The following is a 64,354-nucleotide window of genomic DNA, read 5'->3' as shown; positions in this document are numbered from 1 at the left end:
CTCTCTCTCTCTCTCTCTCTCTCTCTCTCTCTCTCTCGCTCTCGCTCTCGCTCTCGCTCTCGCTCTCTCTCTCTCTCTCTCCACCTGGAAGAGACCAGATGTTTTTAGATCCCCTCAGTGAACACAGGTTCAGCTTTGCGTGCTACCCTGCCTGACCTTCCCACGCCCTTGGTCTTGTGTGGGGTATAATAATACTCCCTTCTTCAGGCTGTGTTCCCCTCTATCCCATCTTTCTGCTGCTCATAATGGCCTGGACTGCTTGACTTTTGGGAGATGCTTTGGAACCCTAGGATTTCTTGTTTGGGGTTATTCTAGCTGCATTCCCTACAGGGCCCTGTCCCTCCTGGCCCCAACCCCATTCTAAGGTCTCTAGTTTTCTCTACTGGGTTGGTTCCTGGAACCAAGCCTGCCTAGAGCAAGCGGAAATCCCCAATCCATCCAGGCCCATCTGTGCCTCCAGGGGTGGCAACTCAATCCCAGGGCCCTGGTAGTCCCCCTCTGGTCATCCTATAACTCTTTCCCCTTTCCAGAACCATCTCCATCTCTGTCCTGCAATGTGGCTAAACCACTAACACGACAGCTAGGCACATGACTCCATTCTAGTCCTGTCCCTATCTTCCCACAGCCTACCTCACTTGAGATATAATTCACCGTTTGGCAGTCACTGTGGTCCTCCCAAGAGGCCACCTTAGCCCCCGACACTGTCACTGCCTCAATTTCACTACTGACCTCACTCACACCCCTCAGTCAGCTCCAGCTCTGTGGGTCTCCATTTTCTGGTGTGCCCCAGAACCTTTGCACAGGAATCCTTGCATGTGCACCAGACACAGACTGCATGCACCAGACACAGACTGCCAAAAGTGGCATTCCCTCTTGGACAAGTTTGTATTAAGTATGCTGTCCCCGGGCCTTCCCTGGACACCCTAATAAAGTAGCAGTCTCCTTACAGCTATGCCCCCTCTCTGCTGAGCCTGTACACTCTTGACATGTTTCACAGTGGCTTACTGGAGCTTCAGCTTGGAAGCACAGATACTCAAGAGCCATCTCCTGGGTTCTGACAGGGACTACATGCCATCATCAGGGTCCTCCTTGGGCAGCCCCACCTAGCCGGGTGGGGTCTCTGCCCAGACAGTCATAAGGCAGAGGCCTAATGAGGCTCAGTTTCCTTTAGTGTGTGTGTGTGTATTTTTATGTGTATTTCCATGGCAGTCTTTGTGTGTCGCCTGTATTTGTATGCCTCTGTCTGTGTATGTCTATGTTTGTGCACCTATGTGTCTGTGTCACTGTTTTTCTTTGTCTCCCATATGTGCCACCTGTGTACATGTATGTGTACACCTGTGTCTGTGTGTCTGAGTATGTCTATGTGCATCTGTGTGTGTATCTTTGTCACTGTTTTTCCTTGTGTTTCCTCACATGTGTGTGTGTGTGTGTTAAATTACTCCTCAACTCAGAGTAGCTGGGGCATACAGTGTGTCACGCCTCCCTCTGCGGGAAAGTTGTGTCTTCAGAGACCTTTTCTGCATGAGTCACCTTGGCCTTCCTGGGGCCTCTGGGTGGAGCCCTGAGAGCTAAGTCTCTCCTGACGTCTCCAAGAAGAGCAAGAAGAGCCTGCATCCTGGGAGAGGAAGGGCAGGGCCTAGCTAAAGAGAAGCCTGTTAGCAGACAGCAACAGGTGTTGCCGCAAAAGAAAAAAAATATAGCAGGCAGGCCCACAGCATACACTGGCTACTACACCCCGCTTCCCTATGGTAGGAGCCAGAGGGCCAGGAAATCCCCGAGGGAGCTATAGTGAATGGAGTGTCCGGGGTACCAGGAGACAACTGGGAGCCCCAGGCAAGCCCTCACACTGAGGACATTCGTCTAACCCCAGAGGTCCTAGGCCCTAGGTGCTTCCTTCCTAGTCCCACCTCAGGTCCACCATCTCCTGGACCGTCTGGAATGGGTCTACACACCAACTCATGGTCTGTGTGAGTGGGAGGAAGGATGAATGCAGTGTCTGTTTCCTCGGTGTAATGCTTCCTGGGGTGCACCTCTCTTTAGGCCCCATCCACCGCACTCTTGGGTTTCCCCGACACGGTCCAACACAGGCATCAGCTCCTGTTACAGCAGTATGGAACGCCACTCCTCTCTCCCTTCCCAGCGGCCTAGGAGGCACGTTTGCTAACCAGCTGTCTGCGATCCGCCTCTTCCCTAACAAGCAGCTAGTGGCCATCTATTGGATGTCGGCTACCATAGACTCATCGTTGGAGCTTCAGAAATAACATGCTGTACGCTCCATTCACAGAAAACTCAGGCTCGCTGAGAGCATTAGAGGGCCTGGGAGCACAGCCAGGAGAGCATGACAAAGAGGGGCTCCTTAGCGCACAGGCTCCGCCCCTCGGTCTCTTACGGAGGCAGCTGGGTTGGGCTGCTGTGGAAATATGCAGGTGCTTTAAGCCCGGAGGTCTGCTCAGCCTGTGATCTGTGTGTGACCCTCTCTCCCTTACCTTCCCAGAATTTTAGGCGGAAATTCCCATGGATTTCTATTTCCTACTGGGATTGGGGACCCAGAAGCCCGGTGGCCACAGAAGAGGCCACGTGGTAGAAGCAGATCTCCCTTAAGTGTGCACCCCGATTTAGCATCCCAGAGGGCAAGCAGTGAGACGTGTCCCGCCCACCGCCCGCGCATCCGCGCCTCTCAGCCAAGTCAGGCGCGGCGCTGCCAGGGTTAAGGCGCAGGCGTGTCCCCTGGGGTGGGGTGGGCCCGGCAGCCTTGCCGCGATTCTGGCGTCCCCTCGGATTGGGGCCCAACGCACTTCCCCGCCGTTTTCTCCGCCGCGTGGCAGCGTTGCCCCTTCGTCCTCCACTTAGCGGGCTGCGGGGACCGAGGTGCCAGGACACCGCCCGGAGGGGAGCTCATCCGGCTGCGCAGACGCCCCGCGGGCTCCGGGGAGGGACTTGGCCTGCTTTTTGGCCTCCACTCGCCGGGGAGGAGCCGCGCGGCTGCAGCTGGCGGCGCGCGGAGCTTCAGGGACACAGGCGACCAGGCCGAGAGCCGCGCGCGCAGAGCCGGAGTCCACGCTGCCTGCGGGTTCCCGGTCGGGCCTCTCGGGCTCCCAGCTCAGCGCAGAGGAGGCGCGGCGACACCGCGGGGCGCGGCCGAGGGGAGGAGAGAGCGGAGCGCGGGCGAGCGCCGAGCCGGCCGGGCCTCGCGGGGCCGCTGCTCCGCCAATCTGCGGGCGCTGACGCGGGGGGCGGTTCCACGGCGCTCGGATATCAGCTGGCCTGGCGCGGGGAGCGTGGAGCTCCGCCGTGCGGGCGCTGCGCTCCGGGTCGGCCCGCTGCACCTGCCAGATCGCGGCTTCGCCCCGCGCGCCCCCTCGCGCTCCCCTTCTCGTCCCAGTCTCTCCAGCCCGGCCTTCTAGCCGCAACCTGACAACGCGGAGAAGTAGCCTTGTCACCCGCCCAACACCCGGAGTGGCCCAGCGGGAGCTTTGCACTCTGGATCGGAACCCTTGCGCCCCGGCCAGGATGAACAGCCGCGCCTCTTGCCTACACGCCCAATGAGTGTGGTAGCCGTCCCGGAGACCTTCGTCCGCTGCTGTGTTCCCAGTCACTTCTGCCACCAAGTCCACAGACAAAGGCCACTGGCTGCCCCCCGAGATGGCCTGGAGAGCTGGTGCTTTGGTAGCGGGTGTCCTCCACGACGTCCGAGTCTGGGGACAGCCCCTGAGCTGGTAGCTGCTCGTGCGCTGAATGGACCTTGACCCGCGAGTCGTTGCCGGCTTGGTGCCAAGCTGAGGGGTGCCGGTGTAGCGCGCGTCCGGAACCCCCTAAGCACGCTGGCCTGCGCGGCCATGAAGATGATCCTGGTGCGCAGGTTTCGCGTGCTCATCCTAGTGGTGTTCCTACTGGCTTGCGCTTTGCACATTGCTGTTGACCTGCTACCCAAGCTGGACCGGCGCGCTGCGCGATCCACGGGGGAACCCGGCTGTTCCTGCGCTCAGCCGGCGGCAGAGGCAGCTGGCCCAGGCTGGGCCCAGGCGAGGAGCCGCCCGGGGGAGTCGGCCGGTGGCGACGCAGGCTGGCCCAACAAGCACACACTGCGCATCCTGCAAGACTTCAGCTCAGATCCAGCCTCTAACCTAACCTCCCACTCCTTGGAGAAGCTGCCTCCTGCAGCAGAGCCGGGTGATCACGCCCCACGGGGCCAGGAGCCCGGCTCCCCGCCACTCCGTGACCGTGCGCACCGCCCGCTGCTAAGAGACCCTGGGCCTCGGCCTCGGGTGCCGCCCCCTGACCCCAGCGGGGACGGATCGCTCTTAGCCAAGTTGTTTGAGCATCCACTCTACCAGGGTGCTGTGCCTCCTCTGACAGAGGACGACGTCCTGTTTAATGTGAACAGCGACATCAGGTTTAACCCCAAGGCAGCGGCAGAAAATCCAGACTGGTGAGCAGAGAATGAGAGGCGGGGGTGGGACTGGTACGGCCGCTCCTTCCGGGAATAAAGACACCCCCCTAGAATGCTATTTCACGGGCCAAGCATTTTGTGTACCGTTAGGAACCCTTAAAGGAGGCTGGGTAGGGACGCCTGGTGGGCGGGGCAGATGCGCCTCTTGCTCTGAGCCCTGCCTTTGTCTCCACAACGATTTCCTAGGGAGAAGGGCTGATGGGGTTTGGGAGGCCCCCAGTACCCTGGTGTGGGAAGCTGGCGGCCCACCAGGAGCCAGGGGAGCCCAGTGCTCCACCTACAAGGAAGCATGCTGGCCAGCCCTGGCGAAGGCTGAGGAAGCAGATGAATGAATATGTTGGGAGAGTCAGCCAGGGAGAGTGGGAGCCGCCTTCCCCTGGGAGGGGCTGGGCTGCTGGCTCTGAGACGGATGGGTGAGCTGTTCGGGGTGGACCCCTCAAGAAAGCCTGAATGTACCTAATAAGTCTTTTAAGTCCAATCACTGGGGACAAAAGCAGCTGAGAAGTGATGTTGGCAGTGTGGAGAGAGACCTCCTGGCAAAGACGTGAACCGGGCCACCCTGCCTGGCGCTGGGGAGGAAGACGAGCCATCCTGGAGTTATCTTCCAAGCTGCCCAGCTTTGTGTCCGCCCCCTCCCCCACGGCTGCACAGATCCAAATAAGCCCTGCAGAGTGAAATATTAACCACCAGCTGGCTAGAGCAAATAACCTGCAAAGGTTCCCCGGGCTGCCCGTCCAAAACAGCCTTAGAAATCCTTTCTCTCCCTGGAATGTGACCAGGCCCTGTGCCTTGGGCCTGCACATGGGAGCTGTTTGGTGGCTTCTGGGCTGTGCTGGCCAGAAACTATCCAGCAGAAACTACAGAGAGTGGTCAGGGTGTGGCTTCTTGGAGGACCCCAACCCCACTTTTTGCTTCTAGTGCAGGACAGACTGGAGTTGAGTCCTCACCTGTCAGTGAAGCAGAGCTAAAGTGGCCCCTCTTCCCCTCCAGCCTAGCAGACTCCCAGAGAATCTGCTCTTCCTCCAGACAACCCCATGGCCAGAGAAGGCAGGCAGCAGGTCTTATTCTGAACCTGGGCTGAAGTGACTGATTCCATAGTCCAGCCCTCCCCACCTATGGCTGCACTTGTTAAAATCAAATTTAGCCCCTTGCATCATCCTGCCCCTGGTCTTTGGAACAAAGGCAGCAAGCTGGGGAGGTTTCTGGCTGGCTGGGTGTGCCTACGACTTTCAGGCTGTCTGGTCCCAGGAAAAGCTGACAGTCCCTTCCCACACACTTCCAGTTGACATCATTCTTATGGGGGGCACTTTTGGTGACCCCAGGACAGAGGCGCGGGGATAGCGCTGACACTCTGGGTCTAGGCCAGTGGTAGTTAGGGTTGTCTGTGGCGTCTCTGGAGGGTAAATAGGAATTACAGGCCTCCAGGTGTATTATTAGGCAGTGGAACCACAGCCGGGGAGGAAAGTGCAGACAAGGCAGTGCACAGGCAGCTTTTAGTGAACCTGTACTTTGAGACCAGAGTCGCAAGCCCTGACCCTCAGGACCAGCTCCCCAGCATTCCTTGGCCTCTTGCCTCTCTGTTGACACTTGACTGTTGTCTGTCTTTGTTCCGTGTAGGCCACAGGAAGGTGCTGAAGGAGCAGAATTCTTGCCTACTGGCGAAGCAGCCGTGGACCTCTATCCTAACTGGCTCAAATTCCACATCGGCATCAACCGGTATGAGCTGTACTCCAGGCACAACCCGGCCATTGACGCGTTGTTGCAGGACCTCGGCTCTCAGAAGATCACCAGCGTCGGTAGGTAGCCACCTGCTTGCCCTTGGCGCAAGTGCATCTTGGTGTGGGCACAGCAGGGCTGTGCGGAGCTGGCTTCCTAGGCAGGTCACTGGCAAAGGAGCTGCTCTTTTGGGGGTGTCTAGGTGGTCATCTTGATGATCCAGGAGCCAGATGGATGCTTCGAGGTTCATTGCTGGCAAGTGTAGGTCATCACTTTGACCCCTGATAGGGTTATACACGCAGACATATAGGCCCTCCCTCCCCTGTAAAAGAATACCCTGCTGACCCACAGTGGCTGCCGCACCTCCTGCCAGCACCTGCGCGTGGGCCACCTTTCTTCCTCCTGCAGGGGCAGCTAGATTGCATGGCTCAGCCGGGGTGGATGTTCTGAACCAGCTCCCTTCAAAACTCAGTAGGGGTTCAGGGATCTCACCAGGTCAGGGGGGAGCAAAGCTGGAGCCTGGGTGTCCTGGATGGAGCGGTGTTTTAAAGGAACATCTCCAGGTTTTTGTGAAATCCAGTTTTCAGTTGCAGGAAAACAGCGTATCAGAGCAGTTTCTGAGCAGGTTTTGGACTGTTGTCAGGTTGTGAGTGGTTGATAGTCCCTGTGGCTGGAGAGGTGGCATAGGACAGGCTAAGGGCTGGGCTGTGCAGGGGTGGCCCTGGTGTGCCCAGCTGCACGTGCTTGGGTAGCCTGCCATGTGTCTTGAAAGCAGATCTGCTAACAGGCTCCCTCCGGTTATGGGCTCTGGGCCAATTGCTGACTTGGAGCAGTTAGAAGCTGCCTGCCTGCGGCAACCACCTCTTTAGAGGTGTCTGGGGCTCTGCTGATCAGCGTGCTGGGCTGTTGCCTGGTCGAAAAAGCCAGGACCCAGTTTCCCCAGGGTTTGGTCAACTCACTGAGTGAAAAGGATTAAGCTAATGGTCTTCCACCCTCCCTTCTTCCCCCAGAGAAATCCGAGTGCGCCCCCACCTGACCCTGCCATGCCCCGTGCGGAATCCAGAGGCTTCAGGATGAGTGAGGAATAGTCCTTGTTAGCACAGAGACTTTGCTTTAAAAGAGCCACAGTCCATGCCCCTTTCTCTTTGGAGTATAACTGTTGAAGAAAAACCCAAACTGGGCATGAAAGTGAAACCTGTCATCTAGCTATGCAGGAGGCTGAGACAGGAAAATTGAAAGTCCACGGCCAGCCTGGGTAACTTAACAAGACCCTTTCTTAAAACAGAAACAGAAAAGAGGACTGGAATGTAGCTTAGTAGTAGAATCCGCAGTGAGGGGTTGGGGGTGTGGCTCAAGTGTAGAGCACCTGCCTAGAATCCCCCAATGAGGGGTTAGGGGTGTGGCTCAAGTGTAGAGCACCTGCCTAGAATCCCCCAGTGAGGGGCTGGGGTGTGGCTCAGTGGGAGAGCAATTTCCTAGCACGCGGAAAGACCCAGTGGTGAGACCAGCTTCCAGAAGTACTGTTGCCTCTGTGAACCGTTCACCTGAGAAGTAAGGAACATGTACTGCAGTGACCTTGAAGAGGGTGACATCCTTAGGCTCGTGCAGGAACAAGCTTGAGTGCTATCTGATCCCCACAGCTGGCCAGCTGTTGTGGGGGCTTCGGTTGTTAGTCCCTATTATCACTGATACCGGTTCTATGCAAAGGTGAGGGGATCTATCCCAGGATCTCAGATCAAGGCAGACTGGGGTTGCAGGGCCTCACCAGAAGCTGTGCTCACCCCAAGGAACTTTGTTCATCTTCATGTGCTTAACTTTGAGCCCCCCCCTCATGGTCTGATTTACTTGGGAAGGATGGTGGTGCTAGGACCCCGACTTCACAGTAGGATGAACAGCTCTGTGGCTGATGAGGAAGCAGCCTAGACTTGACCTGTGCCTTGGTCTGGTGGGGCGTCCTGGAATCAGCCAATACCCTTCTAGGCCACGGGATGCTTGAGCGGATCCTACACTGATGTGCTAAACACAATGGCTGAGGTGGTTTTCATCCATTCCCAACATGGACGTGCTGGGTCCTTCATTCTGCAGGTGCCCAGCAGCTATCAGAAGGCAATCAGTAGAAATGGCCATCACCCAGGCAGACAAAGGACACTTACCCTGCCCCCCTCGCAGAGTGCTGAGGGATCCCAGCTGCACCAATCACTAGCCACAGTGACTTCAGTCAAACGGCTGCCTGGCAGCAAAATGTGATCCAACCCGAATGCATCTGGGAGTTGATACATAATGAGTTTGAGATCATTGTAAAAGGTGCCCTTTTCTCCCAAGGTGAGGTCATGCCTGCTTCGGGGCTGAGAGTGTTGGTTGTGAGGTTCTGACCCCCTAGTATTGGGGATCACTGCTAGCAGGGTATACGTCACTGGAATGCTTCCTTTCTGAGTCCACCAGTTCTGCTGCCCAGAAGGTTCAAAGATGTGACACCTGCCCCACAAATAGAGAAGGCTTTGGGGTATAAATAGGAGTCAGGGGCAAGAGCAGAACTGGACAGCAGCTACCTGGCGGATCTCCGTGTGGCAACAATGTTTCAAGACACACCAAGCCGCTTTGCCTAGGGACTTGGAGTCAAAACAGGTGCCTGTATCTTCTCAGGGTTGCTGAGTTTACACCTGCAGAAGTGGACCGGACATCTCGCTCCGCAGGGAGCATCCGGAGATGACTGGCCATGGCCACAGCACAATGCCCTGGAGACTGCACACTGCCCTGGAGGCTGCCTGTTGGAGGCAACTCCCTGCCGCCCTGGCTAACCTGACTCATCCCGAGCTGCTACAGAGGTTGTAGTGGGTGTAAAGGTCCAGCCAAAGTTTTGAGCATACATCTGGCTCCTTGAGACATAGTCTCTCCTGGGCATTCATCGTAGCGTAGCCACTGGGTAGGTGACAAGCTGGGTGCCCATAGGCAGGATTTGCTTCTGCCCAGGGCCTGGTGCTACCATGGCCTGGAGTCAAGTGGAACCTTCAAAAGCTAGTCCTGCCTTCCAACTTCCCCCCACAACTAGGGAAACTGAGGCTACAGAGAAGGAAGATTTGCTGGTGGGGTAGTATCCCCTTGTTTCTGACTCAAGCTTCCCTGGAGCCGACCAGTGATTACTTTATTTTTTATATTTTTAATTTTGTGTAAGTATATGTGAGGATGTCTGAGTAGCTGTGTTGTGTTTATTAGTGTCTGTGCACATGTGTGTATAGGTGTGAGTGCGTGTGTCTGCAGCTGTTTATGTGCCCGTGGTGTGAAGGTCTGAAGCTGGCATTAGTGTTTCAATTCTTTTTTTCATTTTTAACTTGTTGAGTCGGGGTCACTCACTGAATCTGGAGCATTCTGGTGCTAACTAGCCTAGCTAGCCAGCTTGCTCGGGGATTCCCTGTCCGCCTCATTAGGGCTAGGATTGCATGTGGCCACCACGTTTGTACAGCTTTTACTTGGGTTCTGGGGTTCCAAACTCTGGTCTGTGTGCTTGCACAGCAAACACATTGTCCACCGAGCCATCTCCCCAACCCCAGAAGTGGTGGCTTTAATCTTCAAGTTTTTCATCTCACTTTGAAATACGGAGCTGGGAAATAACTCTTGTGATGGAAAATGGTGCGGGGGGGGGGGGGTGTTCCACGCCCTCTTGGACCCGTTCCATCAAGTCTCGCCTGTTTAGAACCTCTTGCTCCTTTTCATGAGGCTCTGTGTGGCCCACAGAGCAGCTAGCCAAGGCCAATAGAGATTTATTTATAGCCAGGCTCCAGGCTGCCTGGTAAACGGGCCACTGCTACCTTTAAAGAGACTACACACATGGCCCGCCATGCCTTTGGCCGGCACCGGTGGTAATCAAATCGTGTACAATCATGGATACAAACGCTCTACACTTGAAATTACTCAGGGGAGAGAGAAGTCTCCCTGGGAGCAGAGGGTGAGGCAGCCTCTGGCCTGAGCAGAGATCTCTTAAGGTGGCTCCATCTAGGTCAGATCAAGGCCCGTGGTATCGAGAACAAGGCAGAACAAAAGAAAATAACTCCACCGGTCTGAAGTCCTTGTCACTAATTGATCTGCCGGAGGGAAAGAATGGATGGAGATGGAATCTGGAGAATTGGCTGCGAGCTTCAAGGAACAAAGGACCCGTGACTGGGGTGCCCCGGAAATACTGCCTATGAAGCGGGGAGGGGGGAGGGGGTGCGGGGACTTCTCATTCCTGTCTGATGAGACAGAGCTAGTGTAGTTCTCAAGAGGCAGTACCAGCCACAGCAGGGTTACAGGTCCTTGCCTCTCTGACTCAGGGCATGCATGTAGGGTGGGGGAAGAGGGTGACTGCGGTCACAGACCTCAGCAGTAGAGGGACGCCCTGAAATAACAAGGACCCCAAGATCAAATGCACCAAGTAAATGGCTATTGCCTGCTCAGTGCCATGGGTTGGAAGGTCAGGAGCCGAGGGTGGTCTCCAGTAGGGATTTGGGTTGTCCCATCCCACCCCACCCCTCCCTGTTTTCTCCTTGTGCAGCCAGGAAGCTGCAGGGATTGAGCCCAGCTCCCACTCACCGTCTTGGCTTTTGGCAAGCCAAGCTCCATCGGTGTATTTCTGGGCTTTCTTGTGACTGCCACTCTCAAAATAAAAGTGAGCTCCCTGAGAGGCGGCGTGACATAGTAACACCAGGCTGCAGGCCACTAGGGCAGAAGGTGCACCACGTGTGCCTGGTCTGAGCCAGTGATGGCCCCGAAGCCCGGAAAGCCTCTCAATGGGGCCAGAAGCTTGGAGACCTGGCTGCAGCCACCGTCAACGCCTGCTCGCTCAGATTGTCCAGCCCCTCGTGTCAGGGTGGGTGGCTGCAAGGCCAGGGTCAGCGACTCTGCCTCTGGCTGCCACATAAATGTACCCCATGCCCATTTCCTCATGGTAAAGATTGGCAGGTGGAAGGGGACTGTGGGTGCCCGGCGTCTGAGCCACAGGCATGCTTCTCCAGTTCAGTGACATGTGAGACAGGCCAGGAAAGGCTGAGTGACATTTTCTCTGAATGTGAGTCTTCCCTAGGGAGGCCTTCACTTACAATGCAAACACCTGCCTCCATTAATCTTCTAGAACAGCCCCTTAAAAGGCAGCAAGGGGTGTGTGGGTGTGAAAATATTCAAGCTACTGCCCCCAAACAGAATCAACAGTCCTCTCGCCTGGATGAGACGACCAAGGTCAAGCCCAGCAAAGGTGATGGTCCCCAAGGGCCACCAGTCAATATCTCAGGTGTGGCCCATTTCCTTAGTGCCCAATGGGGACAGCCTAGTACAGAAGCTGGGGGGTGTTTGCATCTGTTGCCCACCTAGACAGACACCCTGAGCCTTTGCTATAACACAAAACAGTCTGTGTCAGATATGTGGGGTCTGGGCTCTGACCAGAGAATACCCTCAGCCAGCTTCAGGCAGCTTGCAGGGCTAAGGGTGGGCTGAGTCAGGACAGAGCCTTACTTTTACAGTTTGTACCTCAGTCACCTCAGAGATCTGTGTTCTAGAGCTCCTGGTTTTTGCCTCCTTGGGAGGAACTGGCCATGTATGGCGTCAGGGCAACGGAGAGGCAGATGGGACCCCGTTAGGAAAAGACTGACTAGACTGGGAGGTAGCTAAGTGGGTAGCGTGCTTGACTAGCATGCTTAAAGCCCTGGGCTGTACCCAGCACTGCATAGACAGCACTGAGGACAGGCAGAGGCGAGAGGGTCACGAGTTCAAGGTCATCCTCAGCTATATAGCTAGTTTTCAGTTACGCAAGAGCCTGATCAAAGCAAGAAAAGCAGGTGGCAGGGGAGGAGCGGAGACAGACCTAGCTGACCAGATTAACACAATATTTTGCTATCTGAAAGCCTGGATTACAGACTTTAAAAAGAGCCTGGCCCAAGAAGGAACCATTAAACCCAGGAGTCTCTGTGATTAAGCGAAAATGGGTCGTACACGGAGACTTGATGGTGCCACCAACTTTTTAATCACTTCCTTCTTTTCCGCTCTACCAGAAACGCGGTGGATGTTCCTTGTGCAAATTTAGAAAGCACAGATAAGGAAAAACAGAAAATTAAAATCCCCTGCCAGGCTCCCGAGGGAGAGGTGCAGGCTCGTTGCTGGTCTGTGTATCAGGGCTGAAAAACCCATGTGTCCCTGTCTTCAGGGGGAAAATGAGCTTCCTGAAGCATGAATGTTTCATAAGCTGCTTGCTCAATAGTCAAACCGTAAGCACTTTGCTGTGTCACTCAGAAGGAAGGCAGGGTGGTAGTCACACCTGCCCTCACTGCTGTGGTTGCATCCCGAGTTTGAAAGGAGCATGACGTGTGTAATGGCCCGGGGAGGACACAATCTTGTACCAGCCACTCTGGTCCTGCGGAGCCCAAAGTCAGTCTTAAGTCCCTAGTGCAGCCCGTCATACACAGCCTATAGCCAGGTCCTCTGCGAATACCAGCCGGGGGACTGTCCCCTCTGTATAGGTGAGTCCAGGCCACTGCTGTTCTTTGAGCCTGATCCTCTCCACAGCCTTGTGAAGGAGTATCATGTGACTTTCCCTGAGTATCATGTATCAACTAGGAGGAGGGGCCCTCATGAATCTTGCAAGTTTCAGGAACTTCCTAAGCCTTTTAAGTTTCTTTTACTTCCTAAATCTTCTTTTTATGATTTGTTTATTTATTATGTACACAGTGTTGTGCCTGCATGACAGAAGAGGACACCAGATCTCATAGGTGGTTGTGAGCCACCATGTGGTTGCTGGGAATTGAAGTCATAGCCTTTGGAAGAGCAGGCAGTACTCTTAACCTCTGAGTCATCTCTCCAACCCTGCTTCCTAAATCTTAATGAGCCTCCCACCAGGAGTAATATTGTTATTTGTTTGAGTTTTTTTTGACACAGGGCCCCATTATGTAGCCTTTGCCGTCCTGGAACTCACTGTGTAAACCAGGCTGGCTTCAAACTCAGAGAAATCCACCTGCCTCTGCCTCAGCCTCCCAAGTGCTGGAAATTAAAGCATGTGTAGCCACACCCAGCCAAGAAGAAATGTTTTAATTTGAAGGAAATATCTGCACAATGATAAGTAAGCATCTATGGCCCCGTTTTACAGAAAGGGAAATTGAGGCTGGAAAATTAAAGATTTCTTCCAGGATATTCAGCCTGGGGAAGCTAAGCAGACTTTAGTGTCTAGATCAGAATGGACCACCATGACCTTTCTTCCACTGAACATTTTTTTTTTTTTGAGGCAAGGTCTTACTATGTAACTTTGGGTAGCCTTGAATTCACTATGCAGACCAGACTAGCCTGGAACTCATAGAGATTTACCTGTCTCTGCCTCTGCTCTGAAGTACTTGGATTAAAGATGTGTGCCACTATGCCCAGCTCCACCAAACCTTCACACTTCCTGTTCTGTGGCATACACACACACACACACACACACACACACACACACACACACACGAGCCTCCCCTGACCCTGGTACCGACAGCCACAGTCCTCTGCCAGTCCTGTTATACCTGGGACCCAAATGGCAAGAGCATGTCCCCTGACTGTCACACCACCTGTTTTCAGATTCTAGAGACCCCTCTGCAGCCTTTCTGTTCTTTGCCTTCCTCACTACAACCCCCCAGGACCTACGTCTGCTCTTTTGTGACCAACCCTAGGCCTCTCTCCCCCAAGAGTGGCTCTCACAATGACCTCAGGCACAGCCTACATTGCCTCCTACACTAAGGAGTCTAAAGTTATCTTGCCCTTTGTAACTTCCTGTCTACCCGCGTGTCCAGTGTAGGCTCTGACTCCGTTACATCTGTGATGTTATCACTTGCTCTGAGCCTGCCAAGGATACGGGATGCCTCTGTACACACCAGGCAAGCTCCCATGTAGACGGGCTTGGCTACATTGTGCAGTGTGAAGGCCCCTTCGTGTCCTTGTGCCTTGAACAACCTGGGGGCCTTTGCCACAGCTGACCTGGATCAGAAAACCCCCCGTGGCTTTCCTTTCCCCACGTTCATCAACAAAAGAGAAATCCAAGGTTGGGGGAAGAAAGATTGTCTTGGAAATCCATCAGCTTTCTGATGTGGTGAAGTGCCAGAGCAGTGTGTCTTCTGGAACCTTCTGAAGCTGTCATATCCCTCCATGTCCTAATGATGTAGGAGCTTCTAACCTATAGGTATTTGGGGGTCTTCTCAGAGAGACCACTCAGACCTTCACTAAATCCTAGTAGCTTGCCTGTACCTAAACAAGCAGTGGTGTGTGTGTGTGTGTGTGTGTGTGTGTGTGTAGATGCAGGTGGATATTGAGGGTGTGTAAGTAAGGGGATGTTTATGTAGGAGTGGGGTGGGGGTATTTGTGGGTATGGAGGTCTTCATGGGGGCATAGGGTGTGTGTAGATGTGAGCATGTGTTTGTGTGAAGGTGTGCATGTGTGTGGCTGCACTCCTGGACTGGCAGGCAAGTACACCTGCCCATTCCCTGGGACCTTTGTGGGCTCACACTGTGGAGTTTGCTTACACCCGACTGCTGTATCAGAAGGGGCTCCAGCTAGCTGGGGTGCATTATTGCTGCAAACCCTATCTTCTCAGGCACAATGGGAGCCCCTCACCACTTGAAAAAGATCCGACTGGCTGGTGCCTAGAACCTTTGTCTGATTCTGCTGCCTGGGGGCAGTTGGGGGGCCTAAGGCAGCCACTGAGTCACCCTGTTTGTTCTTCCCTCCCTCCTGCAGCCATGAAGTCAGGGGGCACACAGCTGAAGCTCATCATGACCTTCCAGAATTACGGGCAGGCGCTATTCAAACCCATGAAGTAAGTGCCTGACACTAGGGTGGGCATGAGGCGGGGCCACCGTGTGCAGGCATAAGGCCGGGCTGGGAGGCAACATTTATCTGAGGGTGAAATGCAGTGGCTAAGTGAGTAGCCAGGCTGTCTGCACCCTCCTGGTCCCTCTCCAGCCTGAAGCCATCATTCCACACCTGGGGACGGTTGTCCATCTTGTTCTGGGAGGGTGAATGTTTGCATTTAACAAGGGGCTGGCAATGTGGGCATGTAAGGGACCCCTGGAGGGGAGACTGCATTTTTCTAACAGGCTCGGAAACTGTGGGGGACTCCACACAGGACTGGGGTTGCCATCTAGAGCTCTGCAGGTGGTATGGTCATTTCTCGGCCTGCTGTCCAGTCCAGGTGATCCGTGGGGAGCCTGTGCATCATAAAACTCCATCCTGAGGAGATAGCTTTATCAGTAAAGGGCTTGCCACAAGAGCGCGAGACAAGAATTTGATCTGCAGCACCCACGTAAAAAGCCAGGCATGGTATTGCACACCTGTAGTCAGTGCTGGGGTGGCAGCGACAGGAGGATGCCTGGCACTCACTGGCCAGTCAGTCTAACTGAATTGGTGGGCTCCGGGTTCGGTGATAGACCCTACCTCAACATATAAGATTGAGAGCATGCATGTGCACACATACAACTTCACCCTAACACAAAGCAGTGCTAGAGTGGGCTCGCTACCCCACGGAGCATCACAGAAGAGGTAGAAATCTCATCAACAGTACCAGTGAGGGAGCATTATGCAGCACGTGACCCGGCACACTCGGGAGTTACTAGAGCTTGTATCTCATTGCCACAGACCCTGCTCGGCCCAAGAGTTTGCATTTTGCGGCAGCCAGGCTATTGTGTTGCTCTTTACCGCATGGTTTGCAGCCGCAAAGGCTAAGGAGAACGTGCAAGTCGTGGAAGTGAGGCTGCTGGGTGCAGGTCCCCAGGGACCACCCAGCTGTGCTGACTGACCAGGTGTCCTCTTTCTGCCCTGATATTTCTACAAATCCAGCTTCCCCCCTTCCCGTTTAATCTTCAAATTTAAAATAAACGCTAAGTACTTCGGAAGCAGGGAAGGCGCTTTGCTCTTCCTGTTTGTCCCGTGTCCCCAGGAAGACCAGCATGGGTTCAGGGGAGAAAAGTGGACCTCCCTGGCTTCCCAAGAAGGACAGTGAGCCTGTTTATCTTCAGGAGCCCAGACCTGAGCACTACCCACTCCCACAGGCAAAGGAAAACCTGGTCCTAGGGTTTAAGCCAGGAAACAGTGAGCCCTCTGCCGCTGCCTGTGAGGTCGCATGGCCACGGGTGCCGCAAGACCGCGTGACTGAGCGCGCGTTTCTTCCCCTCTTCATGCAAGAAAGTGGTGTTTTCTGTGCCCCGCAAGCATCTGTCCTGTGCAGGGAGTGACGTCAGCTTGGCATGAGAAGAGTGGTGGGCTGGATGCCACCGCTTGGGAGTAGTATATGCAGTGAAGCATTGGATGTCCCTGCCCTGTAGGAACAAGCAGAGGGTCTCCAAATAGCCTGTAGCCTGTGTGGTCATCCCAGGATGTCCGAGAGGGCCAGATGCCAAGGAGGGCATGACTTCCTGTGATTTCTTAAGGGGGCTTTAGTGGAGATGGAATCTCACTGTATCCCAGACTAGCCTCCAAGTCAGCAATGCTCCTGCCTCAGGTTTCGCAGGGTGCTGACGTTACAGATGTGTACCTTCACATGTTGTGTGAAGGAGACTTGCTCCCTCTCCAATCTCTCCCTTCCTTCTTCCTTCCTCCCTCCTCTCCTCTTCCCATTTTTGCTCTCTTTTCTTGGGTAAATAATTTTATGAGCCTAGCCTGGCCTCAGATATGCTCTGTAGCTGAGGATAATCCTGAACTTCTGATCCTCTTTCTCCACATCCATAGTTCTGGGATTACAGGCATGTGCCACCACACCCCGTATATGCGGTGCTGAGGATGGAAGGAACCCAGGGCGTCATGCTAAGCAAGCGCTCTACCAACTGAACCACATTCTCGCGCTATTTTAAGGCCTCTGGTTTTCACAAGGACAGTGCCTTGAGAACCTGCCTGCATAAGACTAGGGCCAAGCCAGGTGACAAATAGATCAGGACAGCCTGCTGCTGGCCAAGATCTGGGGACAATAAATGAAAATGACATCTCCTTTTCAGTCAAGTTCTGTGGGCATGGGCTCTGTGAGGCAGGCTTGTGCTTCCTGTCTGAGAAGTGTGTGTTCAAGCCTGGCAGAAATCTATAGTCAAGTCCAGAGCTGTCCAGACAGGCTCCCCATGGCCCAGAGTTTCAGGACAGCAAACCCTGGGGATCCAGATGGCCTCCTCAGAGGAGATGGGGGTGGTTCTGGATTCTGGCTTGTGTTCTGACTCTGTGAGTAGCTGGAGGGAAAGGTATGTCCAGCTGTGGACAGCTGCAACCACAGCCATTCCCCGGAGCTCGAGTAGCCTGTGTCCCATGAAGAGGGAGGGGAATGGGTCTCTGCACTCAGGGTTTTGGTGTTTGGTTTCATCCCCACAGTAGAGTCTAAAGACACGCTGTTCATAACTACATACAAACAAGAAACCTGGGGTGCTGAGAGGTGGTATGGGTCCAGAGACCTATAAGGGGCCCCTAACCTGGTGGACACCATCTATCCCTGAGTGGTCACGTAAGGGACTGGGCGGAAGCCCCTTGGGATTCCTACTTCTCCAGTTTATCCAAGGCCTTGGAGAAAGGGCTTTTCAAGGCTGTGATTGGAGAAGGATAAAATAGTGTGGGAGGTATCAGTCGGGTCAGGGTGTTGCTGGGGAAACAGGTTAAGGAAACTAAGGCTCAGAAAGGGAAGGATGTATCTAAGACTAACCAAAGACAGAATCTGAGGCCAGCCTGAATTTTCTCTTCAGAATGGGCGGGGGGGGGGGGTGTGGGTGGGGTCCCCATGCCGGCAGGTGGCACAGTTTGCTGTAAACTTCCCACACTGTCTGTCTGGGTCTTTTACTGTTCCTCCATGGACCAGGTCCAGAAATTTCTGGGCACCTGAGACTCATCGACTCCAGTTATCTGGCAAAGCCACTGATGACCCTGATGACCTTGGGCAGGACCCGGGACCTGACACTGCTGCCCGTTTTGTCCTTGCTCCTCTGAGGCTATGGAATGATTACAGTTATGGTTCTTGACAATGGCCTTAAAAAGTCAAAACCCATGATAGGGAATGAGGAGAGAGCTCAGTCAGTAAGGTGCTTGCGGCACAAGTAAGAGAACCTAAGCCGGATCTCTAGAAGCCACGTAGAAAAAAAGTCAGGCTTAGTGGGGCGTGCCTGTCGTCCCAGCACTGGGGAAGTAGAAACAGGAGGATCTCCAGGACTCGCTGTCACGCAGTGTTAGGAGTACGTATGTTAGTAGACACTAAAAGACACATGCCCCACAGGCATGGCAGCTCACCGCTGTGGTCCCAGAACCTTGAAAGCTGAAGCAGGAGGATTGCTCTGAGTTTCGAGGCTAGTCTGGAATGTAGAATGAGTCTCTGTGGGAGGAGGGGGAGGAAAGGTAAGGGGAGAAGAGGAAGAGAAGGAAAGGAAGAAAGAAGGGAGGGACAAGGAGGAGAAAGGAGGAGGAGGAGGAGGAGGAGGAGGAGGAGGAGGAGGAAGAGGAGGAAGAGGAGGAGGAAGAGGAGGAGGGAGGGAGGAGAACACACAACCGGCACTGCAGCCCTTGAACTCTTGAGGAGGGGGTGGAGCTGACTTGCTTTTAAAGTAGCGGTTCTCAGCCTTCCTAATACTCCAACCCTTTAATACAGTTCCTCATGTGGTGGTGACCCCAACCAGAAAATTATTTTCATTGCTGCTTTATAACTGCAATTTTGCTAATGTTATAGATCATAATGTAAATATCTGTGTTCTCTGATAGTCTTAGGCGACCCCTTGTGAAAGGGTCATTCGACTCCCTCCTCCCACCCGAGGCATCATGGCCCACAGTTCGAGAACTCTTGCTTTAAAGTATTTAAGGTTTTTTTTATTAGTTAAAAAGTGGCTTTCCTGACGCCAGATGCACACCATGCCTTCCAAAACCACTCACTCAAGTGACTGACCAGCCCCACGAGCTTTCTGAGTTCTAAGAGGAAACTGTAAAAATCTAGCTGCCTCTCCCCACCCCTGCCCCGGCACCCGCACCCGACAACCACTAATCTCCCGTCTCGCTGTTTCACTGTCTCGCTTTGTGGATTTGCTTATTCTGGGTTTTCACAGGCCGAGGATCGTGTGGTGCATGGTACTTTCTGTCTGGCCTTCAGTGGTGACGTCCTTTCTAAGTTCATCCATGCTGGAGCGTGTGATAATACTTCCCTTCCTTTTTATTGATGAGTGATAGCCCATTGTGTGGATGGACCATGCCCTATTTATCCATCCATCTGCTGATGAGCGTGGATTGTTCTCATGGTCTGTAATGAAAAGTGCTGCTTTGAACTGTTGGATGCATGGATGTATTTTAGGGGGTTCATGTGGGAGTACATGTGTGTTGTGAGAATAATTTCCCTGGAGAGAGGTAAATAGTGGAGATGGTGACTTTTCCATAGCTTCACAGGTGGACCGCTCCTCTTCAGTTAACCTCCCCCATCCTATAGACAGTGGTTCTCAACCTGTGGGTCATGACCCCTTTGGGGGTCACATATCCTGCACTTCAGATAATTTACATTGTGATTCATAACAGCATCCACATTACAGTTGTGAAGTAGCAATAAATATAATTCTATGGTTGGGGGAATCTCCACAACATAAAGAACTGTATTAAAGGGCCACAGCATTACAAAGGTTCAGAGCCAATGCACCTCGCAGGCCCCAAGTGTCACATGCAATTAGGGCAGAATTTATAAAAATGCATGGGAGGAGCATTTGGATTCTCAGCTGAGGTTGCATGACCTTCCAAACCCACTCCTTCTCCAAGGGAGTATCAGTAGGTCTGCTCATAACAGGCTCTTGCAGCAGACAGCGCTGATCCAGTGTAAAATGGTATTTGACTTGCTCAGAGGAGCCCATTTTATAACAAGTATGGTGCATGTGCATTGGCCAGAGGACAGCCTTAAATGTGGTCTTCAGAAACACTATCAGCCTCCTTTGAGACAGGGTCTCTCGCTGACCTAGAACTTACTAGAAGGGCCAGCCAGAAAACCCAAGAAATCTGCCTGTCTCCATGTCCCCAGCACTGGAATTACCATCATAGGCCACAAAGCCTCACACTTTCCCACGGGTTCTGGGCGCCAGACTCAATTCTCCATGCTTACAGAGCAATTGCTTTACCACCTTGGCCATGCCCATGTTTTGGGTCTCTTGGGCACAAGCCTTGGAGGGCTACTGGAGCTCTTAACGTTCTCATTTGTTTCATGGTATCTGTGCCAGTTTATCATCCCACCTGCACAGCCCAGGGGGTCTGCTTCCCCTGTCTTTGCCAGCACCTGCTGTCATCTGTCTTTGATGGTAACTGTCCTCCTGAGTGGGAGGTGGGATTTCACAGTGGCTTTGACGTGCATTTCCCTGATGGCCACAGACACCAAAGTCTTTCCACGAGCTTGTTGGTCATCTGTTTGTCTTCTTTGGAGATGCACCAGGGCAGCGCTCCTGCCGTCCTTTTGGCTGGTTATTTGTCTCTGCTATCAAAGGGTTAAATGACTCTTATCACATAGATGGTAGTGTATAGGCTATGAGGTTTTAGGGTGTCCATTTATTCATTTTTGTTATTGGTGCTTTTGGTGAACTATTTAAACTTGAATATAATTTTGTGTCTGTGTATGTATCTCTCTCTCTCTCTCTCTCTCTGTGTGTGTGTGTGTGTGTGTGTGTGTGTGTGTGTGTGTGTGTGTGTGTCAGAGAAACCATGAGGCCCCACTGGGACTCAGTTTATCATCTGGTCACAAAGCTTAGGGTATGCCTAATCCCGATGCTTCTCCAGAGGCTGCTTACAGGAGCAGAGCTCAGCAGGGTGGAGTTAGCTGCAGGCCTCAACAATACAACTATCAAGTTGTTTCTTGGAAAAGAACCTCCCAGGCATGCCCGAGGCTGCCCCTGATATAACAGGATCGTCTCAGGGCAGAAATACTCATCTAGCAGCGGCTGATACTTCCAGAGCTTTGGGGTTGGGCCTGGCACAGACATGATTCAAGGTCCAAGCTTGTGGGAAAGCCACAGGGCTGTGACCTCTGGACGTGGGTCACTTGGATGCTGAGTAGGGGGTGAGGTAATGCGAGTGTGTCTGGCCCTTCACGGCAGCTCTGGTTTGCTGCTTCTGCAGCCAAGCACAGAATGCATGGGAGAAAGAGCACCTGTGGGGCAGGCAGATGCACTGGCAGGCTTCCCTCAGGAGGGTCGGGAGGGTCAGGGCTGGAAGGAAAGACAGCCTTGCAAGAACACTCAGCTGGAAGCAGCCATCAGCGAGGCCACGGTGAGTGTGAAGGTCAAGTAAAGGTCAGATAGGTCCAGGCCACAGAAGGAGTTGTGTGCACAGTCCAAGAGGTTGGCTGGCACCATCAGGATCAGGTGCCTACAAGGTTTCAGCTGTTCTGTCTGAAGCCCAGGCTTTGGTGCAGGAGGTACTAGACACAGCTGTCCCCAGTGGACTTCAGCTCCTTCTCCTCTGGCTGCTTACCAAGTGCTCGGGGCTGCATGCTGAAGGGGTGTCATGCCCGAAGACATGGGCCACGTATTCCTGCAGGGTCCGGTGGGAAAGTCCAGGGTCTGAGCATAGACTGAGCACAGAGGGAGGCTGGGCAGCAGCCTGCTCTGAGGACATTTGTGGCATGGACATTGGCCCGTGGCTCAGATCAGTATTCGGGGTGTCAGTTCCTGCCTCAGTATGGACTGGGTGTGCTGGGGAGACAGGAAGGAGGCTGTGGGGAGAGAAAGTGGATGAGGAAGAGGGTACCCAGAGAGGCTGGGCAGTGTGATGGAGGAGGACGCCTAGGAAACTGTCCTAGTCAGTCTTTGTTGCGGGGATGAAACACTGACCCAAAGCAACTAAGACAGTTAAGGGTTTATTTGGCTTCCAGGTTATAGTTCATCATTGAGGGAGGGCAGGGCAGGAACTCGAATCAGGAGCCTGGAGTCAGGAACTAAACGCAGACGCATGGTGGAACACTGCTCATTGGCTTCACACCTTGGCTTGCTCAGCTTGGCTTTTTATACAGTCCAGGACCACCTGGCCAATGGTGGCACCACCCACAGGGACCTGTACCCTCTCGCATCAATTATTAATGCCTCATAGACAACCCCAAAGGCTGATCTGGTAGAGGCGATTGTTCAGTTAAGGTTCTTCTCCCAAAGTGACTCGAGTTTATGTTGAGTTGGCCAAGACTTGCCAGTACAAGCCCCTCTCTGGGCACAGTGATGGGACATGGGAGCAATTGAAGAAGAGAAAGCTTCTGGCCTTGTGGCTGATGACATTTGGGGACCCACTTGGGACATCCAGGTAGAGGCACGTAGCACCTGGAGCATAGAGAAACACCAAGGTTAAGTCCTAGCCACAAAACTTAGTGTATCGCCCATCCCTCCAGACTGTTCCCTTTGCTTGCACAGCTGGAGCATAAGGTCCAGGAACCCACCCCCCCAAAAAAAGACTCATCTCAAGGGGGAGGTTCCTTCACAAGGCAGGGGGGACAGTGACTCCATCCTACATGTCACCTGAGCTTGGCCCATTTGATTCCTGGCTGCATTTGCTTTTATTTCCCAAGGGACTGGAAAGAACACAGCACATTGCTGAGGGGCTCTCTGGAAGCATCCACCTTGAGTGTCCCAGGGGTGGCTTGTGGAGGCTGGTCCAAGCCTGGGAAGCACCCCAGCCTCTGGCCAGTGTGATAGCATAGCCTACGGACTACCTGGTTCCCAAGGAGCAAACTGAGTACTTGTAGATCACTTGAAAGCCTATAGGTGGTTGCGTGATGGTGTAACTGGGTGGTTTTGTACCTCTAGGCAACTGTGCGATTGGATGGACTATGGCTGTGTGTGTGTGTCTGTGCCTGGGTGGTTGTGTGCCTGGGTGGTTGTGTGGCTGGGTGGTTTGTACGGCTGTCACAGCTGGGTGGCGGTGGCTAGCTAGGCTGCTGTGTGTCTATGTCACCTCTCTAGCACACAACACATTCTTTGACCTCCCCAGACATCGCGTGCGTATTATTTGTGATGGGCTCTCCTTAATAGTGGAAGAACAAGACTTTAACAAGGCTTGAGTAGGTGAAAGTAAACAAAGAACAGGCCACAGACCAGGGTATGAGGCTTAGGTGCCAGGCCCTTGGGGCACTACTGCTTTTAGGAAAGGCTGCCTGAGCCTCGATCCAGACATTGTCTGGTAAAGGGGCATAACAACTCTAGCCCATGCTGGCCTGGAACCTATTCTGTATTTCAGGTTGGCCTTGAACTTGCAGTGATCCTCCTGCATCAGCCTCCTGAATGCTAAAGTTGTAGGTATATGCGACCATGTCCAGTCCCTCTGGGGCTTTTTCCAGTGTTGTACAGTATACTGGTGACCTCAGTGGTCTACACCGGGGCCAACAGTGTGTCCCTTTGACACTATAATGTGACTCGCTGTCTCAGTGAGATCACAGTGGGGACCTCATACCCCAGACTGAGTCTAGGTAGTCCTCGTGGCAGACTGAAGATTGAGGGTGGTGTCCCATGCTTTCTATATGGATCATGTCCTTGACCTGGCTCAGCCCCAGCCTAGTTAGGAAGTGGGAGGCGGCAGCTGACAGTCTGGAGACCTACAGCTTAGGCTGGTCCAACCTAAACCCAGATGGGTGAAAGGCATGACTTGCTCAGAAACCTCTGAGGTCCTTAAGGGGCCCAGCTGAGACAGACAGTGAGAGTCCCATCCTGACAGGGCAGGCACAGAGCACCTGCCTTTAGATACCGTCAGGGGAAGATGGATGTGGCACTAGGGGCTCCGTTTCTCTGTGTGTTTCTTTTCCTGGTGACAGGAAGCCTGGTCACCAGTAAGGAGGAGTTGGGGAGGAGCCTGTAGAAGGTGGAGAAGGAAGGGTGGGATGGAGACGTTGTCCATGTCACAGATGCATGATGCTGATGCTTGGGTTTGGCCCAAAGCGCGGTGTATAAGCGAAGAGATGGGATTAGCGCACCGGAGACTGGGCTAAAGCGGTGACTCTACAATTGAGAGAACTGGTTGCTCTTGTCCAGGACTCAGCACTCACATGGTGGATCACAACCATCTGTGACTCCGGTCCCAAGGGCTCTGATCTCCTCTTCTGACCTCCTTGGGCATCAGGCATAGACATGGTGCACTTAAATACATGCAAGCCAAACATTCATACACATAAAATAATAACATAGATCTGGGGAAAAGAGGAGCAGCTGAGACAGGAGAAATGTCTCGGGCAGAGAACTCTGCCTTGGGGTCAAAATCACTCTGAGAAGCGCAGGACCCTGTGGTCAATGCTATTCAGTGCTAGGAAGGACAAAAAAAAAATACAGGGAGGGAGGGAGGGAGGGNAACCATGGCATCATTTGAAAGAAGACCACGCTCTGCTCAAACTGGCTTTGGGGGCCATTAGTGGATGTATTAGTTACTTTTTTTCTCATTTTTGTTACTGACCAAAACAACAGAAGGGAGGAACGAACAAAGGAAGCAAGGAAGGAGGGAGGGAGGGAGGGAGGGAGGGAGGGAGGAGGGAGGGAGGGAGGGAGGGAGGGAAGTTTCAGACACTGAGCCACCCAGTTAGGAGGCCTTAGTGTGATCCTGGATTGAGGAAGGGACCTCAAAGAAGCTCTACAGTTGGGAAGGGGTGTAGCATGTTCCTGGGGTGAGTAGGGGATCTCAGTGTTTTCCTGGGGTGATCAGGGAACCTCAGTGTGTTCCTGGGATGAGCAGAGGATCTCAGTGTGGTTCTGGGGTGAGCAGGGAACCTCAGCATGTTCCTGCAGTGAGTAGGGGACCTCAGTGTTTTCCTCTAGTAAGCAGAGAATCTTATAGTGTTCCTGGGGTGAGCAGGGGACCTCAGCGTGTTCCTGAGGTGAGCAGAGCACCTTAGCATGGTCCTGGGGTGAGCAGGGGACCTCGGCATGTTCCTGGGGTGAACAGGGGACCTCAGTGTGCTCCTAGGGTAAACAGGGGACTTCAACATGCTCCTGGGGTAGGCTGGGGACCTCAGTGAGTGCTGTCTGGCAGACTAACCAAAACTTAATACAGGGGTGGCCATGGCCAGATTCAGGGACACTCATGTTTGAAGCCCAGCAAGCAGAGTTAGAGATTTCCAAGGATCTCCTGGCCTCCTAGTGAACAAGGCATGCTTTCGTTGCTCTGTGCCTTGACCAGGCCCCAAAAACAAACAGATTGCCCAATCCTGGTCACTGGTGTGGAGCCAGCAGAGGCCTAGGCCTGACCAGAAGTAGACAAGGACTCTTTTGTATCTCCCGTCCGCTCATACTGGCCTCCCAGCCTGTGCACGTCCTTGACTGTACTGTGGCCTGGCCGTCTGGCTTTCTGAGGCTTGCATGTGCGTCTCAGTGGGGATTCCAGGTCAGAACCTTAGACCTTCACTCATTCATCCAGGGGCCTCCTGGACCCCTTCCTATCATCTGGGCTGCTCTGTGACTCACCACGCCGACCTCAAGGAATTTGTCTGAAAGGTGCCCATTCTAAAGCTGAATGACAGAGTCCAGGGGGAAGGCCCATTCCCTGTTCCATACGGCCCCAACCCTTGCCTGTCACTGGGCTTTCCCTCTGAGTGTCTGCTGAGGCACCATGAGGAAGACACACTTTGCTGCCCTGTGAGACAGTCCACACTGAAGAGTGAAGGGGCGGCTTCAGAGGGAAGTAGATTCTTCTGTGAGTGGAGCACACCAGGCAGAGGAACATAGAACGTGGTACTGGAGGGCCTAGGGACTGGCAAGACGACCCTGCCACCAGCTCTGCACACCGTATGTACAAAGCCTCTCATGAGCAGGCAGATTCTGAGGAGAGCACCTCAAAACAGGACTGGAGGTAGAGACTGGCCACAGACAGAACGAGTGACTGCACAGGAGGCTTTAACGGTGCCTGAATGGCATCGGGTGGGAACATGGGCTATGACACGCTTCTCCGATACTGCCGGGGCCACACTAGCCTGCAGGAGCAAGGGATGGCATCAGAGGCAAAGCTGCAGACACAGGGCCAAGAGCTGGGACCAGGTGGGCAGTTCTGTGACCCTGCAGGAGAAGTTAGATACCGGAGACCCTGAAGTAGCAAGGATATGAGCATCGAGAATAGTGGGCGGCGTAGGAATGGGAACAGTCCTGGAGGCCACTCAAAGACTTGAGAGCCAGAGGGATGTAAGCCAGTCTGCGTTTGTGCTATGAGTCTGCTGGTGAGAGAGTCCCTCAGCTGAACGTGGGCAGTTGGCGGGGTGGGGGTTCATGAAAGGATCCCGTGAGAGATGGGGTGAGCCCTACCAGGGCACTGGCATGAGGATGGAGGGAACCAGGGTTCACAGCAGCCCAGCACCTCTGGACATCTTCGCCTCTGATTCCTCAAGCTTCTCACTGAGGCCTGTGGTCTGATTTCCCAGGCATTGTTACAGAGAGCAGGTGGCTGGTGGGAAAAATCCTGCACCCCCAAGGGCTTGGGTGGAGGAATAGAGGTTACCACTGGGGTTTGCTGAGGGCTTAGAGATCTAAGGTCTGAGCAAGGCAGAGGTGAGAAGCCCAGTGGATCTAACTGAGACATGAGGATACCTGTGTGAGGATACACAGCATGTGGGGAACATGCATGCATGGGTTTGTACATGCTGGATGAGTGTACATATAGATACATGTGTGCTTCTGTATATGAGTATGTATTCCATGCATGTTCAAGTGTTTGCATATTTCATGCACATGTTCTTGTATGAGTAAATTGCACATGTGTGGATATGTATTATATGTGTTTTCTTATATGGGGTATGCTATATACATATATTATGTATATATACTCATGTGCATATTGCATATATGTGCTTCTCTGTGTGGGTATGTGTTGTATGTGCTCATGTTTATTATATGTGTGTGCTTGTGTGTATAGGTGTTTATTTTGTATTCTTCTGCATGTGGGTGTATTTACATTTTTCCTGTCTGATACATGTGTGTTTGTGCATGTTGCATGTGCATACTTGTGTGTGAACATGTGCACATTTATCTGGGTTAGAGCCGAAGTGGTTAACTATAGTGTGACAGCTGGGACCTGGGCTTGTGAGGCAGATGCTGGGGGCTGGGGCGGGTGGACTTGTCCTTGCAGTGACTTTGCAGAGGTAGCTGTTGGAGCACTCTCTGTGGAGCACTCCGTGTGACCTTCCTGCCTTGTATAGTGTCACACGGGCTCAGGTGTAGACAACTGGGTCATTTCCAGATCTGGGGATTATGTCTGTAGTCATAAGAACATGATCTGTATTAATTTGAAAAACTAGCGAGCAGTAGCCCTGACAGAGCCAGCCTAGAGAGAGGTCCAGGAAGCGGATGATCTGGGACACAGCAGGGGTGCCGGGGGCCTCAGAGGCCTGTGCGCGGGCCCCCAACAGGGAACCTGTCTTCAGCTAAGCCTGAGCCCAGCTCCTAGCCTGCCGCCTCTCACAGCTGCTAGCTGCTGAGGTCTATTGTCAACAGAACAAGCAAAGCTAATGAGGTCCAGGCATGTGCCATAGATGATCTTTGTGAAAGGCAGGGGGGGAGCTGGCCAATCAGAGTGCCACGTGGGACCACTGGAAAAGAGTCTCCCTTGCCATCCCTGCTTTGTTCAGCCAGACAGAACCTTATGGCCTTTCTCCTGTCGAAGGGTCCCCACGTTCAATTGTGCAGGGCACAGCTTCCACCTCTATCCCCCTTGAGCCTCTGGAAAAGACCGGCCAGGAACTAACCCATGCTGACTTCAGTTCAGGGAAGAGGTCGCAGCCAGTCTCACAAGAACCACCATGTTCCCATGCATTCACAGACAAGAACCCTGAGCACAGGGAGGAAATGCTGTCTGACGATGTGTCTGCAGAGCTGGGACTCACAGTCTGTCTGGTCGGCACAGGTCTTCCAGCTGTTCCTGTCACTCTTCTTTTGCTTTTTTGAGACAAGTCTCATGTCAGGCTGCCTTCAAACTCACTATGTAGCTGAGGATGGCCCTGAACCTGTGATCTGCTGCCTTGACGTCTTAAGGCGGTATGTGCCACCACTCTTCTGGGCTTTTGTGTTTGTTTGTTTGTTTGTTTGGCTGGTTGGTTTGACTTGGCTTGGTTTTAATACTAGGGATTGAACCCAGGGCCTTGTGTGTGACAGGCAGGTACCCTATTGACTGAGCCACATCCTCAGCCATGTTCCCGTCTTAATGCCTGAGATATGGTCCTCTAGCTTCCAAGGCCCCACTAACTCCCTCCCCCCAGCACCCAAAGGTTCCCAAATGGTCAGAACGGTGTTGCCTGAGGCTGACCTCAGCAGTTAGCTGACTCCTGTTCTCACTCAACAGCTGGCAGGCCATTTACTTCATGCCACAAAAAGGAATTATTAACAAATTGCATAGCAATGCTAGGAAACGGGCAGGGACAAGAATGAATTACAGAACCCAGGGAAGTCAGCTCAGGGCAAAGCCACAGGCTGCACCTGCTGGGCCCTTATGCCCTTGGTGACCTCCTAGGATCCTAGGCACCTTTCATGCTAGGACTTCTCTCCAGAGGCTCCAGGGAAAGAGACTCCCTGCCCTCCGACACACACTTTTTTTTAATTTATTTATTTCTTTATTAATTAATTAAAGATTTCTGTCTCTTCCCCACCGACACACACTTTTTTTAATTTATTTATTTCTTTATTAATTAATTAAAGATTTCTGTCTCTTCCCCACCGACACACACTTTTTTTAATTTATTTATTTCTTTATTAATTAATTAAAGATTTCTGTCTCTTCCCCACCGACACACACTTTTTTTAATTTATTTATTTCTTTATTAATTAATTAAAGATTTCTGTCTCTTCCCCACCGCCGCCTCCCCTTTCCCTCCCCCTCCCCCAATCAAGTCCCCCTCCCTCGTCAGCCCAAAGAGCAATCAGGGTTCCCTGCCCTGTGGGAAGTCCAAGGACCACCCACCTCCATCCAGGTCTAGTAAGGTGAGCATCCAAACTGCCTAGGCTCCCACAAAACCAATAGGTGCGAACTCACCAAGGCCAGCTGGCCTGGGTCTGAAAAAGCCTGGGTTAAAACCGGTCTCACTGAACATAGCCGACAATAAGGACTACTGAGACCCCAACAACAATGGCAATGGGTTTTTGATCCTACGACACACACTTTTGAAAAACCCAGCAAGTCACTTTCTGCAGACTGTTCCTAACTGCCACACAGAAAGTGTCATGGGTCTCTTTTCTGTGGCTATGGCCGTCACTAGGGAGCCTACAGTGTCGAGGTGGGGGCAGAAGATTAAAAGGAGGGTAGGAAATACCATCTTCATTTTCCCCGTTCCGTTCCAGGGAAAGAAAATGAAAGTCAGGGGGGTTTCCGTTCCAAAGCAGTCTGATTAGATCTGCTCGTTTTGGGGCTTCTGTTTTGCTGTGTTGTGTTTAACAGCCCCCAAAGGAAATTCTAGATTTAAGACCTTCCATAAGCCCGAGAACGGTCTGAGATGTGAGCTCCTGGCTCTAGGCTCGGCTTGTTTCCCATATTGATATTTTCTAAGCATCAAGGGCTCCTTGGAGGGGAAACAAGATGATAGCAGCAACCTGTGCTAAATATTTAATCCCCAGCTTTTTTTTTTTTAACATCACCTTTAAATAAATCGACGGAGGTACACAGGAGAGGGGTCTGTGTTCCAGGAGCCGGGAGAGCACCATCTCATTCTGCTTTGCTCCCCTCCGAGCTGAGTTGCTGACAGTTTCAAAATTATGAGAGACCTCTTACCTCAGACAAGTCTACGCTGTGCCATTTTATTTTTTATTCTGTTTATTTGGGGTACGCAAGTGTGTGTGTGTGCATGTTCACAGAGATGTGTGCAGGTCCCCGTACACGCGCATATGCACTTAGAATGGAGGCCAGAGGTAGGTGTAGATCTCTACCTCATATATTGAAGCAGTTGAACCCAGGGTTTGAAGAGTTGGTTAGTGAAGAATGGCAGCTTATAGCTGGGGTTCTCTACCTCAGTCTCCTGAGGTTGGGATCACAGTGGGTCACCATACCCTGTTCGTATTTCTATGCATGCAGGGGATTTGAATTTGGGTCCTTACACTTGCACAGCAAACCTTTCCCCAACCAGTAAGCCTGTCCCTAACCCTGATTCTATTGTTTTGAGAGAATGTTTATGTGTATGCACACATTTGTGCATGAGTGCTCATGGATATAAAGGCCAGAGGTCAATTCTCTATCACTGTCCACATTATTTTGGAGATGGGGTCTCTCACCGAGTCTGGATCTCGCCATCCTGCTAGGCTGGCAGTCAGCGAGCCCCAAGCATCCTTCTGTCTTCACCTCCCTAGTGCTAGGATTACAGGTGCATGTAACCATACTGATTTTTTTACTTGGGTGGTGGGGATTTGAACTCAGGTCCTTGGACTTGTGCAGCAGCACTTTACCGTGTTGAGTTATCTCTCCAACTCTCCCCTGTGTTTTTCCCACCTTGTCTGCCCCTTGGCGGTCATCTTTGCATGGCTTCAAATTTTTCCAGGTCACAAACCCTTGAGTCATTATTGATTTTCATTGAGGCTCTAGCTCTTTCTCAGCCATCAAAGAGGCCAGCAGTTCTTACCTCCTACACCCCACTGTGCAGAGCTGGCTGTGCAGGGAATTTGAAGGCTCTGATTATCTGAATACCAGCCTTTCCCCCATTTGTTGTGAAGCTCTGGCTGGACAAGCAGACTGTCGGAGCCAGAGGAGAAGAGAGTCACCGGGCAACAGAGGAGTGGGAGGGAGGCCTCCTGCCCTTTGTGCTCCTTGTGAACCCCAAAACAAGGAAGGTTGCCAAACAAAGAAATAAATCACCCAGGCCTAGTGGCACAGGCCTGTCATCTGAACTACTTGAGGGACTTAGAGAGGAGGATTGTGAGTTCAAGGTCAACCTGGGCAACTTCGTGAGACCTGACCTTAAAATTTTAAAGTAAAAACAAGACTAAGGGTGTGGTTCAATGGAGAGCCCCTGCCTAGAATCCCCCAGTGAGGGGCTGGGGTGTGGCTCAGTAGTAGAGCCCCTACCTAGAATTCCCCAGTGAGGGGCTGGAGTGTGGCTCAGTGGTAGAGTCCCTGCCTAGAATCCCCCAATGAGGCATGGGGTGTGTTCTAGTGGTAGAGCACCTGCCTAGCATGTATGAAGCCCTGCGTGTAATCCCTAGCCCCACAATAGAACAGTCAACACAAAGATGCAGGACAGGGGTGTCATGGTACCTCTGGGTCTCTGGGCTCTGGAGAACAGATTCTCCATAGAGACCCAGGAATCTTCCGGTTTGCAGAGTCCTTGGGAGCCTGCATTGTGACAATTTTGAGCACTATAAGCTCAGGTCCCACTGCTGATTTAGACACCCCTAAGCTGTTTAGGAGACTGAGCTCAAGACGGTCATGATTCAGTGGGGCATGGAGTCTGGCCTAAGTACAAACCTGTAGGCGAGGGAGGGTAATAGGTGTCATCTGAGGGCTGTTGACCCACGGGAGAAGCAAAGACACCATCTGGCCATTTTTTGAGCAGCTTCTTTGGGTTGTCAGCCTTACTGTCCCCGACTGTATCTGTTTTCCTCCATAGTGGTAGCCCCGTAAACAGGCACCACTCGGCATTAGAACTGTTGACGTGTGCTGGCATGTGATGGTCTCCGTGTGTTTATAAAGCCAACCATGCTGGCCAAGCACCTGCTTGAAGGTACCACACCCGGGAAAGCTCACCTCTCTTGGCAGTGGACCTTCACTGGAGATTGAAAGGCCTTAGGGTACTCAAGTCATCTGGACAAGAAGCAATGCAGGCACATAGTCAGTCTTCCCATGACCTTCAAGGATCCTCCAGAGGCAGCCAGCAGCAATTATCCTACCAAAGAGACCCTCCTCCCCACCTCCAGACACACAGGGAACTGGTTCATTTCAAAGGTTGAGCACACAGAGTCACATCTCCCCTCACTGTGAGGGCTTTGCTTTTCTGGGGACACTGGGTACATGTTTCTGCCAGTGTACAAATAGCTGTGACACATGGCTGCCACCACCCACCCACCCAGTCCTCTGGGGCTCCCTGCCGCTGGCTCTCACCCACAGCCAGTAGAAAGACCAGGAAAGAGCAGGGCCCATGGGTCCCACTCCTGTCTGCAGACGGGGGGGGGGGCGGGCGGGGAGGAAGACTGATGTGTAAACACAGTGCCTGAGGCTTTAAACAAGACCAGTAGGCAATGGCACCCAAGGGTCTGAAATAGGAAAGGCCACATTTAGCATGAAGCATCTCTGAACACTCCAGGACTGAAGGTCACCCTGATCTTCTGCCAGAGAGAAGCCCCCTCACCTTCCAGAACATTCACTTGCAGAAAGCCTGGTATTAAATAGCTTAATATATCTCCCTAATGACAAGGGGGCTGTTTTCTGCTGTGTGAGTGACGGGAAGATTACTGGAGGCAGAAGGGCTGGTTTCTGCCTCCACGCCTTCATTTGGTGAGTCAGGGACCCACTGTGCCCTTAGAGGAAAGGGGGAATCTTATCTTCCTTGAGGTTTTGTGTCCTTGACATCAGCCATGGGATAGGGAATGCCCCAAGACATCAGCTCCTAATCCCTGGAACCTATAAATGCCCTCTTATCTTTTTATTCGTGTGTGTGTGTGTGTGTGTGTGTGTGTGTGTGTGTGTGTAGACCCCAGGAGCCATCCTCTTCTTTTGAAATAGAATTTCTTCACTGACCTGGGACTAACCAATTAACCTAGAGTCGTTTTCACATGGGTTGTGTGGGAATTGAACTCAGGTCCCTGTACCCTGAAGGTAAGCACTTTCTCTTCTAATGCATCTAGCCAGCCAGCCGCAGCCCTGCATCCTTATTTTGCAGTAGAGACTTCGAAGAGGTGCATTAAGTAGGAGTTTGGGGATGGGGTGAGTGCCTGGATTTTATAGCGCTCCTCTTAGAATTACACGTTTTTGTGCACGGGAGCTGAAAGGGAAGATGAGGTGCTGGACCACAGAAGAGAAACCCTGTGAAGACAAAGGCAGGGATGGAGTGATGAAGCCTTGAGCCAAGGGATGTCTGGTGCCTCTGGAGGGAGCTGTCCTGCCTAGCCTTGATCCTGGTCTTGATCCTCCATCACCCAGACAAGATAAGGTCCTTTTAGTTTAAGTCAACAGCGAGTACCCTCCACAACCTTCCTAATAATACAACCCTAGTGTTGTGGTGACCCCCAACCATAAAATTATTTTCGTGGCTGCTTCATAACTACAGTTTTTCTACTACTATGAATTGTAATGTAAGTATCTGTGTTTTCCGATGGTCTGAGATGACCCCTGTGAGAGAGTCATTCGACCCCCAAGGGGTTGCAACCCACAGGTTGAGGACCACTGATCTAGATGGTCAGGCTCACCCAGGAGGCCTCGGGTGGATGGAGATCAGTGACTATGCAGACAGCCTCTCTTAGGCTTTCCAGCCTCCCAGCTGGTGTCCTCTGGCACCTTCACTGAGTTCCAGATCTCTGAGTTCCATCTTCTGGCATCTTCTGTGAGTTCCATCCATGGAATGGGCTTCTGACAACACTGCTCCCAGTGAGGCAGCACACTTGGTGCCCCGAAGACAGAGCCCAAGACCTAAAAGGTTCTCTGGGGGTATTCACAGCTCTCACCAGCAAGCTGATTGCCACGTATATTGTGAGTGACTGGAGAGGTTCATAGAAGCTTGCTGGCACTGTAGCCAGGCGGGAGCAGGCTGTTCCCAGCTGGTTCTCTGACTGCTAGCCAGGCATCAGTGCTGCCTCCGTTGGCCCCAGAAAGGGTGTGGGCAGTCAGCCCCAGGCCCAGATCTGAGCTGTAACCAGTACAACTTTGTGGCTCAGTGCCAGGACTTGGGGTGTCAGCCTGTTCTGCTACAAAATTTGGCTTCACATCTGCGGAGCCTGGGGCAAGTTATTTCCCAACTCTGCCTTGATTTCCTTAGCTATACCACGAAGAAAATGATACCGAGTTCCCAAGTAGTGTGTGCTGAGCTCCTCCTCCCCTGGAAGGAGCTGTGTGCTCAGATCCTGGGAGATTCCGATGTGGACACCATGGCAGGATCGTTATTCAACGCTTGACTGTGTTTTCATTAGAGCTCAGAGAAGTTGTTCTAAAGGAGTCTTAGGTATTTTCAGCCCCGGGGACAAGGGAAAGAGGATGTGGAGTGTTGTAGGCACCTTGGTGCCTGCGTTTCTCGTGGCCTTTGGGGACCAGCTGGAGCTGTGTGATGCTACTTCAGCATCCCTGTGGTAGAAGGCCTGTTCAGGCACTTGGCTTGGGGTTTCCTGGGTTCCCTCTCTCCTTGCCCAAGGTGATTTTAGTGCAGAGTACCCTGCTTGAAGCCACCACCATGGAGCCTGGCTCATGACCCTCCTCTCCAGCCCCATCTGGTGGCTTCAGAAGCCAGCTCTGCAACTTCCTGCAGCTGATGCCTCAGGATGAAGGCCAGGTGTCGCCATCTGGAGCTGATTTTGATCTTGGAGGCCAAGATGGGAGCCGTCGCCATGACTAACAGATCCTTGTTAGGGGAAGTGTGCCCACTGGCCACCTAGTCCTTGGGTCTAGGTCTTGGCTACAGGTGGGGCTGGCTCTAGGTTGCTGAGGGGAGGGACTTTCCCAATGCCCTGTGTCTCCTCCAACACCTCGCTGGTACCCCCACACAGTGTTTACCTTGTGTGCACTTGAATGAGTAACCTCATAGACTGAAAGGCAAGTCTTCAAGAGTCTCTTACAGGCCCTTCCTACTCTGACCTGTTGGTCCACAGCCCATAGGAGGACATGGAGGGACAGGACAGCCCAGCTCCCTTACCACTGTGAGGCTGTGGCACCCGATCATGCTGCCAGGGCACAGAGACCATGAGCCATGGACCTTGTCTTGAAGCCCCCTCAGGTACACTGCCAGTGCCCACTGCAGTCCACTAGGAAAGTTTCATGGTCCACTCATGTCTCAGAGGTTCCCTGAAGGTTAAAATAAGGACAGTATCACAAGACCTCAGCGCAAGCTGCGAACATCCGTGCTCATAAGCACACAGCCCCCCAACTCCAGCTCTTTCTATAAAAGGAGGGTGTGACACTCTGCTATACTGTCATCCACAGTCCCGGGGACGCATTGTGGGTTGTGATGACCACACACAAACTCCCTCCCCAGATGAGTCTTAGTAGAGAATTATTTCATATATACATCAGGTAGCTCTTCGGGGGAAGTAGATTTTACTTACTCCATAGCCCCACCTGACCTGAACTCTCCCTTCGTAGGCCGGGAACTTATGACCACTCTTTCCCTCTGCCTCCTAAGTACCGAGTTACAGGGTGCACCACCATGTATGGCTGGCTGCTAATTTATTTACACTTTTTCCTGTGAACTTAAAACCTTGCTTATCCCCCCCCTACTCCCACCCTCAGAAAGTACAGTCAAGCTGCTCATGCCAAGCCTGTCGGGCGAGCATATTTCCCACTTGCTGAGATGGCTGTGTTGCTCCGGCTGGTGGCAGCTTGCCCAGCCACGGTGAGGCCATCTGGCTGGGCCTAACCTACAGGGAGCTATTGGTGGCCAACCTGGGCCCTGGGTTCGCAGCTTACTCCTGTTCCAGTAAACACACATCCGCATAGCCCTATCCCTCCCCTGGTCCAGGCAGTTCCTTGTTCTGGGTACCTAGCCAACGGAGTGTGTGATAACATCTTCCCCTCCTGGAAGGGAAGGCCAACCCTTGCACCTGCCCTCCATACCTGAGTGCTCCTGGGACTCATGCAACTGGGTTCACCAAATGTGTCCTCTGCTCGGGGGAACAGTGGGTCTAGTACTTTTCCAAAGTACCAGCCTGAAGTTGGCCAGAGGCAGATCTTCTGTCTCTGCTGAGCAAAGGCAGCCAGGGTCTGCCAGTCAGAGGTGAGAGTGGCCAGGGGTGCTAGCAGCAGGCCTCTGAAGGGGCATGAGGGGCATCCAGGTCTCATAGCAACACTGTAGTAGCTCCAGAGATGTCTCTGCATGTCACTGTTCAGTGGCCTGGGCCTTGTCCCTGACAGCATTTTGGCTCTGAAGCCTGGCTGCCCACTGGGAATTCTGCTAGGTGCCAGGCAGATGGTGGTGCTCTGGGCACTTTTCAAGGACCCAAGGAAGGTCCTCAGTTGCCACCTTGATCTTGGTGCAGACCCGACACAGTAGCCCCACAGGGATCCACCTTGTCAGCATCTTCCCAAAGGCCCAGCTCCTCCCACTCTTGCCTCTTCTGAGCCTACATCGCCTAGGAAACCATCCTACTGACCTCCAGAACCTGAGGTAGTTCTGTTCTGAGGCACAGACCAGTCACCGCTTTGAAGGTCACAGCCTCAGAAGGTGGAAAAGAGTTACCAGGAACAGCATGATATAGAAGAGGCCAGAGCCTGCATGGCATCTGTGGTGGGTTCCAGAAGCCTCCAGAGGTTCCAGGCTAGAGCTGGCCTTGGACAACAGAGAGGAGTAGAGTCTGGAGGCTTCTAGGCCCAAGTATAACCTCATCGAGTAGAGTCTGGAGGCTTCTAGGCCCAAGTATAATCTCATCATAGCAGATCCCAGTGTACGTGGCCTTGCTTCCCACAGGCCAGGGTCTGTTTGCTGTGTTTCAGGTCAGCAGAGCACATGGTAGCTGGCATAAGTTACCATGACGACAGGATTGTATTGGGTTTTTTCCTTGTTTGTTTGTTACAAGACAGGGTCACCTTAAGTAGCCTAGGCTGATTCTGAACTCACTCTACAGACAATAATCTTTGAACGTGTGATTCATCCCCCTCCCCCGCCCCCGCCTCAGCTTCCCCAGTGCTGGAATAAGAGAGATGGGCCACTCCAAATAGGAATGACAGGCTTGCCACCAGCCTCCAGGACAACACTGCAGAGCCAAGGCAGGGTCTCTGTGTCTGAGGGCCCTGTTGTCGGAGCAGCTGGAGTCAACCTGTTGTGTGGCAGCCCAGAGTTGTCTCTTGGAGAACAAGAGGGCAAGAGGACAGGCTCTGTGTCCTGGCCCACTTTGATTCCCTCACATGCATGCTGATCAGGCGCTTCCTGTAATTTGCATGAAGTATCTAAATCTTGGGTCTTCTTCTGCCTGGTACGGTGGCTCCAAAATGCCAGTGAACCAGTGGCCCCTAGACTCTGGTAGAGAGTTGGGGATGGCAATGTCTCCAACCCTGAATACAGCCCTGATCCCATAGAACCCTGTCCACCAGGAGTTTATTGTAGACTCTGCTATTGGGAGATTACGGGCATCCTTGGGACAGCTGAGTACAGGCAAGTCAGTGTTAATTATGGATGATAAGGGGGCCAGCCTACAGGAGCCGGACCCTCTGTGGGATGCCCTTGGCAGTGGCCCTGACTTTGGTTGCACGAAATCATAGAAACTCGCTAAAATGCAGCTTCCTGGGCCCAGCACTAGGACTCTGGCCCAGCAGATCAGAAGAGGTGTGTGGGGCCCCTCGTTTGTAACAGACTCCTCCACACACATACTCACGGGCAGAATGGCTGCTGGTAGAGACACTGATTCCTAAGTGTGGAGGCCATCCATAGCCACAGTCATGTCACCAGACAGCTCTGAGAGATCCAGGGTGACCAGCAGCCCACATGGATCCCGTACTTGGCCTTCCAGTGGAGTGCACTGAGAGCCAGGGGATGGCTGGTGTCCTGGGGAAAGGAGCCTGGCTTGGGTCATTTGGGGGACATCTGAGGACCCTTCGTCCCTTTATCTCACCTCTACCTGTAGACCATTCTGGGCTCTTCTTGTACTCTTTGTTATTGTACAGAAAGGGAAACAGAGGCCCGAGGGGCAAGCACTGTTCCTGCCCCTCCTTGGGGGCAAGGTTCCACAGGGCAGCATTTGAAGAGAGAACAGAATGCCAGGAGTCCCAGGTCAGAATGGACGTAGAGCACCCGAGAGGCATTTAGAACAAGAGAGGCACTCCTCCGCATGGAACACACTTGTTGTCATTTCTAGGAACACTTGAGTTATTCCAGGAAAGAAGGTACCCAGGAGCCAGGGACACCTGTGGGTTGTGAAGTATATGGAAGTTGGTTGCTGAGGGTCCGGGACATCAGCCAGCTTCTGGGGAGGGGAGAAGGTGAGTTTCTGAACCTGGGGATGCGGAACCAGGAATCAGGTCATGCCAGAGGCCCTTCCAGGAAGCCCCAGGGCTCTAAGCCACTTGGACCTGAGAAACGTCACCTCCTCAAAGGAGCAAGCGGGGTGGAGGAAGCTAGAGCAGGGAGAGGCTTAGATTGTGGACAGGATGGCTGCTCCGCTGCCTGGTGGTCCCCAGTCAGTGAGTGGAGGTGACTGCGTGGACAGGAAGGCTGGTCTGCTGCCTGGTGGTCCCCAGATCAGTGAGTGGTGGTGATTGTGTGGACAGGAAGGCTGGTCTGCTGCCTGGTCGCCCCCAGGTCAGTGAGTGGAGGTGACCGCAGGGTGATATCAGCTGCCCTCTTGTTCTTTGTCCTCACACAGCAGTTCCGAGGCAAGCCTTTGGCTGTACTCAGGGTCCTGAGGAGGGAACACCGTCATCCCTGTGCTTCTCCCAGGGCCTGGCTAACAATGCCTTCCAGTGTCACCCTGCCAAGTGCTCTGGGGAGGGAGCCCCCACTCTGTTTCTGCCCCCTCGGGATAGGCCATACAGAGGAGACAGCCAAGCCAAGCTTCCCAGAAGGGAAAGAGGGCACAGCACAGGCAAAGGCCAGCTGTGGGGGTCTTGGCTGTCCTCCTGGGATACTCAGGAGGTGGCAGGGAAGAGAGCTTATGTCAGCAGAAGTGGCCGCACAGGTTTGGTGGTTTGCTTTCCTTTTTTTTTTTTTTTTTTTAACAAGTCAGGAACTCAAGTAGCCCAGGATGACCTTGAACTTCTGTCCCTCCAGCTTCTACTTCCCAAGTACTAGGTTATCCGTGTGCACCACCGTGCCTGGTTTCTGTGGCACTAGAAGAGACCCCAGGACTCCGGACTGAGACACATCCTCAGCCCCCTATAGGCTGTATTTTAATGACAGCATCCATGCACTCCAGGAGGAAAGTTGCTGATGTGTCTGTGTCCTGTCCCCCACCATCGATATCCCCCTTCTTTGAGGTTCTTCAGATGGGTGGGGGTAATCAGGCTGCCTTTTCAAGGCTCCCCTTCACAGCCCGACCTGGAAAGCATCAGAGCTTGTTTAACCCCTTCTTTCCCAAGTCCCCCAACAGCCTGCACTGTCTGCCGGGTATCTGTGCGTCACACACATGTGCACGGTATTAATACCCATGGAGCTCCTGTGTGTGTAGGTGACAGCATGCACGTGCCGGCATATGCGTGCCTGTCATGGGTGGTCAGAAGTTAACCCTCGCAGCCCTGCATGGACCCTCAGCAGCCATGGCCTGACTCAGCCCTTCCTGGTCCCACTGCAACTCCACTGAGACCCACGCCAAGTGTCCAGTGGATATCCATGCTGCAAGTTTATCAGTCTGTCAGCACCCTCCCATCTAGGGGCCCTGGGGACATAGCTCAGTCACTAAAGGGCTTGCTGTGCAAGCGGGGGGGGGGGGTCCTTGCTTGGTTCCCTACACCAATGTAAAATGCAGGACATATGGATGCCAATGCAGGACATCAAGTGTGCATTTGTAACCTCAGCATAGGGAGGCTGAGACAGGCAGATTCCTGGGCTGCAGCAAGCCTTAAACACACCTTGTATATAAATCTCATCCCTCACCAGTGTGTAGGACGGTAGCCTCACTTGACAGTGGGGCTGAGGACTCAGAGAGCCCAGCAACTTCTGCTCTGTGTCTGTAAAGAAGGGTCTAGACTGGAAGGTGTGTGTGGCTCCATTGTGGGAGCATCCAGAGTTCAATGGTGTTGAACTAGACTGTTCAATGGTGCCCACAGAACAGGGGTGAGCCCCAAGTCCTCATTTGTATACCTGGAAAAGAAAATAGCATAACTGTTGAAAGATCTGTCCTGGGAGGCGAGCCTTCAGGCTGTGTTCTCATCTGTCTGGCCTGGGGTGGATGTGGGGGTGGGGGAAGGATTACTTCAGACAGGACACTGGGCATTGACAGGCTAACAGTTCCACATCGTTAAGGTCAAATTGCATCAGCGGGAAGACCTTTGGTTCTTGTGGAATGCCACTAACCTTTCAAAGCCACCTGGCTTTGTGTCTTTGGCTGGCAAGGAGACAGGGATGGTCAAGTGCCAACCTCTGAGGACTGGTGCTGGTGCCCAGAGAGGATGACTAAGTCAGTGACGTACGTATGTGTGTGTGTGTGTACATGCATGTACATGTACACACACACATACACACACAGAGCACACCCGGCATGGGGCTAATACCTAAACTGACTGACCGGTGATACGCCTTTGGGTCCAGGGTGGGTACATGAAAGTCCCTGGCCAGCACCAACTGTCCTTTAGACTTCCTGACTTAGGATGGGCCCTATGGGGATCTAAGGGTTCCCCTGCCCATCCAGCAAACTCCCTGCTCATCTTAGCTGGTCTCCTGTTCTGAGAGCTCAGAATTACCCCAAGAGTCAAGACCTCAGGCACTTTTATACCAGAAGTTCCTTGGGTTGAGAGACTTGCTCCAAGGGTTCTGAAGATGCTACAGAAAGCTTTCGTGTGGCTGTGGCTATGAGCGACACCAGACCATCTACCTGAGAGCTACACACAGGCAATACACCCTTTCAAACATTTTGGATACTCTGACCACGGATAAAGGCCTGAGTGTGGTCCAAGTTCAACCTCACTTTGCTCATGATCCAATTCTAACCTCCCCAGTGTGCCTGGCCTAAAACTCACACAGACCGGCCTACCTCTGCCTCCTGGGTGCTGGGGTTAAAAGCATGTGCCACCACAACTGACCCAACTTCGTTTTTATCCCTCACTGGCTGGTAACTCACCAAGTAGCTAGGCTGGCTAGCCAGTGAGCCCCAGGTATCCCCCTGTCTGCCTCCCCAGAACTGGCTTTTTAAATGTGGGGCCTGATGATCAAACTCAGGTCCTCATTAATCCAAAGCCTGTGCTTTAGTTCATTGAGCCTCTCCCCGCTGCCTATAATTTATTTCTTAAAGAAACATATGATTATTTATCAGGGGAGTGGGGTGGGCAGTATATATGCCATAGAACCTGTGGAGGTCAGAGGACAAATTTTAGGCATTGGTTTCCTCCTATCTTGTTGGTCCTGGTTGTTGAATTCAGATCTTCAGCATTGGCAGCAAGTACCTTTTCCAGTGAGCCACTGAGCCACCTCACTGGCCCTTTTATTTAACCCTTGATGATGAGGCTCTGACAGCTGGTACACATCTGTACCCACACCTCAGCTGGTCCCCTCCATCCAGAGCTCCTCTCTGTGACAGACCCTTTATCTCTGTTCTACAGGCAGACGAGAGAGCAGGAAACACCGCCTGACTTTTTTTATTTCTCTGACTATGAGAGGCACAATGCGGAGATCGCTGCTTTCCACCTTGACAGGTGAGTGTTGTTGTTTTGGGGGGTTGTTTTTTGTTTTGTTTTTGTTTTACTCTTTGGGTGTCCGCCATCCAGTTCCAAAATAAATACATAAAGACTTTCTTGTTTGTGAATGTCCAACCTTAGCTTGGCTTGTTTCCAGCCAGCTTTTCTTAAATTATCCTGTCTGCCTTTTGCCTCTGGGCTTTTACCTTTCTCTAGTCTATATTCCTTTCTTTCCTTCTAACTCCATGGCTGACCTCTGGCATCTCCTCTCCTTCTCCTTTCCTCGCTCTTTCCTCTTCTGTTTATTCTCTCTGCCTGGCAGCCCGCCTGTTTCTCTCTCCTGCCTAGTTACTGGCCATTCAGCATTTTATCAAGTGTTTTAGACAGGCAGAGTAACACAGCTTTACAAATGCAACATAAAAGAATGCAACACATCTTTGCATCATTAAACAAATGTTCCACAGCATAAACAAATGTAACACGTTATTTTTATTTTATTTTATTTATTTTTTTATTTTTGGTTTTTTGAGACAGGATTTCTCTGTGGCTTTGGAGCCTGTCCTGGAACTATCTCTGTAGACCAGGCTGGCCTCAGACTCCCAGAGATCTGTTGAAATAGGAGCGGCGGGAGGGCTGTGTCCCCAGCACCCGGCCGCCCGCATGGCTAGGTTATGCCCCGAAATAATTACACGGAAACTGTATTCTATTAAACACTGTCTGGCCCGGCTAGTTCAAGCTTCTTATTGGCTAGCTCTTACATATTGTTATAACCCATTTCTAATAGTCTGTGTAGCCCACGAGCTGGCTTACCAGGGAGGATCTTAACCTGAGTCTGTCTGGAGCCGGAGAAAATCATGGCGACTCCTTGACTCAGCTTCTTTTTCCCAGCATTCTCTTCTGTCTACTCCGCCTACCTAATTTTTTGTCCTATGAGGGCCGAGGCAGTTTCTTTATTATTAACCAATGAAAGCAACAGATAAGATACAAGACCCACCTCCATCAGAGATCTGCCTGTCTCTGCCTCCCAAGTGCTGGGATGAAAGGCATGCGCCACCTCCGCCCGGTGTAACACTTCTTAAACTAATATTCCACAACAGGTGAGTCCCCTCCCTTCATACCGCCAAGAGCCATCTAGACCCAGGTTCATCTGTGTACCCATGCTTGTCACTTACAGAGAGGCCTGGTCTTAGGGATCCATGCAACCACCATCGTTATCCCCACAACGGCTCCATGCTAAACCATCACAGGTCCATCAGAGTGTGGGGGGCGTGGGGGTACACACAGGGGTGTGCAGGCTTGCACTGGAGGACCTCGGGTCATTCGGTCAGAATCATTCGCTGGCCTGGATCACCCCACATAGACTAGGCTGGTAGCTGTCTGGCTAGTGAGCCCCAAGAATCTGTCTGTGTCTGTCCCTCGGTGCTGCGATTACCAGCGTGTGCCACCATACTTGATTGCTAGATAAGGAACTCAGGCTACGTTGTCTTCCCAGCCTCACGTACTAATCCTGGACACCAGAAAGTGAGGCTACAGGAGAGCCAGCCACTCGTACCCTTAACCAGAGCCAGCCTGCCCTTGTGACATTTATGATCCTGGTGGGCCCCAACCCCCTTGCACCCAGCAAGGAGCAGCAGGAGCAGATGGCAGATACATTGGGAATAAAGGGGAAAGGAATGAGGGCAGAGAGAAGTTCTGGGCATTGTGGGTTTTAACAGATCACCTTGGAGGAACTGGTGTTTCAGGAACAACAGGTGGGACGTTCTGTCCCCTGCCCCTTAAGGGACAGCCCTGACCCAGCAGAATCTGGTTCACCATAGACTCCAGGTAGCCCTGCCTGTGCCCTGAGGAGCTCTTCATGGGCCTGACCCTGGGGTCTTCTCTGAGGGGGTACAGAGGTACCCCTGTCCAGGCAATAGCAGAGGGATAAGACTCTGCATTCAGTCCTCGAGACCCTCCAGACTGCACCACAGCCATTGCTAGACATAGGTCTTAGCTCACTGTCATGGGGCTGGCTAGACTACAGAGACCAGGCGCTGTCTCAGACCCTCGAGCCAGAATCTGCTTTCTCACTGGGTCCTGGGAGACTGGTGTAGATCACAGACGTTACCTGGGAACTAGAAATCCCCAGACGTTTAAGCGTCCTGAACCCATAACTCTAAAACCATGACTCAGGTCACCACCTTATAAGCCAGCCATGGGGCTGGAGAGGCAACTCTGTCAGTAAAGCGCTTGCACATGGGGTCTATCCGCAGAACCATTTGAAAAGAGGGCATGGCGGTAACACTCTTGCTGTTCTAGGACTGGGGAAGTAGAGATAGAAGGATAACCTATCTGGAGCTTGATAACCAGTCAGTTTAACTCAATCAGTGAGTTCCAGGCTGCTGAGTGACCTTGTCTCAAAAACAAGGTTGGCGGGTGCCTGAGGACTGAACTCAAGGTGACCTTATGTGCCTGCACCCACACGTATGAACCCACATACATGTGTACCCACACATGAAGACAGAACCATGACGCTTGAGGTGGCATGATGCTGGCTGCAGCTGTCCTGTGGAGCCCTGGGGCCCCTCATCACGGGAATGTAGGCTGTCCTGCCCCTCTGTCCACCCGTCCACGGAGGACAACTCTTCTCTACATCCTGTGTCAGCAGGAAAAAGCTAGCTAGCATCGGGCATCTCCATTTAATTAAGCAAGCGGCAATGTATGCAGAAAGAGCCCCCATTAAGAGTGGGTAATTTAATTTAATTCCCTTTTAAATTTAGCCCTGGAATGAGGGCCCATTGTAGTTATCAGGCTGGGCCAGAGTCAGTGAATGAGACATAGAGGCTTCAATCCCTCCGGAGTGCACATCTTCTTGGCACGACGGTTCTGGGCTGTGCTGAGCCCGAGGGCCTCGGGCGGCAGATGGCTGGAGAGTGAGGGTAGAGCATCTGGTCTCTGTGGACAGTGAGAATCAGCCCCGGGAGTAAAGACTCCTTGCCCTACCTTCTCTCACCAGGATCCTGGACTTCCGCAGAGTCCCTCCTGTGGCTGGCAGGACGATCAACATGACCAAGGAGATCCGGGACGTCACACGGGACAAGAAGCTGTGGAGAACCTTCTTTGTGTCTCCGGGTAACCTTTGCTGAGGACGGGGTGGAGTGGAGGACTAACGCAGCTTAGGTCACGTGCTGGCCTTGGTCAACCCTAAGAAGATTAGGGATTAGGTGACTCTTCCTGTTGCTCAGATAAAATGTCCAGACAAAGAGGCAGGCGGATCTCTGTGAGTTCGAGACCAGCCTGGTCCACAGGAGCTAGTTCCAGGACAGGCTCCAAAACCACAGAGAAACCCTGTCTCGAAAAACCAAAAAAGAAAAAAAAATGTCCAGACAAAAGTGCCCTAAGGAAAGAAGGATTTATGTGACTCACAGTTCCAGGGTCCAGACCGTCATGGCAGGGAAGGCGTGGCGTCAGGAGCGTGAGGCAGCTGCTCACATGGCATCCACAGTCAGGAAGCAGAGAGAGATGGATGCTGGTGCTCAGCTCACTTTCTCCTTTTTAGTTTGGGATCCCAGCCCATGGGTTAGTGTTGTGCACATTGAGAATGTGTCTTTTCACCTCATTTAACCTAGTCTAGAAACTTCTTTATAGGCATGCCCAAAGGTGTGTCTCCTAGGCAATTCTAGAACCTGTCACATTGACGGTCAATATTAACCATCATAGAGATCATAGGATTCATCTGTGTAGCAGCTGTGTCCACTTAGGGTAGTCATACAGCCGTCAGTGGGTGACATGTATGTGTACCAATCTGCAGACATATGGTCTCTTAGTGACACCTTCCTGTGCTCATACAGAGGAGTTTCCATTGTGGTCCAACTGTGCATCTAAGTTGATTGATTGATTGATTGAGTATGTGAGGCAGCACCTGTTGTTTGTTTGTTTATTTGTTTGTTCTATGTGGTGCTGGTAATGGAAACTGGGGCTTCATTTGTGCTAGCCAAGCCCTCTGCCAGCTAAGCTACATCCCAGCCTGTTCTGCACGATACATTCTGAAGATGCCAGAGGTCCCATAGCCATCCTGCAAAGCAGACTGAAGTGACGAGGTAGGGGGTGGGGGTGCAGAGCTGCTGCCCGCACTCTCCTGATAGTGCGGGCAGGAATTCCACCGTGCCTCACACCCCTGCAGTTCCCGCAGATCATCCAATTAAGGCCGTCATTAGCTTTATCTGCAGTCTTGGAGTCGCACAAAAGCCGACCTAAAAGCTCTGGCTTGTCGTCTCCGCAGATCAGCTCTTGCGGCTCTTTTCTGAGCTACATTCATAAATGTGTCAGAATCGAGGCCGTGAACCCACGCCTTACTGAAGCTCCGCTTCCATCAACCACCATCTCAGATCCCATTGATAAGAGGAAATAGGGGAGCTGGCTAAGAATGCTTACTGCATAAGTATGAGGGTATGAGTTCACATGTCCCCCCACAGTACCCATATAAAGGCAGGGCATGGACCCTCACATGCCTATAACCTCAGTATGAGAAATGGAGACAGGAAGATCACTGGGATTCCAGTTACAGTGAGAAATACCCAATGTCCGTCTGTGGCCTACACACACACCCACACACACACATACATGGAAGGAGGGAGACTTCCTTGAATAAGTGGAGACACACATTCATCTTCCCTTGGTCCCTGGTCCCTGGGACTCTCTATCAAGAGCTGGACAATTCTAGGTGGAGAGTCTCTGGGGTTAGCGGTGCTAAAAGTAAATCACTCATAGTTGCTTGGGCCCACGAGACAGCCTGCGCTGTAGATAGAAACTTTCTCTGAAAGGGCTGAAACCCACCTCAGACTGGGGCCTCTGTGTTTCTGCTGAGATTCCCACCTTGACCGCTGCCTACCTCCGCTGAACGGACAGGCCCTGGTGACCACTCACTTCTGCAGCCCCAGATCTTAGCATCTAGGCTTCCACTGCCCACAGGGACTGACCACCATACCCCCAGCTATGCACACCTTTCAGGCACCTGGGCTGATCTGAAGCCTGACTGTTGCCAGAAGGCCTCACTGCTTCTTGTCCTTTGCTGCACCGTTTAATCCAGTCGGTATGTGCATTCAATCACAATTGTGTGCACTCATTCACAGTTGTGTGCACTCAATCACAGTTGTATACACTCATTTGTATGTGTATGTGTGTACTCATTCGTGTTTGTGTGTTATAGGTGTGTGCACTCATGTTTGTATGTACTCATTTATGTGTGTGTGTACTCATTCATGTTTGTGTGCACTCATTCATGTTTGTATATACTCATTTATGTGTGTGTGCTGATTCATGTTTGTATATACTCATTTGTGTGTGTGTGTGTGTGCTGATTCATGTTTGTATGTACTTGTTCAGATAGGTATCCTACCTCAGGTTTTAAGTCCACCCTGTGTTTTTGAATCAGGGTCTCTCCCTGGGACCTGGGGCTCACCGATTACATTAGGCTGACTGGCCAGTGAGCCCCAGGGGTCCTCTTGTCCCCACTACCCCAGCACTGTGATGACAAGCATATGCCACAGCATTCAGCTTTTGAAATGTGGCTTCTGGGGATGGACTCAGGTCCCCATGCTTGTGTGCCAAGACCCTTAAGTCGTCTCCCCAGGCCTGACTGCGGCTTTAATTGTGCTTTTCTCCTTGTTCTTGGAGGTGGCACTGTTTAGCAGTGGCTGACCCACAGCCGTTCAAGCCCCAGCACTCTGCTTTTTCCGCTCAGACCTCCATCCTGAGCTCTCAAGGGAGGACAGGAGATAAAGATAATCCAGGGCAGGTCAGGCAGGGGTCTAAATGCCAGTCGCTCAGTCGCTTCTGAGAACACGCCCTTCTGAGGCCAGGCAGGCTGGGTGATGTCACTCTCCTAGGCCGCCCACTCGGCAGAGCTGCTGGCTCTGCATCCAGGCTGGTGGCAGGGGTCATCCCCTGCTGCAGCTGTGAGCCCAGGTGACACAGCCCCCAGAGTTCTCAGACAGCATGTGGATAGTAGGGCATGGGACGTCCACAGCTGGGGACACGGAGGGACTGAACTCTACCTCCTGACAACTGGTGCCCATCTCTCTGCCCAGGTAGGGAGGGTCCAGGTGCCAGAGCAGCAGATCGGGAGTTCTCGGCACATCTGTTACCTTCTCCTGCTTCCCCAGATGGGTCTGTGATGGAGGTGTCACCTTTTGTGTATACGTGTGCATGTCTGTCGGTATGTGAGTGCGTGTGGGAGGTGTTTGCATGTGTGTGTGCTTACGCATCTGCAGGCAGAAGCCAACCTTGGCTACTATTCCTCAGGGACCTTTAACCCTGTTCTAAATCCAGGGTCTGTCTCTCCTGGGCCTGGAGCTCACTGAGTAGGCCCAGGGAGCCTTCCGTCTCTATTACCCAGTGCTGGAGCAAGTGTGCACCAAACATACCCAGATTGCTTGCTTGCTTGCTTGCTTTCTTCCTTTCTTCCTTCCTTCCTTCCTTCCTTCCTTCCTTCCTTCCTTCCTTCCTTCCTTCCTTTCTTAACATGGGTTTAGGGAATGGGGCTTAGATCTTCCTGTTTTCCAGTAACTGCTACCTCCCTGGCCCTCTGTATGGTATTAAAGATGCCATTTATCAAGCTGGATGCTCTAATACAGACATCTGTGAATTCCCTCTACCACCAGGACAGGACCCTAAGCCTCCTGCCCCTTGCCGGACCATGCTGCCGTCTGTCCCAGCTGGGTCCCTGTGCTCTCTCTGCTTTAGCTGGCTCTGTGACTTGGCACTGTGATCTCGAGATGTGAGATCATGTCACCTCAAATGTCAAACTTCATAAGTCTCCGTGGAGCTGGTTTGCCACCTCCAGTTTGGCTCTTCACCTGCTGGTGTCATTGGGTGGATCCAGTTGAGGAAATCACCCAACATGAATTGGAGGAACGGGGGGCTTCAGGAGAAGGCAGAAGCAGCAAGTTAGGAATTTACTAAACTGGTTTCTGTGGCCCAAGGGCCCCAGCAGCCCCTCCGAAAGACGGTGGACTCACGAGGGTATGTGAGTCCAAGGATATGTGGGGTCCAAGAGCAGTCATGGGTGAGGGCTTCTGAGGTAGGAGCTCACCGAGGTCACCTGCCGCAGGGTCAGTATCTTGTGGGCTTAGTCGTTTAGGATAGTGCAGGGTTCTGGACTTCGTTTGTTTTTCGTTGTGTTTGGCACACGAACACGCACAAGTAGGTGCATGCAGAGCCCATTGATCAGCATGAGGTGTCTCCTTCAATCTCTCTCCACTTCACGCTTTGAGACAGGAACCTGGAACTTACAGGTTAACCGAGGCTGACTGGTCAGTGAGCTGAAGGGATCCAACCATTTCTACCGTCCCTAAAGTTGACATCACAGGTGTGAGCCTCAGTGCCCTCCTGTTTATTTGTTTGTTTGTTTGTTTTTTTCCTAGGCGAGGTTTCTCTGTATAGTCTTGACTGTCCTGGAACTCACTCTGTAGACCAGGCTGGCCTTGAACTCACAGACAGCCACCTGTCTCTGTCTCCCGGGTGCAGGGATTAAAAGGCTTGAGCCACCACACCTGGCTTACAGTGCTCAGTTTTTTTTTTTTTTTTTTTAATGTGGGTTCTGAGAATCTCGCTCAGGTCCTCATTCAGCAAGCTCTTTCCAGCTGAGCTCTTCCTGGGGCCCTATTTGCTTTTAATAAACAAAAGACTGACCGCATCTTTGTTGGTATGGAGCTCCGTCCCGTCCTCAACAGGGGACCTTAGCTGATGGCCCTGCATGCAGCGTCCCACACTGGGTCTGCTGGTGAGCCCCAGCTGTTACATGTCTCCTCCCTACATCCCCTGCAAGTGTTGCTCCCATCAGCTGGCCCACAGCTCCCGGTTTGCAACTCACAGGGAGGCTTGCCAGTCAGTTGCAAGTTGTTGGTTGTCCCCCCTCCCCCCACCGCATGAACCCCAAGAATCTTCCCTGGCTGTCAGGGGCCCTCTAAGGTGGTTCACTGGCCTGAATGCTTCACTCTTGGCATTCTGCAGAGCTGGCTGTCACCGGCCACTCTAAAACACAGCCACCTCCACCTAGCTGTCCCTGCCAGACCGCATTCTGCCCCATCAGCCAGATTTCTTCTGAGAACGTTCCAGATGTCTGGTTTCCTCTGAAGCACAGGCAGGGTCTTGGAGGCAGCTTTGATCTTCCTTTAGAAAAGCCAGGTCTGTTTGGGTTTGCTGTTTCTGCTTTGCTTGCGCTTCTAGATCCTTCCGCTGCCAAAATTGCCATTGCTGCGGCTGAGAGCTAAGTACAGCGGGGAAGTCTTTGATCACGGCAGACAGACACCCTTATACTTTGGAGCAGCTCTGTTCTGGGTCAGTCAGGAGGTGCATGCCCCTCCCTTCCAGGTGGGGCAGGCCTCGTAAACTCAAGCCAGGAGCCTGTGAAAGCTCCATCCTGGGTGTGGGGTAGCTCCTGGGGATTCAGGGAGGGCAGTTGAGGGCCCCAGCACCACACAGCTGAGAGGCGCGGCTGGGCCTCTGAAGCCCCCAGCTCTAAGGAACACATTTCTTTGCTGTCTCTGTTTCTCCTGATATGTCTCGTACACCCTGGCCATCTGTGCCGTTGGTTTCTGCAAGTCATCCCTGCCTCTGTGACACCAGGTTGTAGGGAGCAGAAGCAGGTTTCCTTTCTTCTTTCAAAACGATAGGCTCAGAGCCCAGCTTAGGTAGGGCCGGCAGGCTAACAGAGGCATCCAATTTCATGGTTCTGGCCGACAAGAGACGGGATAGAACTTTCTCTCCTGGAGACTGGTCTTTTGCCTGCCTTCCCCTGCTTCTCTGCCCTAGGCTGGGGTGGAGGTGGCTCAGTTGCGGGCAGCTGGCTGAACTGCATCAGCACCTGGAGCTGCAGTAGGCTGGTCTCCTTTTGATCCTTTCCACCTTAATTAGCAGCACTGACTAGGGAGGGGTGATGAGGCCAAGAAGGGAAGGGGAGAGGAGAGGCAGTGAGCCTGACCAGCCAGGACTTGCGTGCCCACGGGTGTGTCAGGAATTATAGATAACACATGCCCCCCTCCTATCCCTACCCCTTCCAGACCTGGTCCTGGCAGTTCTCCAGCCTCCATCCCGACTGATGGCTGTATGGCCTAGGTGGCTTTGCAGAGTCAGTTTTATGGGTTGACCCCCGCCCCGCATGCACGCATTCACACATGCATGCGTATGTGTGTCTTAATTCAGTTCTTATTGCTGTGACGAAACACCATGACTACGGCAATTCTTACAGAGAAAACATTTAATTAGGGTGACTCACTTACAGTTTCAGAGGTTCAGTCCATTAAGATCATGAAGGGGGAAGCACGGCAGCGTGCAGGCAGCCGTGGTGCTGAAGCTGGGAATGCTACATCTTGCAGATAACAGGGAGTTCACTGACTGTCACACGGAGGGAAGCCTGAGAAAAAGACCTCAAAGCCCACCCCCACAGTGACAGAGGATGTGCCCTCCAGTCTCCAGGTCTGGATTAAAGGCACGTGCCCTACAGTCCCCTCCAACAAAGCCACACTTCTTCCAGCAAGACCACGCCTCCTAATAGTGCCACTCCCTCTGAACTTATGTGGGCCACAGACATTCAGACTACCAGTGTGTGCTCCAGAGGTTGACATCAGGTGTCTTCCTCGATGTCTAGCTACCCATGTCTCTCATGGAACCTGGAGCTCCCTGATGGGGCTAGACAGTCTGCCCAGCAAGCTTCGGGGATCTCCCTGTCTGAACATCCCCAGCACTGAGGTTCTAAGCATCCGCAGTCGTCAGGGAGGTGGCTGAGTTGGTTGACTGCTTACCTAGCATTGACGAAGCCCTGAGTTCCTTCCCCTGCACCACATAGACCAGGTGTAGTGATGCAAACTGGCAGCCCAGCACTTAGGAACCGGAAGCAGAAGGAGTAGAAGTTCAAGGTCAGAGGCTGGGGAAAGAGCTTGGTTGGTAAAGCGCTTGCCTTGCAAGCCCAAGTACCCCAGCTCAAACCTAGACTCCATGCTTAAAATAAATAATACTTAAACAAACAAATGAATGAATAAATAGATATAAATGAATGCTAACTGTGGGGTCACACTTGCAATTCCAGTCATAAGGACATGGAGACAGGGGGCTTCCCTGGTAGTTGCTGGCCAGTCAGCCTAGCCTACTTGGCAAGTATCAGTGAGGGAGAGACCCCATTGCCAAAACAAGGTGGACAGTGTTCTGAGAAGTGGCGTCTGAGGTTATCCTCTGGGCTCCCCGCACACGTGTGTATACTTACATGCATGTGTGTACACATACAAGTCCTGGTTCATCTGCTCCATAGTAAATTCAAGGCCAGCCTGGGCTACATGAAGCCCTGTCTCAAAAACAGAAAAAGAAAGCCAACTGTTTCCTTTCTCTGCTGTTGGCTGATGGTGTCTGGGCAGCTTCTTTCCTGTGTGAGCCACACAGGCTTGAGAATGGGAATGTTTCCATATGCCTCGCATGCTGGGAACCCCAGCTGGAGCAGCTGGGTCAGAGCCGATCACACATGAACCCCTCTGACAGCCACTAGGCTGACTTCCAAGCGTCTTCATCATTTGATGACCCTGCTGGGATCCCAGGGCTCTTTACCTCCTTCACACATGTCACCATATGGCCCTTTGGTCACAACCATCCAAGAGGGCGTGATCCAGTTCTCATTATGGGTTTGGTGTGAGTCTCCCAGACGAAGGAGCTAACTGGATGTCTTCCCATGAGCTTTATGACTGTGTGTGTGTGTGTGTTATGCATGTTCATCTTTGGGAGCCTTTCTCAAGTTCCTTCTTTTTATTTTCCTTCACCTTTACCTAGAACTCACCAAGTAGGCCAGGTTGGCTGGCAGAGAGGCACGGGGTTCTCCGGTTTTGCCTCTCCATCTCTAGGATCATGAGCATATGCTATCGTCCCTGGGTTTTTACATGAGTGCTAGGGCTGGAATTCAGGTCCTCCTTGTATTAGCAGCCTTTGCACTGATTTCTGCCTGTCCAGACTCCATTTGTCTTTCTTTGGAACCTGACCTGCTCATGCCTTTGCCTGAGTATGTGGTTCCTTTCATGGCTAGGCTGTATGTGTTCTTTGCAGGTAAATACTAAAGTTCTCTCCCTTGGGTGTCTGACTGGCATTTTCTCTACTCTCAGGAGCCTGGGTGGACCTGAGGGGATTGGCGTGTCAGCAGCAAGTAGCTCTGGCAAGGGTCTGACTTTGATTCCCTGTGGCTGCTCTGAGGGTGTTCCGGGGTATGGGATCTGGGGGGCGATGGTGGCCACTGTGTGACGAGTCCTGGCTGTGAGGACAAAGGTGCCTCTGGAGCAGCCCTATGAGTGCTTCTAGGAGTGGTGGCCACTGACTGACTGGATCTCCCCTTCTTCAGCCAATAACATCTGTTTCTATGGGGAATGTTCCTACTACTGTTCCACGGAGCATGCCCTGTGCGGGAGACCCGACCAGATCGAAGGCTCCCTGGCAGCCTTTCTGCCTGACCTGTCGCTGGCCAAGAGGAAGACGTGGCGGAACCCCTGGCGTCGTTCCTACCACAAGCGAAAGAAGGCCGAGTAAGTCAGGCACCCCTGGGACTTAATGGGCTGGCTTCTGCCCACTGCACAGCCAAGGACACAGGGCCTGGAGGGGAGAATCAGTAGCTCAGGCTCAACAGCAGCAGCAAGGGTAGTGTGAAGGCAGCTCCGCTTGTGCCTCTGTGAGAGTAGCAGCCGTGTGTCTTGGTTACTCGTCACTGACAAAGATGGTTTTGGCCCCCAGTTTGAGGGAGCAGTACGTCATCATGAGGGAGGCATGGTGGCAGAAGCCCGAGGTAGCTGGTCACCGTCAGGAAGCAGAGAGACATGAGGATGTGGATGCTGAGCTCGCTTTCTCTGTTTTATTCAGCCTAGGACCCCAGCCTAGGGAATGGTGCCACACACACACACTCAGAGTGGGTCTTTGCTTCAGTTAAAACTCCCTGGAAACACCCTCACAGACACACCCAGAGGTACACGTGTTTCCATGGGAATGCTAAATGCAGTCAAATTGATCCTATTAACCACACAGAGCTAGGAGAGGTGCTGACCTGCCACTGGGGTCTCTCAAAACACAACCTCCCCCACCCCACCCCACCCCACCCTCTGCCTGCCAGGTACTAATAAAAAGCATGACATCAGCTGACAGTGCCTTCAGCCCTGGTCCCAGCTAGGGCGGGAAGGATGACTTCATCTTCTCCCAGGCTCCTGTTAATTCAGCCCCATAGCCTGTTTCAAGATGTGTCCCTGCAAACACTCCATCCCCACTGTGAACCCTCCTTACCAAGTGTGAACCTACTAACCCAGGCTCTACCGAGCCGGGAGGTGCCGAGCATCTGGCCCAGACCTCCCTCTTCACTCAGAGGAGAGACCCTCAACCTTGGTCTCATTATGCCCCCCTCTCCCCACCACAGATGGGAAGTGGACCCTGATTACTGTGAGGAGGTGAAGCAGACGCCACCCTACGACAGTGGCCACCGAATCCTGGACATCATGGACATGACTGTCTTTGATTTCCTCATGGGTACGTCCTGCAGGGCGTGCTGGCTGCCAGGAACGCCTAGACACCTTTGACTGGTGTTTAGGGTCACCACCTGGTGACCCACAGCTCAGGAGGGGCAGAGGCCTCTGAGCAGTTGTACATGCTTGTCCCTGCAGGAAACATGGACCGACATCACTACGAGACCTTTGAGAAGTTCGGGAATGAGACCTTCATCATACACTTGGATAACGGACGCGGGTGAGTCTTCTGTGCCCTTGAAGACCCTGGGAAGCCAGCCATCCCTCATCCATGGAGAACCAGCCTAGCCTGAGAAGCAGTCTCTGGGGCAGGGGAATCACCTGAAAGGCTGGGTCTAGGACACATCAGGATGTGCATTGGCAAGGAAAACTCCCACGGGGTGCCAGAGATCCTGTGGCTTGACAAGAAGGGCCAATAAACAGCCAATTCTGCCTGGGAGAGGCCATTACCCTCTGCTTAACAAGGTAGACTACTAGCCCCAGTTATAAAAACAAAGCAAAAACAATATTGCCAGTGCTGGACATGGCCAGGGTCAGCCTTGACATCGATGATCCTCAGGAGGTTGCCATGGTACTATGGCACCATGGTACTGAGAGGTGGGACCCTTCAGGGCTGGGCCCCTGTGCCGCGCCTGGCTTTCCAGCTCCTAGGGCTCTGATCGCACTACCCTCTCTTCCCACAGGTTTGGGAAATACTCACACGATGAGCTCTCCATTCTAGCGCCTCTTCATCAGTGCTGCAGGTAGGAGCCCTGCCTGGCTGGACCTCTTCCTGCTCAGCTGCCACCATCACTACCTGAGAGGCAGGGGGCAGAGCCTGCCCCCACCCATTGTAGCACCAGTGGGCAGGCATCCACAGACCGAGCCCATCCCACCTCACTGCCCATGGCTCCTGCTGGCCCCTCTCCCCTCAGCCTCACCTGGGTACCTCCCACCTATAAGGGTTCTCGCAAGTAGACAAAGGGTTCGTCTGTCCTGCTCATTGATGCTAAATTCACCCTGCCCACTTTGCACAGCCTCTCAAATACACACACACACACACACACACACACACACACACACACACACACACACTGGTGGCTGGACATAGGCTCCCAGAGCAGATTACTTATATCCCTTGGGAGACACAGACTGTACCCGATCAGGATCACTGTCCCATTGAAGAGGGACAGTCTCCCTGGTGAGCAGTCAGCCCAGTCTTGGGTCTGTCTTCAGAATTTGAGGCGCCTGTCCTGTCACCTGCCCCTCTGTACAGGACTGTATCAATGTCTAGAACAGCAGTTCTCAACCAGTGGGTCACGACCCCTTTTCACGGGGGTCCTGAATATCAGATATTTACATTGCAATTTGTAACAGTAGCAAGATTCTGTTATGAAATAGCAATGAAAATAATTGTATTTGGAGGGTCACCATAACGTGAGAAATTGTATTAAAGGGTCACAGCATTAGGGAGGTCGAGAACCACTGATCTAGAATGACCCATTTTCATATAAATTAGACCCATGAGGTCTGGGGTCTCAGGGCTCCTTGTCCCCCTGTCTCCCTCTGTTCACCTCTCTGGCTCTGTCTGTGCCTCTCTAGCTCAGTTACCCATGCCCCTACTTGTCTATGTCTCCATCTCTGTCTCTGAGCTCTATCTCTTTCTCTCTAAGTATCTCTGTCTCTCCATGTCTCTGTCTTTTGTCTTCATATCTCTATCTGTGTGTCTATGTCTCTCTCTCCCTCTCTCTCTCTGTGTCTCTCCTCCCATCTCTATCTCTATCTCTCTCCAGATACCACCCCGCCAGAGCCCCCACCCTATTTCCTTCACAGTGGTGACACCCCTCTCTCCCCGCAGGATCCGGAGATCCACCTACCTGAAGCTGCAGCTGCTGGCTAAGGAGGAGCACAAACTGAGCCTGCTGATGGCCGAGTCCCTGCAGCGTGACAAGGTGGCTCCTGTGCTTTACCAGCTGCACCTGGAGGCCCTGGACCGGCGGCTGCGCATAGTGCTGCAGGCTGTGCGAGACTGTGTAGAGAAGGACGGGTTGAGCAGTGTGGTGGAGGACGACCTAGCCACTGAGCACAGAGCCGCTACCGAGAGGTAGTGACCCGCACTGCCCTTGAGGAAGGAGCGCAGAGCCTAGGCACCTGTGAATTCAGTGAATTCAGATGGGACGGGTCATCCCATCTGATAGGGATGTGTGGGCCTCTGGATCCAGCAGAGACCAGACAAAGCACTCTGGACATGCAGAAGAGGAACCTTGACTCGCTGTTTTGTACTTAACAAAAGGCTCACACTCCCGTCGATGGAGATCCACCCAGCAGATCAGAGATCACCTCTGGACCACTTTGAGGACCTCCGGTGATGAGATCACATTCTGGCCCTCAATGACATCCACTTTCTGCTCTCCCTTCCCGGGGCCTCCTCCCTCACAGGCTGCAGAGCTCCAGGGAGGGGAGGCTCAGATGGACATCATGGCCTGTGCGTGGGCAGATGAGGGCCCAAGAATGGGGCTTTGGATACAAATGACCAGCTATCCACTTGTTCGCTGCTGCACAGTAGCCAGGCCTTACTCGTTGGCAGTGGACACTGCCTGCCTCGGCTGAGCTCTGGACAGTGGGTGCCAAGGCACTCTGCAGGGCTCATGGTCCCAAGGCAGCAGGCGAACCTTGGGACATTTTTGTGGAGTAGTTTGCAGTGAGGTGAGAGTGCAATAAAGGTACAGCAAGTGTGTGCCGTGACTCGATGGGGTGGGGCCTCACTCCTTGGTTCAGCTGCCCTCCTAGACAGCCCAACAGTGTGTCCAAGCTCTGCCCTTACAGTGTCTGTGTGACCGGGCCTTCAGCCTGATAGGGCTATGAAGGGAGCTACCTGCCCAACCCCCAGTACATACACAGGCTAGTCAAGGCCTATGCTCCAAAGGGGCAGGGAGAAGGAGGTGACATGAAGTCACCTATTTCTATTTCCTGCCCCACTCCTGCAAAGCTTGGAGCCCTGAGCCACAGGAGGTCCCCCAAGGGTAGCATCTACACAGCCCTACATAGGGTCATGATACAACTGAGCAGGAGTCATAGAAGGGCTTACCCAGGGGCCCAGTGAGAACTGAAAGCTATTGCAGTGTTGGCACCAGAGCTCAGATACGGTTTCTATTGCTGTGAAGAGACACCATGGCCACAGCAACTCTTATAAAGAAAAAACATTTCGTTGAGGTGGTTGACATTTTCAGAGGTTCAGTCCATTATCATCATAGTGTGACATGGCAGCATGCAGGCAGACGTAGTGCCGGAGAAGGAGCTGGAAGTGTTACATCTTGATCTGCAGGCAACAGGAAGTGAACTGAGACACTGAGTGTGGCTTGAGCATATAGGAGGCCTCCAATCCTGCCTCCACAATGACACACTTCTCCGCCAAGGCCACACCCATTCCAATTAACTCATACCTCTAATAGTGACACTCCCTTGGGGGGCCCTTTTCTTTCAAACCACAGACCCCACCCCTCCTCTGCTGGAAGGGTCTGTCTCCTTCCAGTAAGCTGCTGCTGTGCTGGGCAGGGACTGGACCTCCTGCAGGAAGCAAGAGTCCAGGAGAGGACAGTGGCCAGGACCCTCTTTGTACCTGTGTACTCCTGAGTCACAAGAATGTCAAAAAACATGCCTGCCCCTGTCCCAGGCATTCCCAGCTCTGTCATCTTGTGACCTGCTCACAAGTCACTCCGTGTGTGTGTGTGTGTGTGTGTGAGAGAGAGAGAGAGAGAGAGAGAGAGAGAGAGAGAGAGAGATGAGGATCCTCAGTAGTAATTCACAGTGGCACTAGAACCCAACAGTTAAAGCCCTGATGCTCTCATATGTAATAGCACAAGGCCAGCTGATGGTGTAAATACATATCTGTGTCTGAGTAGTTCAGGTTGTGTGTGTATGTGTGTGTTTGTGTGTGTGTACAAGCACATGTGTAGGGGTGGGGCAGAGGTTGATGTCATGTTTCTTCCTCTGAGACCGTCTATCTTATTTCTCAGCACAGGTTCTCTCGCTGAACCTGAAGCTCACTCGTGTGGTTACACTGCCTGGCCTGTGAGTCCCGGGGATACCCTTACCCAGTGTGCCAACTCCAATGCAGACTTATAATAGGCAGGGTTTAAGTGTTGTCCATGACCACAGGGGTCACAGGGCATCTCATCACCACTACCTCAATCCTCCCATGATCCTCTACTGTTAGCAAGTGTATGGGTCCCTGTGGGAGGCCAGACTAGAAAGCCTGTCATTATCACTGGGTTACAGAAGTGTTAGAGGTAAGATGTGACCAAGTCATTAGACCTATGAGAATTGCAAATGGACAGACATCGCCCAGGACAGACATCCCATAAGGAACGAAGGTATCAGGCACATCCCTGATGTGAACAGGTTAGTGTCCGGCTCCTAGTGTGACTGGCAGCAGCACCTCAGTGGAGGTGCAAAGGGTAAGCGAGTTCACACACATGGCCCTAACCCAGTACCACAGGTCCTTACAAAATGTCATCCGGTGTAACAACTCATGCTGGTTATCCCAGCACTTGGAAAGCCAAGACAGGAAGATGGTTCTAGGCCAGCCCGGGCTAGAGTGAGACCCCCATCTCAAAAATAAAACAGATCCAGTGAGCTGGCTCACTGAGTGAAGGCACTTGCCACCAAGGCTGATGACCTGAGTTCAGTCCCCAGGACCTACATGGTGGAAGGAGAGAACAGAGTGATTTTGGGTGCAAATGACAGGACCAGATGTTGAGCAAAGACAGAGTGTGTCCAGAGCCTTGGTGCCCACTGAGAGTGGTATGCCTTCCCTCCCTGCGAGAGGGGCAAGAGGTCAGTGAGAGGGGGCATGAACTCAGAGTCTTCTGCCCACTAGCATCTGCCATACCCACTCTAGGATATCATGGATACTCAGGCTGGTACAAAACCCAGGCGGTGGCCTAGGGTCAAGCACAGATGCTCCGCAGCTTGGGGCCGGTCTTCCTGCTCTTCTCTGGCCTCTGCATTCATTGGGTTTCATGGTACCTCCCCTCAGCCTTCACCCACAGGAGGTACGCTGGCCACACCTGCTTTTTTGTTCACCCTCCTGGCCCATCATCCTCATGCCCACATCCCTCTTGTGGGTGCAAAGAACCTAAACCCCTGAAACTCACACCTGCTTTTTACCCCAATCCAAAGAGCTGTGGACCCACAGGAGGACGTGCTAGTGAGCCCCATGGCAGCCACACAGGTCACAAGATGCTTGGGCCTCTGTATGTTTGATCTCTTCTGTGGGATGCTATCTCCATGTGGCAGAAGGGCATGAGGGCTGAGGAGTCCCGGCCTACAGGCTCCGTGTAGGTCTGGGAAGTTGGCTCAGTTCCTAATAGTCATGTTGTGCAAACATGAGGACCTGGATTCAAATCTCTAGCACCCATATAAAAAGCTAGGTGCTGTGACATGTCTATACCCCAAGCATGGGAAAGGGGCAAACAAGGCAAATCCCGGAAGTTCACTGCCAAAACAGGCTAGCCAATCAGTGAGCTCAGTTAATGAGCATCTTACAAATGAGGAAGGCACCCGAAGTTGACCATTGCCTCCATATGTGCACTCGCGCGCACACACACATACACACACACAGCCTTGTAGCCATGCACATGTTCACATATGTATGCCACACACTCATACACATATATCATACACATGATAAATAAAGAAGTAAGCACTTGCTAGCTAAAGCCAGGGAAGTTGCAGTGGTTCGTTACAATGGTAAATAACTAGTATACGATGCTATGGCTTTACATTGCTGGTTCTCAACCTGTGGGTCCCAACCCCATTTGGGAGTTGCATATCAGATATTTACATTATGATTCCTAACAATAGCAAAATTACAGTTATGAAGTGGCGACAAAATAATTTTATGGTTGGAGGGGTCACTGCAACACGAGGAACTGCATTAAAAGGTCGCAGCATTAGGAAGGTTGAGAGCCCCTGCCTTACATAAACGAAAGACTTCTCCATCAGTTTGCAATTGCTCACACTCACCTGATGGTCATCCGGCTGCATTTCTACATCTTCACTATTTCCACTGCCACGAGCTAGTGCACAGGTCCATGCAACAACCCAAATACAGCTGTTTCGCAGTAGACTCCAGCAGCGGCTGCTCAGTGCCCCAAGGTCAGTCCCACCTAGGACACAGGATCGCAGCCTCGGTAGCTTGAAAAACCAGAAATGTGTTTTCTCGCTATTTGGAAAGTATGACTCTGAAACTAACATATAGACAGGATTGACGACGTTGTCTGCTTTGGGACGTTTCTGCCTGTGGCCTCTCTGGTGTCCACTGTCGAGTGACTGTGTGTCCTGAGTGTCTCTCTGTTGCACTGGGTTCAAATCTCATTGTGCTTTTCTGTGAGGACCCAGCTCTTAAAGCCAGGACAGTGTCCTCAAAATCCACAGTTACCACAGCAAAGAGACGCTGTGTAATCCCAGCACTGAGGAGGCAGAGGGAAGGCCAAACAGTCTGCCTCATTAGTGTGTGCCAAGCCAATGAGAGGGAGGTGGGTGGCATTCCTGAGGTTGGCACCAGGCCTCCTCATGTGCACACACACACATAATAAAAATCTTAAAAATATGTAATGGGGCTTCAGTGATGGCTCTCGCAGAGGACTGGACTAGTTTCAGGCATGCACATGATGGCTCACAACCATCTCTAACTGTACTTCCAATGGATTCAATGCCGTCTTATAGCCTCCAGGGGCACCGGGCATGCATATGGTGCACATATATACATGTAGGCAAAACACTCAGATACATTAAAAATAAAAATAAGTCAGGTAGTGGTGGTTCATGCCTTTATTTTTTTTTTTTTTTTTGGTTTTTTTTTTTTTCCGAGACAGGGTTTCTCTGTGATTTTGGAGCCTGTCCTGGAACTAGCTCTTGTAGACCAGGCTGGTCTCAAACTCACAGAGATCCTCCTGCCTCTACCTCCCAAGTGCTGGGATTAAAGGTGTGCGCCACCACCGCCCGGCTGGCTCACGCCTTTAATCCCAGCACTTGGGAGGCAGAGGCAGGAGAATCTCTGTGAGTTCAAGGCTAGCCTGGTCTACAAGAGCTAGTTCCTGGGGCTGAGGAATTGGCTCAGAAGTTAAGAGGACCTGAGTTCAATTCTTAGCAACCGCATGGTGACTTGCAACCATCTATAATGAGATAAGACACCCTCTTCTGGCCTATAGGGATATATGCAGGAAGAATACTGTATACATTGAATAAATAAATCTTAAAAAGAAAACGGAATTAGGTCAAGCCACAGTATCTTCAGCTTCTTTTTTGTAAGGANGTCCAAAGCTACAGAGAAACCCTAAAAAACACCTAAATAAATAAATAGATTAATAAATAAATAAAATGATGTCCAGAGACTTGGGATGTGGTAGGGGTCCCAAAGAGCCAAAGGAAAGAAACTGTTGGCTAGTGCCCTTAAGTGTGTGTGTATGCATGTGCACTCTTGAGTGTATTGTGTACATGTGCACTCTTGAGTGTGTGTGCATGCATGTGCACTCTTGAGTGTATTTGCATACGTGTGCACTCTTGAGTGTATGTGTGTGCATGTGCACTCTTGAGTGTGTGATACATGTGCACTCTTGAGTATGTGTATGCATGTGCACTCTTGAGTATATGTGTGTGCATGTGCACTCTTGACTGTATGCATGTGTATGTGCACTCTTGAGTGTATGTGTGTGCATGTGCACTCTTGAGTGTGTGCATACATGTGCACTCTTGAGTGTATGTGCTTGCACGTACACTTTCAGCTTCACTGTTTGTCTCCTGAAATCCTCCTCATTCCCCTCCCTCCACATTCTATCTGTAGATAGAATTAGCCTCACTGCCAAGCAGAATGTAAACCATCTGATATGGAAGACAAAGAAGCTAAAATGGTATTAAAGATGTGCCCAGACTATCCTGGGTTTTTTCAGCCTTTGGATATTAATCTACTGAAAGTCGGTGTGCTGGTTAAATGCACCACTTTCTGGAAGTAAAAAGCACAGGTGACCCACAACTCTGTTCGATAAGCCTGCAACAAGGGCAGGCAAGAAATCAGGCGCCACTATTATTAGTCCACTACTGCCTTCTGAACCAGGGCATCATGCCGTTTTTTCATACCCTTGCCAGTTTTCTCCTGAGTGAGTGGGTGAGAAAAACCGCAAGAACCCAGAGACAGTAGCTGCATGCTGTCAAATCTCCACAAATGTGAACGAAGCCTTGGGTACACCGTTCCTTTAAGTAAACTGAAATGCTAAGCTCTGGGGCAATCTGACAGCTCAGTAGACTGCTCCCAGACCCATCCCAAGGCCTGGATGTACTGAGAAGAGGCCGGTCAGCCAACAGCCAACCAGATGCCTCTCAAGGTTAGCCAGCTGGTTTGAGCACTCCGCAGATACTTTGAGGAAGCTGCACAGCAACCACAGATGCTTGCTGCACTACTCTGGCTTTAGAAGACACTGTCCTAGCTGTGGCTGTTAAACAGCTTGCCCTAAATCAGCAGTTCTCAACCTGTGGGTTGCAATCCCTTTGGGGTTGAACAGCCCTTTCACAAGGGTGGGATTTCAGATATGCTGCATGCTGGATATTTATATTATGATTCATAGCAGTATGAAAAATGCAGTTATGAAGTAGCAATGATATAAATTTATGATTGGTGGGCCACCTTATAGAGGCAAAGAGGAACCCCCCCCAAATAATGCTAGATAGACAACATTAAGGAAGACTGTGGAACCTTAGGTGTGGCAATAACACAAGCATCTAGGACTGCCCAGGATAGGAACAACTAGAGAACCACCATAAATGGGCTGCCTATGCATGCTTAAACATTGTGGGGGAGGGGGCATAAATGAAAATGAATGAATGGGGGCCACCACAACATGAGGAACTGTATCTTTAAGGGGTTAACAGTATTAGGAAGGTTGAGAACCACTACTCTGTTGGTGGTGGTGGTGGTGGTGGTGGTGGTGGTGGTGGTGGTGGTGGTGATGATGGTGATGATGATGATGATGATGATGGTGGTGGTGGTGGTGGTGGTGATGATGGTGGTGATGATGATGGTGGTGATGATGGGGAGGATGGGATGATGGTTCAGTGGTAGAGTCAGATGCAGATGAAGAGTCCCAGATAGGAAGCAATGCCAGGAAGCAGAGGCAATGAAGACAATGAGAGGGAACATAAGTAAAGAGGGCAGAGAGCCCAAGGATGGAGGATTGGGCATAGCCAGAGACTACAAACTGTGAACCACAGTGGTTCAGAGAAAGCCAAGGATCTGCCAAGATCCAGAGGCCAAAGGTCCCAACCTAGGCCTGGAAAGCTGGACCCTGGCTGCTATAGAGCTGAGGGTCCCGGCACATCAAGGCTGTAACACTAGTCCCACCATGACTAAGTTGTGAGGCTGCTGCCTCCCACGGCCATTCACTGCTTCTGGAAGCTGAGGATTACAAAAACTGCCAAGTGTCAGGGTCACTAGTGGTTAAATCTCAGAACAATAAGCCTCCAACCTGAGCACCTGGAGGCATAGTCGTGTGGCTTCTAAAGCCAGGAGCAATATGACCCCGGTTCTGGGGACTTAGAACTGTGAGCTCCTGGCTCCGCCTGTGCAATTTCTAGGCCTTTGGTACTCAAGGGCTGAGGAAAGGCCTGGAAGACCTTACAAGTACCTTCTGTTGTTCTGTTTTCTTACAGCCCAGCCTGGCCTCAAACCTCCTGTATATTGATAGCTGAGGATGAACACTGAACTCCTTGTCCTCCTCCACCTCTGTAATGCTGGAAACACAGGTATGTATTTTCATCCCTGGCTTATGCAGTGCTTGGTGTGAAAAACAAGGCTTCCCACTACATAATGAGTTCAAAGCCAGCCTGGGCTATATGGGACTTTATCTTCAAAACAAAACACACTAAACAAACAAAAACAAGGCTGGAGATACTTCCCAGTGGTCATCTCCCTGGCAGATGACTCAGCACCCACATCAGGTTGCTCAATACCACCTGCAGCTCTAACTATAGGGATTTTGGACACCTCTGGCCCTGTACTCAAGCACATATATGAACTTACATACACACATGCACATATATGCACTCACACACATACACATAAATAAAAATAAATATTTTTAAACATTATTAAAAAGAAGTACAAGGCCATCCATCTTTGGCTATGTAGTGAGTTCAAGGTCAACCTGGAATACATGAAACTCTAAAACAAAATCTAAAATCAAACAAATGAAAAAAAAGATTCACAGCTAATGTTTTCTGCATTTAGCAGAATGGACCAGAATGTCCCTTGTTCCCATGATCATACGTGTGGGTGTCTGTTTCAAGGACAGGTGATATGATATGATAG

General features: G+C 52.2%; 1 protein-coding gene across 1 annotated transcript; it reads left to right on the top strand.

The window, feature by feature from the left end:
* Window positions 1–3,793: 3,793 nt before the first annotated feature.
* Window positions 3,794–56,728, top strand: Fam20c (FAM20C golgi associated secretory pathway kinase). Its single transcript, XM_050163203.1, has 10 exons — window positions 3,794–4,429; window positions 6,068–6,246; window positions 14,885–14,963; window positions 41,423–41,515; window positions 44,493–44,608; window positions 52,851–53,031; window positions 53,907–54,016; window positions 54,151–54,232; window positions 54,696–54,755; window positions 55,850–56,728. Exons 1-10 carry the CDS (start codon window positions 3,837–3,839, stop codon window positions 56,097–56,099), a joined length of 1,743 nt encoding a protein of 580 aa, XP_050019160.1. The 5' UTR covers window positions 3,794–3,836; the 3' UTR covers window positions 56,100–56,728.
* Window positions 56,729–64,354: the final 7,626 nt, after the last annotated feature.

The sequence above is a fragment of the Alexandromys fortis genome, unplaced genomic scaffold, assembly GCF_014885135.2.
Source record: "Alexandromys fortis isolate MF-2015 unplaced genomic scaffold, M_Fortis_MF-2015_v1.1 scaffold_144, whole genome shotgun sequence".
NCBI lineage: Eukaryota > Metazoa > Chordata > Mammalia > Rodentia > Cricetidae > Alexandromys > Alexandromys fortis.
Note: the sequence above shows the minus strand (reverse complement) of the source record. Positions and strands in the feature narration are given on the sequence as shown.

Excerpts from the sequence above, each read along its gene's own strand:
- Fam20c (XM_050163203.1), top strand. The coding sequence starts at position 3,837 with ATGAAGATGATCCTGGTGCGCAGGTTTCGCGTGCTCATCCTAGTGGTG. Across the intron at positions 14,964-41,422 it reads GCGCTATTCAAACCCATGAA|GCAGACGAGAGAGCAGGAAA; the intron begins GTAAGTGCCTGA and ends TCTGTTCTACAG. Across the intron at positions 44,609-52,850 it reads AACCTTCTTTGTGTCTCCGG|CCAATAACATCTGTTTCTAT; the intron begins GTAACCTTTGCT and ends CCCCTTCTTCAG.